The sequence below is a fragment of the Candoia aspera genome, chromosome 5 (genome assembly GCF_035149785.1).
Source record: "Candoia aspera isolate rCanAsp1 chromosome 5, rCanAsp1.hap2, whole genome shotgun sequence".
Lineage (NCBI taxonomy): Eukaryota > Metazoa > Chordata > Lepidosauria > Squamata > Boidae > Candoia > Candoia aspera.
The window spans coordinates 104,318,398-104,379,345 of record NC_086157.1 but is presented as its reverse complement, the minus strand read 5'-3'; the positions used below and the strand labels follow the sequence as shown (position 1 = coordinate 104,379,345).

General features: G+C 40.2%; 3 protein-coding genes across 4 annotated transcripts; 2 read left to right on the top strand and 1 right to left on the bottom strand.

Annotated features, from left to right (window-relative positions):
• Nucleotides 1-345: 345 nt before the first annotated feature.
• On the bottom strand, nt 346-33,070 carry MRE11 (MRE11 homolog, double strand break repair nuclease). Its single transcript, XM_063305876.1, has 20 exons — nt 32,052-33,070; nt 31,211-31,302; nt 30,589-30,727; nt 29,630-29,790; nt 28,640-28,727; nt 27,707-27,848; nt 26,909-27,023; nt 24,502-24,687; nt 23,081-23,252; nt 18,919-18,999; nt 18,338-18,464; nt 11,537-11,640; nt 10,902-11,075; nt 10,561-10,623; nt 9,978-10,191; nt 8,498-8,581; nt 7,046-7,104; nt 5,968-6,035; nt 4,592-4,670; nt 346-1,562 (listed from the first exon to the last, which is right to left on the bottom strand). The coding sequence occupies exons 2-20, from the start codon at nt 31,228-31,230 to the stop codon at nt 1,524-1,526; spliced, it is 2,115 nt and encodes a 704-aa protein (XP_063161946.1). The 5' UTR covers nt 31,231-31,302; nt 32,052-33,070; the 3' UTR covers nt 346-1,523.
• Nucleotides 33,071-35,250: 2,180 nt separating this feature from the next.
• ANKRD49 (ankyrin repeat domain 49) lies at nt 35,251-43,181 on the top strand. 2 transcript variants are annotated; one of them, XM_063305875.1, is made up of 3 exons: nt 35,251-35,818; nt 38,276-38,664; nt 41,155-43,181. In XM_063305875.1, the coding sequence occupies exons 2-3, from the start codon at nt 38,410-38,412 to the stop codon at nt 41,614-41,616; spliced, it is 717 nt and encodes a 238-aa protein (XP_063161945.1). In that variant the 5' UTR covers nt 35,251-35,818; nt 38,276-38,409; the 3' UTR covers nt 41,617-43,181. The 2 variants fall into 2 exon arrangements, with proteins under 2 accessions (XP_063161945.1, XP_063161944.1); XM_063305874.1 differs by lacking the exon at nt 35,251-35,818 and having other exon boundaries at nt 37,899-38,664.
• Nucleotides 43,182-48,870: 5,689 nt separating this feature from the next.
• On the top strand, nt 48,871-58,785 carry C5H11orf97 (chromosome 5 C11orf97 homolog). Its single transcript, XM_063304737.1, has 5 exons — nt 48,871-48,880; nt 50,068-50,499; nt 53,726-53,830; nt 57,008-57,130; nt 58,628-58,785. Exons 1-5 carry the CDS (start codon nt 48,871-48,873, stop codon nt 58,630-58,632), a joined length of 675 nt encoding a protein of 224 aa, XP_063160807.1. The 3' UTR covers nt 58,633-58,785.
• The last annotated feature ends 2,163 nt before the right edge of the window (nt 58,786-60,948 follow it).

Below are 60,948 nucleotides of genomic sequence, written 5' to 3'. Positions count from 1 at the left end.
ATCTAGACAAAAACCAAAGACAAATCAATTAAGTAAACTTATTTGGTCTTTTAAAATGCATTTATACAATGACTGTACAAAAGACTGATGCCCAATTACATTCTCAGGGGTAGGGGCATCAAACACTGAGAGAAAAAACAGATTGGGAAGCCCAGGAAAGCTTTAGAACATGAAGATTAACCTACAGTGAGGTGTGGGATGGGAAAACAGAGAAAAGGCGCTGCAAAGCAATCTATTTATGCCAGCATTGTCACTACCCTACCTTCTTTCTTAGTGTAACATAAATGACCTCTATTGGTATGTTCAGTAAATACAAATCAAAATTTCTAAATATTTAAAACAAAAAGGAACAAACATGTCAGAAACCTTTATTCCATATCAGATACCTTGCATCCCTTGTACAATTCTTCAGGGTTTGTAATTAAATTTAAAATATAGTGATCAGTCAGTATATGAACTTTCCATGTTAAAATATACTGCACTGCACAACATTTCCAAGGCCAACATGGTTTTAAAAACTCATCCTGTAACTTAATATTGAGCTTACTTAAAAGGGCATCTTTTCAAACTGATGTTTTTCTTTATACACCACTGAGATAAGCAGACGCAAGCTGGGCAAAGCTAAGCTAAAGAAAAAGCAAACTTATGTCCACTTGAAAGCCTCTCACAATCTATTACTTTCTGTGCATGTCAATGAAATTATTGCCAACTTTACTGTTATGGGCACTGAATCAGGAAATCCTTCTCAGTATAGCTTATTGTCAAAATGAGCCACATTTTATAGCCAAGCATCCAGCAGACATTTCTCTTTTTTCAAAACTGTCAGGCATACACTTCAGTCAGTCCAGCCACATTTAATTTCACTGAAGGCCGCCACCAGGTTGGACTCAGGGCACTGCCTCCCCCACGGAAGCTGGAGACTTGTTAAACGTGGAATGCAAGCGTGGCATGTGTTCTCTTACCCAGCCAGGTCTTAATTTATTCCTCTGTAATACGAAAGAGACACAGGAGGTAAAAGAGCCCTTTAAAGGAAATGCTGTGAAGTATTTCCTTTGTCGTTAAGTTTGGATGCCAGAAATTGCTATCTCCATTCAGGCATATTTGAAGCTGCTCTGATTAGGGATGTGACTGAACTTTGGTGACTCCTTGTTGGAGAAAAGAGGGCCCATTTTTTCCTGAATTCTCTTTTCTCCAGAATTTTCCCAACCTCGTATTCCTGAGCAGATTATAAGAATGTATCAGAAGGTAAAGAGCAAGAAGACCTCAGTGAAAGCCCCTAAGAGGGAGTATTCCTTTTTACAGATTTCCACTCAAGTGATCTCTGGATCCTACAATTTAGGAGTACATTTGTGCACACCTGATGACACCACACATAAGAAGCCATTCTTCTCCAGGGAAGCCATCCATCTCAAGGCAATACAGTAAAATTATGGAGAACGAACTGCAAACATCTTAGGCCTCCTTTGCAGAATTTGGGGAGGTTATTTTTGCACTTTCCTTCCATACATTGGACTCGGAAGTTATTATCTGTTTCTTCTCGAAGTGGAAACAAATAATTCATCCTGTAAATCAATGACAGGCATTAAGACATTAAGATGTTATATGGTTAAGGAGAATAATCCCCTTTGGACAGGTCAGCTGTATCAGTATATAACAATTCATGGTGGGGTCTGGACTTTTTAAAAAAGTTACCTTGAACTTGGATTCTTCACTGACTTTCAATAAGCACTGAACATTTTTGAGAAATTTGGATGTGTGAAAAATTGTGATAGAAAAACTTCCTACCAATCATCTTCATTTATATAATACCTTCCTGGAACAACACATGTCTGATTAATCCATAATTTATTCTGTGATCACCCTGCCAAAAGAACAAAAACCCTATCATTTGTATTTTTAGGGCAGCTGTGTGAATCTATGATTTGGAGATTCAATACCTCAAATTCAGTCAGGAGACTTCTGTATATATGCAGAAATGCCCCCATCCCTAAATCAAACTGAAAGTCTGAATCAATATTCAAACAGGACTTTGCCCAATTCATAAACCCTAATTCTTAGTCCCCAGAATGCTCACAAATGCTTTGAAACATTGCTTTGAAGGAATCACTGCATAAATTCCAGTAAGCAAGCTAGAATATGTTGCATCAAGCAGCCTCATCTTCTTCTCTTCCCAGTGTTTCTCAACCTTGGCAACTTTAAGACGTGTGGACTTCAACTTCCAGAATTCCCCAGCCAGCCATGCTAGCTGGGGAATTCTGGGAGTTGAAGTCCACACGTCTTAAAGTTGCCAAGGATGAGAAAGACTGTCCCTTCCTATGGATACTGTATGTCCAGAGCTACAAGAGAAAACTTCTGGCGACAACTGCTGACATTCGAGGTTTCCTCCAGCTTTTAGAGATTGCTAACTTTCTAATTTTCCAGCAAAATAAATCACCTATTATGGTTCTCCTTAACAAAGTTCCAAATAAAATCTGTAATCACTTCCTACATTTTGTACTAAAATATATTTACAATCAGATCTAATTATGCTAGAATATATTAAAATCAGATCTACATTTTAAATTTCATTAAAATTAATGAATAAATTAATGATAATTTTCATTATCTATATATCAGTGGCCTGCTTTTTTTGCCTTCAGATTTCAATTTTATTCTGCCCCTATTAAGCAAATCATAGTATTAGAAGCTGAGAGGACAGGCGGATATCTAACTGAACAATTTAATTATGGGATTTAGATTTTAAAGTGGGTAGACTATCCTTTATGGGTTGGGGGCTGTACTTTTGGGAGGCCAAAGAGTATGGAGTGGGATGTTGTTGTTTATTCGTTTAGTTGCTTCCGACTCTTCATGACTTCATGGACCAGCCCACGTCAGAGCTTCCTGTCGGTCGTCAACACCCCCAGCTCCCCCAGGGACGAGTCCGTCACCTCTAGAATATCATCCATCCATCTTGCCCTTGGTCGGCCCCTCTTCCTTTTGCCCTCCACTCTTCCTAGCATCAGCATCTTCTCCAGGGTGTCCTGTCTTCTCATTATGTGGCCAAAGTATTTCAGTTTGGCCTTTAATATCATTCCCTCAAGTGAGCAGTCTGGCTTGATTTCCTGGAGGATGGACTGGTTTGACCTTCTTGCAGTCCAAGGCACTCTCAGAATTTTCCTCCAACACCACAGTTCAAAAGCATCGATCTTCCTTCGCTCAGCCTTCCTTATGGTCCAGCTCTCGCAGCCATATGTTACTACAGGGAACACCATTGCTTTAACTATGCGGACCTTTGTTGTCAGTGTGATGTCTCTGCTCTTAACTATTTTATCGAGATCTCTGCTCTTCTCCCAAGGATTAAGCGTCTTCTGATTTCCTGACTGCAGTCAGCATCTGCAGTAATCTTCGCACCAAGGAATACAAAGTCTTTCACTGCTTCTGCCTTTTCTCCCTCTATTTGCCAGCTATCAATCAAGCTGGTTGCCATAATCTTGGTTTTTTTCAGGTTTAGCTGCAAGCCAGCTTTTGCACTTTCTTCTTTCACCTTCATCATAAGGCTGCTCAGTTCCTCTTCGCTTTCAGCCATCAAAGTGGTATCATCTGCATGGAGTGGGATAATTATGCAAACTAACTAGACTTACATGTATGAGAGGGGCCACCTGGAGGAGGTGTTTTGGGGATTTTTTTATTTAAAAAAACTGTCAAGCCTATTTTAAAACTCCCACTATACGTTTTGTATATAGTTCCCACTTCCAAATAGCAGAAACTATTTTTGGCAATTGTGGATGGAAGGGGCTCTGGGAGGTACAAATAAAAGAGGGACGGAGGGGTTTATGCAGCCTCCCCTGATTCTATGGGATGGCTTCAACTCTTTCTATACATTTTACATTTAATACCCTGTGCAAATATTACGGGTCTGGGGATTTCAGTTCCATTGGTGTGACTAGGGTTAGAGAAATGAGGGCAAACCAGAAAATTAGAAATGGAACTGTTCTACAAGGGGGCATTTTTAAATGGAGGTCATTTAAAGACTCTACCATGGATCCTGTCTTTTGCATTTGTAAGATGAATGCATGGCCACCTTCGATCAGATGGAACGGGGTACGTCATGACATCCAAAGTCTTCCGCAAAACAGTTTCCTAGTCTTTGAATTCACTGTAGGCGTGGCCTTTTACAGAACAGTGGACTTAAGAAAAGCTCATATATTGCTACCAATATATGAATCAGTCTCACGTGAAATATGTTGGCAAATGGGGGAAATGGCTTAAAATACGGGCAGAGATGTTCCTCAACAAAGTAACTGACTGCTTCTCTGAAGCTACTTCTATCCATAGCTGCTGTGGCTTAATGGACACAGGAAACGGCACAATAAAGTTGGAAACACCGAGAGACAAAAAAAAGTTTACATAACTATCAGACTTAATGAAGATGATGAGGTTAGCCACACCTTTTATTACAGAGCTTAGGGTCCTTTTCAGAGCATGAAGTTCTAATATGTCAGTTCTTAAGTCAGGGAAGAAGGAAGGTGAAGAAACATAAAAAGTACGAAATATCGCTCAGACATTTTGCATAAAGATTTAAAGGAAGTATGGTGGGAGAAAGATTTTATACCTCATCTGATTCAAAGGCAACACCTTTCGATGCTTGGCTCTGAGAGCTCCTTTGGCTGTATGTTAACGTGGTTGGTAATCTAAGTATTATAAAAAGGAATATCTCGTCAATCTTAATAAAAGCACAATGCTAGAAGTCATCAACTATAAACCGCATAGTCTTCCAAAATGTTTCCAGCCCAGTTATAGAATGACGGCTCTTATCTCTAAACTCAGTTCAGGGCCAAAGTATCAGAAATGCCAAAGAACTTGGAATTCCAATTTTTGATGTATTATGGCTTTGTTCTGCATTCTACTGTGAAAGAGAAGTTAGGCTGGTATTAAATGAAAAGCAGAGGCTTTTCAGCAATAGCTTCAAGAAGGCCTGAGAGCATAGCCTTACATAGATTGAGGTATGTTCCCATGACTTTCAATGCAATCTGAAACCAGATCAACTGGTTCTTCACTGTATTTTTAAAAATTACTTTGTTTTGCTCGAATTTAATTTGGGTATGAGAATGATTTTAAAGATAAATACTGCCTTGGAAGCAATTTTGGACATGAGATTGCTCAAGAAACATTTTAAGTGAACAGACAAGAGGCATAGAAAGCACAGCAGTGATCTCACACATTACTGCTGTAACAACAGTATCTTATGCGAAAAGGTATGAAAAACAAATTTGATTTTTTGAGATCTCCAATAATTATTGATAAGTGTAGTAGTTTTGAAGTATGTCAGGAAACTGCAGGAAAACTTCAATGTAACAGAACTTCTGGGAAAGAGGGTGTCCTTTATACCAAATAGCTGTTAAATTCAAGTTCACCTCACTTATGTCAGTTTATATCAATTACCTAATGACATAAATTGATACAAATGACATAAATTTGCATGAATTGTCCAGAATAGGTTGAATATAATAGGCTTTTAGTTTGAAGGGATGTTGAGATAGAAATTAAGTCTACTGCATTCAAAGTACACTAAACTGGGGTCTGTTAAATTGAAGTTTGTGTACATCCCAACATACATAAATTATGTTAAAACATAAAATGCAGAACAAAAATCAAACCGTAACAATATGAAATAGCTACAGTTTTTAACTAATTTATACTTAGTGAGTTTTAGACTGAGTTTCTGAATCAGAACTTCATTGAATAGGACAAATTATTTTTGAAACTGCAGAAGAGTTCCAAAAGCAGCTTGTGAGATGGTCACAATATGGTCTGTATGCACACACACAAATATTCATGGACGTAACACTCTTCTGTTCAAAGAAAAGTGTCCCACTGGCATGCCTAGCCTTGTGGGAAGGAGCCATTTCATCCCATGCTTCTCTACATGCCTAGGTAGGCCTCTTAAAGATAACAAATCACAGATCAAGGTGAAATGGTTCTACTAACCTTTGATTTGTAGTAGAGGAAAGGGTAAAAGACACCTCCTTCGTATCAGAATCATCATCTTCAATCACCTGGAGGAGAAAGAACAAAGGCCCGGAAAGCAGCATTTTTAATATATGCACAAGAAAACATCCCGTGTTCTTTTTATTGGTGGTTGATTCTGTCCCTGTTTTTAACTGCTTTTTGTTGAGTTTGTATTTTGAGTTGCCTTCTGTTGGGAAAGTGGCACCAGACTTTTGGAACAGGAACCCCTCTGCTGGGGCTTCTGGGCTCAGGGCTCTGACCATGTTGATTTTCTATAAGCCCTTGAAAACCAGTCTCCCTCCCCGCAAAAACTGACTCTCAGCATTGGGCCAGGATGTTGGATGAGCCTCTCCTGTAGTGGCTTGGGGATCTGAATATGTTTGTCTCAGCTTTACTGTGTTTTTCATTATTTTGTTGTACTTTTTTAATCCTATTGAGTTGGGCAGCCATAAGGTACGGTAAGGTACGGTACGGTACGGTACGGTACATACATAAATTGATACCATGTTTTAAACACATTGGCCCTCTATTGTATGCCAAGCCTGGTTACCGAATCCAAAAATCAACACTGTGAGCCTCACCCTTTTCTACAATGAAACACCTGCCCTCTTTGCAAAGGAAGGATGCTCCTTTCAGTAGAATTACTTGAAGACACTTTTGACAACTCAGTAGCCTCATCATTCCCAGGCCTTTCCAAGGAAAGAGGAAGCTAGCAGATGGACTAAACAGATGCCACACCTCTAGGCTTTGCAGAAGATTGTGCCTGCCTGCTATATAGCAAATCAACTTTCCCCAATGGATGTTCCTTCAGATGGACTGAGATGGCAATTTATAGCATTTCTTAACCTTTTAACACCTATGTCTTGGACTATACTTTTATTAAAGAATATTGTTTTATGGTGTTTTAACAATTTTTTTTTACTCGTTTAGTTGTAAACTGCCCAGAGTTGCTCTTTGAGTGAGACAGGCAGTGACTAAATTTGAAATATAAATAAATAAATTAGACCAAAAACAAAAAGGGAATTTGCTGGATTAATATCATGAAATAACTACCAACCTCTGAATAATTCTTGGCAGGCATTTTCTGGGAGGGCTGCTGCCTTGATGACTTCAAAGCTAGAAAACATCAGAGTAAGAATGTACCACAATATCATAAACTTATGATACTTTGAACTACTGTTAGCACAAAGCACAAAATTACAAACTTTCTCCAGGACCTGCTTTATGATGGGTATTTATATGCAAGTTAAAGAGGCACATAAATGACAATGGTTGGGCTTGCATACTATGCTTAATCACGTTTCATTTAACAACAGTTTATTGAATATATCAAAATCATTTGGGTTGACATACAAAACCAAACAAATTTAACATCCATCTACTGTGTTGTGTCAACTACTGTGTTGCATGAACTAGGGAGGTCACTGGCCAGATGAAATAGAAGCTCATAAAATTAACAGTTACCTTATAAAAAATAAAATCCATTTAGCACAGATGAGCTTTAAATTAGTGAGCTAAGTAAGATATGGGAAAATGTGAAATTTAAATGAAAAGTGAAAAGTATGATTATCCCATTATTTTTCTTTTAAATCTTTATAGATACTCAATGTGTTTATATGGGACTGTAAGTTGCAAATTTTTCTGGGTGATGGATAGGTTCTGAATATTTAAAGTTAATTAGTAAAATAAATGCAATTGCTTATCCATGGTTAAAATGTATGCTGATCCAAAGTATAAACACAGTTAAGGTTAACTGGAGTTTGCTGTTAACAAGGATATGTAAGCCTGATTTCTGAAATCTATTTGATATTGAATCCTAATTAGCTTTAAGGTTGGCAGTGGAGCTGCGCAGTAGTATTAGTCTTATCCAATATATTTCTACCCACACTATCATAGTTTTTAAATCTGTGGCTTGAAAAGTCTAAGCTATTCGTCCATGTGAAGTATCTTGAATTGGACAAACTTGTATATTTCAGCTATAATGGAAGAAGGATCTCTGAGATATTTCCACAACCTTCATTTAAATAAACCAATTTCTAAAAAATGAAGGTATTTTCAGCTACTTCTGCTTTTTGATAATTTGCCAGAGGGCAGCTAAATCTCTTTACAGGGTATGTAAAGCAAGATGCTGAAGGGCAAAGAGGCCTTAATTGGTGGCATCCAATATTTTGTAGACAGCAATACCAACATCTCTTGATGCAAGGGCCACGATTCAGAATTATTAGCTCTACAAAAGGAGCAGTGATTTGTTGTGAACAACGATTAGACCAAAGACACAATTTAATTCCCATTTCAAAATAAGGGGCTTATTTTCAAGTCAGTAATGATGTTCACCATATAAGTAAAAGTTGTTTGCTGCAGTGAAGGATCCCTATCATATCTCTCTGAAAATAGCAAGTCAAAGACATACTAAGTTGGCTGTTTCCTTTGGGTATTATAAAAATGTAAACATTATTTTAAAGAAGGGTATCCATGCAACGGAGGGAGTTCATCTCCATTTTGAACCTACCATCCCAAATCAACATATTTTTTGTAGGAGTCGTTACAGGCATATATGGTCTGCTGCTGCTTGTCTGATCACGGCCAGTATTTCCTGTGTAAATAATACAACAGAGTGTCAGGAGTTTACGCTTTCTGACTTCTTCACCAATTACTAAGCTTTTATGGCAGTGTTCCCAAACTGGTTTATGCAGACAGCAACATCTTTTAAGGACCAACACAGGATTGGCAACATGGTGCCTGCAGACACCTAGCAAGCATGTACCCACTTACATAGAATCACTGGCCTTCAAAATTATTTATTTCATTTTATGAAAATAATTTTGTTTTAATTTTAAAAATAAAGCAGCCTAAATTCAAAATCATCTAAGATTTGGTCATATCCTGAGATTTTGGCCATTAAAAGCCAACAACTGTTTTTTTACTGAGACCACATATAAGTACCCTCCTGGATAACAACTGTTCCCCAAGAGCCACTGGAGTGGACAGATTCTGGTAGATGACAAGGTCTAATCTCTCACTTTCAGGCTACTATAGATGAGTTTAAGTGTGGCACTATACCATAGTTTATTTTATAAAGGTAAAGGTAAGCTTTCTGGCAAGCTAGAAACTGAAAAATATAGTTCTAAAGGCTCTAATCCCAAAAGCTGTTTGAATCCATGGAATCCAAAAGGGTCGCTTGCTTCCTTCCTTTAAAAATCAGCTTGCCATAAAAAAGCAAATTGCCATTTGGCACAGAGTGGTGTTCTATGAGAAGCAAATGGTCACACAGGCCTCTTTAATTATACACTTCTCCAGACCTTGCCTTTCCTTCCTTTACTCAATAGGTATTCTTTCCTACATGTTTCTCTGGGTAACAGCTGGACTGGGTGGGTGGAATCATAAATTAGCTGAACAATTCCTGCTTTTCAGAACCCGAGAGAACACATTTGCAGGATGTGCGGCAGAGGAGAATAATCACTCCTCTGATTTCTCACGCTGCTTTCAAGACATTAAGTCAGCATATTGCAGTAGCAGACTGATTATAAAATAGGTAGAGAATACAGTACCTTCAGTTTAGTATGGAGGTAACTGTAATTGTCCCTTTGCTCTTTATGGTCACAAGGAAAGGATTTTTCCCAATTTTGTGGGCACAAATCGCTTGAAAGTAGCATCCTTTAACAGTCCTCACAGCCACATGTCTCTGGAAACCAGAGGCTGGAGAATACGAACGAGTTCTGCTGATGGATTTTGCAGAAGGATCTGGCCTGCTATTCTGGGGCAGGATTTCAATTTGCTCTGGCACAACTATTCTTAGGCCTCGGTTTTGACAGAAAAAAGCAGCAGCCACTGGGATGCAGCGATTAAGGTGCTGAACTGCAATGGACAGAGTAGCATATACATTGCCTTTAGCATCTGCATCTGCATGTAAATCTAATGAATGGATGAATAAGCCAACAATCAACCACAGCAGCTTTGTAGCGACTGCAACAAGATGGAAACAAACTAGCCTCCTCTTCCTCGGCGAGATGCCCCCCTGGCTGAGATGTTCTGTCCTCCTCTGCCCCTTGCCCGACCTCTCCTTCTACCCCGGCTGGGAGCTAAAGAGTCGTCCGATTCATCATTGGCCCTTTGGTCAGAGGTGGCCACGTCCATGAGGTCCTCATCACTCATGACGGAAGCACAATCAGTTTCCTGAGACCTGGCCTTGGCCCTGTTTATAGCCTGGGAGTAAGGAAAGCAAGCATGTTAAGAAACAAAGGAGAGTTTCACTCAGCTTTGAAAACATTTCTCCATGCATGGACTGGAAAATCAATCAATCATTCATTTATTCATTCTCTATTGCCACCTATCTCAAACAAGTGACTCTGGGTGGCAAATGATCATAATTTGGTGATCGAATTACCAAAGGGGTGGAAGAAAACTTTTACTGCTGAATAAATCAGTTGTCTTAAAGGGGGAAAATGTGAGAGCAAAACAGTGCGTAACGTTTGATTTGAAACAAAGGAAGCTACTTTGTCTACATTTCTTTAGAGAGAGAAATGAAGCACACTGTCAGGTAAACATCTGATTCCTTTTCAGTTTTCAGCCTACCTCGCAAACTTCCTCATCCTCTTCCACCATGTTCTTTTTTCTCGATTCTCTGAAGCGCTGCACCTGTATTGAAATGGAACAGTCACTGAATATATTCAGATGAAATAAGAAGTCATGCTTAATGCAGCTTGTTTCCTTGCTCACACAGAAGGGAGGAAAAAGAGTAGCTGAAATTCAGGTGTATTCTTTTATATTAAACAAGGATTTGACCACCTGAATGCAGCTGAAAGCAACCCAGATAAAAGTGGACGCAGCCGGTCCATTAATCTTTCTTGTTGTGATGTGACATTCGTAACATTCCATTCTTTATGTCCAGGAAGAATAAATCATTCCATACAAACCTCTTCATCAATTTTTGCTTCTTCTGCATCTATATGCCGCTCCTTCAGAAATCGTTGGGTCTTTTCTAACTGGATCTTCACCAATTCTTCAATAGCGTCTTTCTCCTCCTTGTCCACAAATTCTTGCACGGCTTTCCCCATACCCCGCTCGGTCAGAAGAGAAAGCTGCACTTTCTTGGACACATAAACAAACAGCCACTTTAAGTTAGTTTTATAGAATTTTATATACTAACCAGACAAAAGAAAATATGCTTGAAACAAGCACAGGCAAGATTAGTTTTACTGTGACTAAAGATTTAGTTACAACTTTTGTACAACAACTTTTGTTGCAACTTAACTACAAAAGAGCACATGCTATCAAAGTTAGTTTGCATTGGCCCAGATACAACATTAAGGTATGGTTTGCACTTTCTGTAGTATGGCTGCATTCTAGATGTACAACCAAACAAAAACCAAGAATCCCCAAATAATTTTTGAAAAGTTTCATATCCAGATTGTTTGAATGCAGTATCAAACCACAAACTGCCCACAATTTAAATGTAAAATTCCGATCACAGAATTCCAATCATGGAGTTGAAACCTAGTCTGATGACTGTTTTTAAACTTAGTCATAAATACTGGAAAAATATGTTTACCTTCTCTGCTGTTTGGAAATACTGCTTTACTAAGTCCTCCACTCCTAAAGTTGTTCCCTCAGCTGTAGGCTTGTGGACCAGTTTTCTAAAGTTAACTTCATCTTCTAAAAAAATCCAAACAAATACAAAATCCATTTTAAGAAAATGCTTACTATTCTAAATAATTACTATCAAAAGATAAAATGCATAGCTAAAGAGTTTAAAAAATCAGGTACTGTGTGTGTATCTATATATGTATGTTATCTGACAGTCACGCAGAAAATATATAATGTTTTATTTTAAAAGTTCAGTGAAATGTAAAAAGGGTATTGAACAAGTATAGATTTTTCATGGAAAACTGGAAGTCCTGCATTTTAGAAATACAGATGGAAAGATAAGTAATGGTTTTCAGCAGTAAAACAAAGCACCATTAAAAATAACACTGGTTCCTACTACAGATTTTCTACCTTTATATTCCCTTCAGTATTCAGTGTTATTGAGTACATGGGTCTTTACTTGATGGCTTTAATTGCATTATTAAGAAACTTCAGTCTCAGAACAGCATTAACTATTTCCTCAAAAATTATTCATTTGTTTTAACTTTTCATTTGCATTTCTTCAAAAAGCAAAGATAATTGTTCAAAGTAATAAGGACTGAATTTTAAAAGGGCTATTAAAAACACAAAAGTCTCTATAGCATCCTTTAATACAGATTCTGGTCATGTTTTTTCTTAAACACTTATCACTGTAATTATCATTCTTTGGATCAATTTCATTTCAAATTATCAGGAATGTTTTTGAGATCCATATACTGTTAAGCAAACCTCATAGGGGTTCATTAAACCTTTAATACAGAATGTTTGCCAGCTATTATTAATCTCCTTTTTAAAGGCCTTGGCATATTTCTCAATGTCATCTAAGTTACTTCAGAAGCAAAAGTGCTTTGAAAAAGGTGATGTAATAATGTTGAAACCATCAATGAAACAAGAACTAGCAAGCTGGTAGTGCTAAAGACACCCCACCATTTTGCATAAGTAGAAAAGAATGCCTTGCACATAATTATTCTTCCTATTTCTTTATCAAAAGGAATGCAATCCATGAGCTAGAATCAGTTGTAATGAAAATGTACAGTACCATAATTACATATATGAACACATCTTTCAAAGGAATGTTAAATACAGGACAATGAATTAAACATAAGGTGTAGTTAAAAGGATTCTGGGCCTTACCAGGTGATTTTAGGCAAGGATAAGAGTTTATCACAAAAGACTATTACAATCTACAGAAATCAAATAGGCTGGGGTACTGTGAAAAAGAACATCATCAGAACAAATCAGCTATTTTTATGGAAAAAGGTATTAATAGCAGCAACTCAGAACAGGGAAAAGGAGAATAAATGCACAGTCACAAATAGGTCACGGAAGTGGGAGATTTAAGAAGGACCAAAATCAGTGTAAAAAAATATCTGATAGCATGAAGATGACAGAAATAATGTAGTGGGGGAAGCAGGAGAGTAAGTCAAGGAATAAAACCATGGAGAGCAAGTGATATGCCTCAAACGAAGTTTTGAGAATATAAAAAAGATGAGAGGAACAAAACAGGACTGCTCCTTCACTTCTGAGATCAACAGGCAGACAAATCTATTGATCAAGAAGTGGAGAGCTACTGATCTTACAGACGAGTTTCTTATCTACATTCTGAGTGTCTTCAGCATGGTTAATAGGAATAATAAGCATTACAACTTTTTGCATGTTCAGTTATATGCAAGATGTTCTTTGTTAAATAAAATTAATTTGATTCTGCATTGTAGTGATATACCAAGTGAGACACTCTGAATTAATAAATGCTTGTTCTGAACAAGTACTTCAGCAAAGGATCGTTACCTTGTCGTGGTGCTGGGGCTTGAGCACCTCAATGATGCCATGAGCTAAACCGTGAAGGGCCACCCAAGACGGGAAGGTCATGACAGAGAGGTCAGACCAAATGCGATCCCTGGGGAAGGTAATGGCAACCCACCCCAGTATTCTTGCCGTGAAGACTAAATGGATCAGTACAACCAGAGATATGTCGGTATACCATCGGAAGATGAGACCCCCAGGTCGGAAGATGGTCAAAATGCTACTGGGGAGGAACAGAGGATGAGCTCAACTAGCCCCAGACGTGATGACGCAGCTAGCTCAAAGCCGAAAGGACGGCTAGCGGCCGACGGTGCTGGTGGTGAACGGCGAATCCGATGTTCTAAGGATCAACACACCATTGGAACCTGGAATGTAAGATCTATGAGCCAGGGCAAATTGGATGTGGTTATTGGTGAGATGTCAAGATTAAAGATAGACATCCTGGGCGTCAGTGAACTGAAATGGACTGGAATGGGCCACTTCACATCAAATGACCACCAGATCTACTACTGTGGACAAGAGGACAACAGAAGAAATGGAGTAGCCTTCATAATTAATAGTAAAGTGGCTAAAGCAGTGCTTGGATACAACCCAAAAAACGACAGAATGATCTCAATTCGAATTCAGGGCAAGCCATCTAACATCACAGTGATCCAAATATACGCCCCAACCACAAATGCTGAAGAAGCTGAAGTAGAGCAGTTCTATGAGGATCTGCAGCACCTACTGGACAACACGCCTAAAAGAGATGTTATTTTCATCACAGGAGACTGGAATGCTAAGGTGGGCAGTCAAATGACACCTCGAATTACAGGTAAGTATGGCCTGGGAGAACAAAATGAAGCAGGACATAGGCTGATAGAATTTTGCCAAGACAAGTCACTCTGCATAACAAACACTCTCTTCCAACAACCTAAGAGACAGCTTTATACATGGACTTCACCAGATGGACAACACCGAAATGAGATTGATTACATCCTTTGCAGCCAAAGGTGGCGGACATCTGTACAGTCGGTAAAAACAAGGCCTGGAGCTGACTGTAGTTCAGATCATGAACTTCTTCTTGCACACTTTAGGATCAGACTAAAGAGATTAGGGAAGACCCACAGATCAGCTAGATATGAGCTCACTAATATTCCTAAGGAATATGCAGTGGAGGTGAGGAATCGATTTAAGGGACTGGACTTAGGAGATAGGGTCCCAGAAGAATTATGGACAGAAGTTGGCAGCATTGTTCAGGAGGCGGCAACAAAATACATCCCAAAGAAAGAGAAAACCAAGAAGGCAAAATGGCTGTCTGCTGAGACACTAGAAGTAGCCCAAGAAAGAAGGAAAGCAAAAGGCAACAGTGATAGGGGGAGATATGCCCAATTAAATGCAAAATTCCAGAGGTTAGCCAGAAGAGATAAGGAATTATTTTTAAACAAGCAATGCGCGGAAGTGGAAGAAGACAATAGAATAGGAAGGACAAGAGACCTCTTCCAGAAAATTAGAAACATTGGAGGTAAATTCCAGGCAAAAATGGGTATGATCAAAAACAAAGATGGCAAGGACCTAACAGAAGAAGAAGAGATTCAACTTGTATGCAGAACACATCATGCGACAAGCTGGCCTTGAGGAATCCAAGGCTGGAGTTAAAATCGCTGGAAGAAACATTAACAATCTCAGATATGCAGATGATACCACTTTGATGGCTGAAAGTGAAGAGGAACTGAGGAGCCTTATGATGAAGGTGAAAGAAGAAAGTGCAAAAGCTGGCTTGCAGCTAAACCTCAAAAAAACCAAGATTATGGCAACCAGCTTGATTGATAACTGGCAAATAGAGGGAGAAAATGTAGAAGCAGTGAAAGACTTTGTATTCCTAGGTGCAAAGATTACTGCAGATGCTGACTGCAGTCAGGAAATCAGAAGACGCTTAATCCTTGGGAGAAGAGCAATGACCAATCTCGATAAAATAGTTAAGAGCAGAGACATCACACTGACAACAAAGGTCCGCATAGTTAAAGCAATGGTGTTCCCTGTAGTAACATATGGCTGCGAGAGCTGGACCATAAGGAAGGCTGAGCGAAGGAAGATCGATGCTTTTGAACTGTGGTGTTGGAGGAAAATTCTGAGAGTGCCTTGGACTGCAAGAAGATCAAACCAGTCCATCCTCCAGGAAATCAAGCCAGACTGCTCACTTGAGGGAATGATATTAAAGGCCAAACTGAAATACTTTGGCCACATAATGAGAAGACAGGACACCCTGGAGAAGATGCTGATGCTAGGGAGAGTGGAAGGCAAAAGGAAGAGGGGCCGACCAAGGGCAAGATGGATGGATGATATTCTAGAGGTGACGGACTCGTCCCTGGGGGAGCTGGGGGTGTTGACGACCGACAGGAAGCTCTGGCGTGGGCTGGTCCATGAAGTCACGAAGAGTCGGAAGCGACTAAATGAATAAACAACAACAACTGAACAAGTAAAACTGTATTCTTAGATTGTTAGGAATTAAGTCCCAGAGCAGCCTCTCCAAATTCTACAGAATTACAAAACCCTTTGACTATCATGGGATTCTTGTTTGAAACTTTTGCATAGAAGATGGAGAAGGATGAAAAGAAAGACATGTTTTCTGGGTCTCCCAGTGAGGAATGGACAGAGCAGCTGTGCCCGCGGGGTTAGTGGGCGGAGCTGACAACGCGGCAATTTTTTTCAGGCTCAGGCAGGTTTTCCTGAAGCCCAGAAATGTTCTCCAAGTAAAGGAGAACAGCTGGAATCATCCCATCTGTCCTCCGGATGGCTGCTCACAGCCAGAAGATTGCAAACAGCGTTTCGCGTTCGACTGGTAAGAGCTAGCTGTGAGGCAGGGACCTCGTCATTTTCCAAGCTGCGCTGTAGCCTTAAAGGGACACTAAGACTGGCCACCCCATTTCTAAATCACCCACTTTATGGTTTTTGTTTTTTGTTTTTTGTTTTTTAAGTATGCATAACCTAAAAGAGGCTTTCTACTGTGAGGAGAAGCTGGCTCTCTTGGTGTTTATCGTTATTTTTGGGATTACTTTTTAAAAAAATTCTTTTTTAAGTTTTGGACTTCATTTTCCTTCCAAATATAAAGGAGGATAGAGAGTAAACAATTGTCTTCCTGTTATTATTTTTGTATTAAATCTGAAGATATTAGCATTTTCCTACATGTTGAATCAGCTGATTTGAACCTTCAGCTTTCTGTTTCTACTTTCCCTTGGGCACTGTCTGCCTATCTCACTCTTGCTTGTGTAAATACATTCCAGAACTTTTCCATATCTTCGACTTTCACTGGTTAAGCTCTTAGGGGGCATTATAATCTACTGTGTGAGACATGGAAGATTTTAAACAGATTTCTTCTGACTTCTACCAAGCTTTTATGCAAGATATTCAGGACATCATGGAAAATATGTGCCATCAGGCTGGGGATGTGATGGATGAAATTGAGGAATTCAACAGTGACAGAAATGTTTCTTCTAAGAGTGAGATTGGGACTTCTATTGAGATGCTGAATGAAGATTGGATAGTGGACTTGGAGAAATTTAATGGAGAGAGAGATCTGCAAGCAATAAGTGAAACTGACTTCCTGGTGGAATGCCATGAAAACGAAGGGCTCATTATGTGTGGGAGGTTTTTTGAGGAGAAGTTGGAATTTTTGAGGGGGGCAGTTGGGCTGTTTGATTCTTTCAAGAGGAAAGCTCTGTGCACATTGTGGGGATATGTAAATGCTCTGGTTTATTTTGAAGTGGGATAAGGGTTGAAGAATGTTTACCTAGATTGCTTTAAGGATTCGAGTGATGTTATTTGCTTTTAAGGATTTGGATTAAGATAATTAGGGTATTAAAAAATGTTCATTTGGATGGCTTTAAGGATTTGATGTAAGGCTACTGTTTTGAATTGTTTTTGTTTTTTGGGTTTATTAGAATTAAGATTATTAAATTTGTTGTACTATTAACTATAATGGCAGACAATTTATGTGCTTTTTAGTTTGATTCTTATTATAGTAGACAGAAATGTATAGAATAGTAGTAGGAAGGGAATAATTAAATAAGTGTTATCTTTTGGGGGGAAGTTGTTTAGGAGGTCTATATGAAAGTTTTTTCTTTATTTTAATATAAGGGGGGGAGTAACTGTACTTAGTGATTTTTATAATGTGCTGAAGTGGAATGATTTATACAATAATGTGGTTTTGGTTTAATATTGAGAAAGAGATTATGGAAATTGTTGTATATCCTTGCTGTTAAAAGTCAGAAGTCACATCTTTCTGTAATTTTGAAAAAAAATTCTCTTGTGTTTTCACACCTTTTTAGTTCTTTTTTCCTTTTTTGTAGTTCGTTTTTTCATAGCTTTTATCCTTGTCTTGAAACTTAATAAAATTCTTTTTAAAAAAAGAAAGACATGTTTTCTGGTCCAAGTTATTCTGAAAGGAATCAATTTCCATTTGATTCAATATTTCTTTTAAATTGGAAGCACTATTTATACTAATGTTTCAAATAATTAAATAAAACCCATGCTAAACAGATGGTCCAGTTAGAAATAACGATTGGGAGCAAGATAGTATCTTGCTTTCAGTATCATGTTTATAAATTCACATCATTATGCACTTAGAGGACTACGCTACATGAAAAATAGATTCTCTTTTTAATGACTTTGGTCAGAAAGTTTTGAAGTTGCATTAAAACTATTTCATAGGTCATTATACTTATTCTCCACCCCCACCCCTGCATTTTTTTCCCCTCAGATTTACAAGGCCCTAATCCTTTTCTGAGGTGAGCACATTATATACCTTTTTTAAAATAACATCAATGTGAGAAGAAATAATTTTCCACAGAGCAAAGTCAATCTTTTATGGATATTATTTTTCCTAGTGACAATACTTACTACAAAAAAAATGGAAACCATAGACTTTTTTTTTTTTAACATTTACCATTTTTCTCTTTTTGCTCCCGACGCCTGAAAAAATGTATGATATCTTTCGGATTAGCCACCCTATCCATGTATTTCTGGCTGAAACGAACTATGCTGAAAGGTTCGAAGCCTCCACTGTAATCTACCTTCAAATCAAATAAGATAAAGTATGAGAGATGTGGGAATTTGCAATTAGACATCTGAAAATAATTAAAAATTCATCGGTTGAGTCTGATGTATTTATGAATATTTCACTAAGTTCATATGAATATTATAGCACATCCTATTTACTGTTAATAATGCACAGGAACACCGTGTACTACAGCTGGCACATCTGAAAATATATTCAACTTTAATGATTATGCATCTCCAAACAGCCAAGCAGCTTATAAAACTAGTACCTGTAAGGTCCTCAAGCCTCATCTCTAAGGCATATTTTACTGCTACTTAATTAAGCAAAATCTATCCCTTAAAAGATACATTAAACATGAAGAATTGTTTAAAAACCAACCAACCATTCTTGAAAAATTACTGCATTTGAAAGTGAGTTTAAACGAAACACTAGGTAGAAAGCTTCTGGTTTAAGGACCGCATTCTTACTCGTAATCTTATTAGAGGCTTCTCTGGTTGTTTCGGATTTCTAAGATGTTCTCTTTCTGAGTTTTCCAGCATCATTTCAACCTTGAAGAAAGAGACATAATTCGCTAAATGCAACATCTGTTCTTCTACCAGGTACCAATATATGCATAACATATATTAAAGCAAGCAACTTTTAAAGTTTTTTTAAAGCTTTTTTGCTTTTGGCACATATCTATTGGACTTAAGTCAAAACTACGTAACTGAGAAGCTACAAGATTGATTTCCAATTAAAATAGTACGAACAAACACAGAACAGTATTGGATGCATTATTCTTGTAATACTCTGAAAGCCACAGCAACATTAATATAGGCGACATAGCCTGCTTCTATTTACTGGACCCTCATCTTCTCATTTGGTAGGAACAGACAGCAAGTCTACCAACTATCTAGTCTACACCCAGAGAAATGCAAAGGAGAAGTGTTGCCAAAAGGTTTTAGAAGGCCTACAATAGAAAATCTTCAGCAAAGGATCGTTACCTTGTCGTGGTGCTGGAGCTTGAGCACCTCAATGATGCCATGAGCTAAACCGTGAAGAGCCACCCAAGACGGGAAGGTCATGACAGAGAGGTCAGACTAAATGCGATCCCTGGGGAAGGTAATGGCAACCCACCCCAGTATTCTTGCCGTGAAAACTAAATGGATCAGTACAACCAGAGATATGTCGGTATACCATCGGAAGATGAGACCCCCAGGTCGGAAGATGGTCAAAATGCTACTGGGGAGGAACAGAGGATGAGTTCAACTAGCCCCAGACGTGATGATGCAGCTAGCTCAAAGCCAAAAGGACGGCTAGCGGCTGACGGTGCTGGTGGTGAACGGCGAATCCGATGTTCTAAGGATCAACACACCAGTGGAACCTGGAATGTAAGATCTATGAGCCAGGGCAAATTGGATGTGGTTATTGGTGAGATGTCAAGATTAAAGATAGACATTTTGGGCGTCAGTGAACTGAAATGGACTGGAATGGGCCACTTCACATCAGATGACCACCAGATCTACTACTGTGGACAAGAGGACCACAGAAGAAATGGAGTAGCCTTCATAATTAATCGTAAAGTGGCTAAAGCAGTGCTTGGATACAATCCAAAAAACGACAGAATGATCACAATTCGAATTCAGGGCAAGCCATCTAGTGATCCAAATATACACCCCAATCACAGATGCTGAAGAAGCTGAAGTAGAGCAGTTCTATGAGGATCTGCAACACCTATTGGACAACACGCCTAAAAGAGATGTTATTTTCATCACGGGAGACTGGAATGCTAAGGTGGGCAGTCAAATGACACCTGGAATTACAGGTAAGCATGGCCTGGGAGAACAAAACGAAGCAAGACATAGGCTGATAGAATTTTGCCAAGACAATTCACTCTGCATAACAAACACTCTCTTCCAACAACCTAAGAGACGGCTTTATACGTGGACGTCACCAGATGGACAACACCGAAATCAGATTGACTACATCCGTTGCAGCCAAAGGTGGCGGACATCTACACAGTCGGTAAAAACAAGGCCTGGAGCTGACTGTAGTTCAGATCACGAACTTCTTCTTGCACAATTTAGGATCAGACTAAAGAGATTAGGGAAGACCCACAGATCAGCTAGATATGAGCTCACTAATATTCCTAAGGAATATGCAGTGGAGGTGAAGAATCGATTTAAGGGACTGGACTTAGTAGATAGGGTCCCGGAAGAACTATGGACAGAAGTTCGCAACATTGTTCAGGAGGCGGCAACAAAATACATCCCAAAGAAAGAGAAAACCAAGAAGGCAAAATGGCTGTCTGCTGAGACACTAGAAGTAGCCCAAGAAAGAAGGAAAGCAAAAGGCAACAGTGATAGGGGGAGATATGCCCAATTAAATGCAAAATTCCAGAGGTTAGCCAGAAGAGATAAGGAATTATTTTTAAACAAACAATGCGTGGACGTGGAAGAAGACAATAGAATAGGAAGGACAAGAGACCTCTTCTGGAAAATTAGAAACATCGGAGGTAAATTCCAGGCAAAAATGGGTATGATCAAAAACAAAGATGGCAAGGACCTAACAGAAGAAGAAGAGATCAAGAAAAGGTTGCAAGAATAAACAGAAGACCTGTATAGGAAGGATAACAGTATCAGGGATAGCTTTGACAGTGTGGTCAGTGAGCTAGAGCCAGACATCCTGAAGAGTGAGGTTGAATGGGCCTTAAGAAGCATTGCTAATGACAAGGCAGCAGGAGACGACGGCATCCCAGCTGAACTGTTCAAAATCTTGCAAGATGATGCTGTCAAGGTAATGCATGCTATATGCCAGCAAATTTGGAAAACACAAGAATGGCCATCGGATTGGAAAAAATCAACTTACATCCCCATACCAAAAAAGGGAAACACTAAAGAATGTTCAAACTATCGAACCGTGGCACTCACTTCACATGCCAATAAGGCAATGCTCAAGATCCTGCAAGGTAGACTTCAGCAATTCATGGAGCGAGAATTGCCAGATGTACAAGCTGGGTTTAGAAAAGGCAGAGGAACTAGGGACCAAATTGCCAATATCCGATGGATAATGGAAAAAGCCAGGGAGTTTCAGAAAAACATCTATTTCTGTTTTATTGACTATTCTAAAGCCTTTGACTGTGTGGACCATAACAAATTGTGGCAAGTTCTTAGCGGTATGGGGATACCAAGTCATCTTGTCTGCCTCCTGAAGAATCTGTATAACGACTAAGTAGCAACAGTAAGAACAGACCACGGAACAACAGACTGGTTTAAGATTGGGAAAGGAGTACGGCAGGGCCGTATACTCTCACCCTACCTATTCAACTTGTATGCAGAACACATCATGCGACATGCTGGGCTTGAGGAATCCAAGGCTGGAGTTAAAATCACTGGAAGAAACATTAACAATCTCAGATATGCAGATGATACCACTTTGATGGCTGAAAGCAAAGAGGAACTGAGGAGCCTTATGATGAAGGTGAAAGAAGAAAGTGCAAAAGCTGGCTTGCAGCTAAACCTCAAAAAAAACCAAGATTATGGCAACCAGCTTGATCGATAACTGGCAAATAGAGGGAGAAAATGTAGAAGCAGTGAAAGACTTTGTATTTCTAGGTGCGAAGATTACTGCAGATGCTGACTGCAGTCAGGAAATCAGAAGACGCTTAATCCTTGGGAGAAGAGCAATGACCAATCTCGATAAAATAGTTAAGAGCAGAGACATCACACTGACAACAAAGGTCCGCATAGTTAAAGCAATGGTGTTCCCCGTAGTAACATGTGGCTGCGAGAACTGGACCATAAGGAAGGCTGAGAGAAGGAAGATCGATGCTTTTGAACTGTGGTGTTGGAGGAAAATTCTGAGAGTGCCTTGGACTGCAAGAAGATCAAACCAGTCCATCCTCCAGGAAATAAAGCCAGACCGCTCACTTGAGGGAATGATATTAAAGGCCAAACTGAAATACTTTGGCCACATAATGAGAAGACAGGACACCCTGGAGAAGATGCTGATGCTAGGGAGAGTGGAGGGCAAAAGGAAGAGGGGCCGACCAAGGGCAAGATGGATGGATGATATTCTAGAGGTGACGGACTCGTCCCTGGGGGAGCTGGGGGTGTTGACGACCGACAGGAAACTCTGGCGTGGGCTGGTCCATGAAGTCACGAAGAGTCGGAAGCAACTGAACGAATAAACAACAACAGTAGAAACTATTAACAGCAGTATGCAATCTACAACCCCCAGGCTAAACACAGTCTCAAAAACTCTTTTTCGAGTCTCACAGAACCTTGACAGCAGCAACTGCCAAAAATTGGCAGCCGCATTTCTGCCATTTTGAAGTATAAAATACAAAAAATTGTAACATGACCCTTAAAATAAGCTTAACTCAGTTAAAAAAAAAGAAAAAGGTGATTGTCCTGCATCGCAAGCCCTCAGCTGAAAAAGTTGTCCCCCATTGGTATTTGTGATCATAACAATGTGTGTGTCCATGTGTGTGCAAGTGCAGAACAATGAAACGTGGAAGCCAATGAAGAAAAATCCTTTTGTTTAAGAAGAACTCCACTTACCTGACACTGACTTCTACCTAGCGCAACATCCAATCCTATACTGAGCGCAATACCGAGACCTGTATACAATTTATTTTTTTTAAGTTACCTTCTCCATGCAGAAATCTTGTATTACTTGTGCAACGTTTGGGTTGTCTGGGTGAAAGATGTCCAGGTGGTCAGCCAAAACAATGTCTTCAATGTAGAAAGGCCGTACGGTCTGGAGAGGAATCTTCTGCATCTTCATTTTTTTGTCTTTGATGCACAGCAAGCCAACATGTCTGGGAGGCATTGAACAAAGCTGTTTAAATCTTGACAGTGTAGCAGAACTTCAGAATATTCACAGAACTTGGCAGAAAGCCATTACAGTAATAATGGAACCCTGTCCATGGCTAAGAACTCCCACCTATAGACATCAAAAAGCCAGCCCTAAGCTTTACATAAATGTATATGGAAGTAACCCTCTTACATCTTATAACTGCATTATATCAGTGCAACTGATGTGGCTTTTTGTGTTCAATACTGTAACTAGAAGTAAATTAGCTTGTTGCTTACATTTATATTCTGCCCATCCTCTAAGCAGATAAAGACTACTTCCATATTGTTATCCCCCTTTTGACTATCTTAACGATCTTGGGACAGACACTGAACTGAGAAAAAGGCCTTCTCCAAAGCCACCCAGTGAGCTGCTGCATCAATTATAAAGAGCGTATAAGGATATAACTTTCCCGGGTAAAAACAGAACTAGATATGAGAGAGATTTCTGCAATTCATCTTCTCTTCCACAGTTTCTTGAGGAGAGAAAAACTGTGGTTAAGTCTGCTTCCCAAATTTAGAAGACAGAGGCATCTGCTGAACATCCCCAAATCCCTGAGTGGCCTGTTGCGAAGCCAGATGTACAATTAGTTTCTTTGCCTACCAGGTTTCACTCTGAAAACTCAGATTCCATGCAATTCATGGCACAGGGATTATTTTTAGCAGATGGGTTTCTATTTTTTAGAATTTACTAGTGGCATCAGTGAGGAAGGTTCTTGGGAAGCATTGCTTTTTAGGCAAGTCTTTCTGGCTATACTGCTTTTTATCAGTCTAAATCTATTCTTGAATGGTCAGTCAACTAGGAGACACTCGGTAGATAAAGCTTTCTCCTTTCCAATGAATCTGTCAGTTAGCATGCAACATTTTAAGACCAAGAACTATACTACATTTGGGGAATCAGTGTAGTAAGTAAGTTACTAGCCCTTAGGTAAGTTACTAATTAGTCAGGGTGGCTTCAATATTGTGACAATGGAGAATGCCATCTGTCCCAGAGACACTGCTTTCAGATTTGCTTTGAATTATCCTTCTGGTAAGGACAATAGAACCAAGATGTTCAGAAGGAAGCAAAACTCATCATTCTGAGATTCGTCAAGAATGAAAGGGACACGGTGTTTCATCTTAAGGACATGCTCATAGGGTATAGACAAGCAAAAAGGCTCCCATACATTTTTACTGAATATACAATGCAAATTACTGAAAAACATAAGAACATACTTTCTGGCAGCTTCCCCTGGTGACAAAGAAGTAACCACCGAACTTCCTGGCTGAGAAACATAGAAAAGTTGTTGCTCATTTCTGGTTGGAGATATTTTACATTCATGCTCATGACCCCAAATCACAAGATCAATGAAATCATCTAGAAACTGTTCTGGAATATAGTTTGTGGCGCCGTGTTTACTCCTGTGCCAAAGAAAACAAACACAACAGCAAAAAATGAAAACAGTATTTTGCAAACAATAAAACTGAAGTACCCAATTTTAAATATGGCATCTGTTATCACATTCTCACTGTTCCAGACATGACTATTAGCTATCAAAATGCAAGAGAAGGCAAAAGAAAATGTTGCTGCAGAAACAAATCTTCCTCCTTTTGAGTAAAAATATTGAAGTAAGGCCATCATGGTAGATTTTGCTTTCAGAAGTACTGCCTTGCAATGATGTTCCCAGGTTAGAGCATGGTTAAATAAAATGCCCAGATAACTAAAATTCTCTACATGTGTTATTATATGATCTTGAATTTTCCAGATGTACTTTTTAACTTTTTTTCCAAAAACCAGAATTTTAGTTTTATCATAGTCACTTTGTAATTGATTTTCTTGGCAATACCTAACTAGTGCCTCACGTAGGTGTTTTAAGTGTATTATATAATATTTATTAAATATCTTATTTGTTAAACTGTTTTATCTAATGCCAAGTTCAGATTATATTTGTAACTTGCTTTTGGGATTTTGGCCATAAATAAAATTGATTTAAAATAAAATGTTAGATTCCCGTATCTATAGCTACAATCCCACCTAAGCCTCAAAACATGTAAAATTAGTTTGCTGTTCTCATTCTAAAATTGGTTTGCCACACTGAAAATTATGACACCTATCAGACTCAATGGCCTTGTTCAACCCCAGAGACAGATCATCCCTGGGGTACAAGTAAGCAAAGATGAGAACAAACAAAGGTGGATGACATAACTAAGGACAGGCTATGGGTTCAGGATCCAGATGTCTCTGTAAATAAGGAGTCTCATGGATTCTTCCTGCCAGCAGTGCTAAAGGAAGGGCATTAAAGCGGGCTCTGGAAAATGCCCATCTATATTTGTTTAGGGTTAGACTGTATAGGTACCCCACGTAGAGGGCTTGCAGCTATCTAACATTTGGTGATAGAATTCAGGAGCACTGGTGATATCATTTTGGCGACCAAGGTTCCTAATTCTTTTACTATTGATTTAGCCTTCTCCAGGGTTAATTGGCCTAAATACTCAGGAGAGAGGCCAAGACTGCAAAGTTCTTCTATACTGGTATGGTGCCAATGAGATTGGTAGCTGTCTGACAACAGCAGAGGCAACAGACCTGTAGGGTCAAACATGATTCTGAGCCCTGAGATTAGAATCCTGGTCCAGGCCTAGGCCTTAATCCTTGGCATGTTAGCTTTAAGCCTCAAGACTGCATTAGGGGTACATTTTGGGTTACTGAACAAAGTCCTAAGGAAATCTGAATGGTTTCATAAGCCCTTAAGTTTGTGTGTGGGCCAAGCTGTATCCCAGTTGGGCAACTGTTTTAGCCATAATCAATTTGATTGTTACTGGAATGTAATTTGCTTCCTGTTCCTATAAAATTTAGTTACAGGTAGTCCTCATTTAGCAACTGCCCCATTTAGCAACCATTTACAGTTACAACAGTGATGAAAAAGTAACTTTGCGACCAAACCTTGCATTTACAACCTTCACAGGTCTGTAAAGCAAAGGAAAGCTGAAGTAACTTGCTCTAATTCTGAAATTGCTGGAAATATTTGTTTGTTTATTTATTTATCCAATTTGTCCCCGCCCATCTCCTCCCATCGGGGGACTCTGGGCGGTTTACAACAATTGATTAAAACAACAATAATAAAATATACAGTATAGAATTACAATAATAAATAATATAAATAAGAGTAAAGATAAAAAGTCCAAGTGGTGAAAGAATCTAAAAACAGTCCAAGTGTGGGAGGAGTGGTCTATAGCAGCCATCCCCATGTAGCTCTGTTCCCCTCCCCGCCCCAAGCGAGGCGGCAGAGCCAGGTCTTCAGACTCCGCCGAAAGGCCAGGAGCGATGGGGCCCATCTCACCTCTGGGGGCAGCATGTTCCACAGGGCAGGAGCTACTGCAGAGAAGGCATGCTTCCTGGACCCCGCCAGATGAAATTCTCCTACAGACAGGGTCCGGAGCATGGCCTCTCTGCATGATCGGGTGGGACGGGCTGATGTAATGTCTGTCTTCCCTTTCCCTCATTTGGCTTTTCTCAAGTTAATTAATGCAGTTCATATTTGTTTGGCCATCCAAGAACAATAAGATTTCAGTGATTTAATTTTAAATTGGAATGAAACAAGTGGAAAGAGTTCGGATTTCTTGCCGTACTAAACAGCAGCTGTACCTGTTCTGATGAATCACAAACAGATTAAACCACCTGTCTTCATCTTCTTTTGGTCTCAACATGGTTACTTGTTTATTCACAAACATTCGATATAGCCTTTCATCGGGGACAGATCCTAGAAGAGAAAAATGCAATGGGCTTTTAGTGGTCAACCATGCAGAAAATTACACAATTGAGTAGTGAGGGTTAGTATTTAGATAACATATGAAATCATTATGCAATTTGCTACTTGCAGATATACATCCTGAAGCAAGTTCAATCTTTTGCCGGCCGAACAGTCAGCTTGCAAAATGAAGAAAGCCTTTTCTGTTGGAAAATCATTCCCCCAGAGATTAGACTGACCCTGTCAGCCTTCTGCAAGGCCTTAAAGATAAACTGGGCTTGGGGATCCAGCTGTGTGGCAAAGCCTGTGCAATGGTTGTGTTGATTTGCTGTTGATGGTTTAGTTTTTATCTTGGCTGTTAATTGTGTGTGTGTTGTTGTCTTTACTGATCTAGTTTCTTTTTATGGTGTTTTTAACTGTTATTAGCCACCCGGAATCATGATTTTTTCTGAGGCTTTGCACTCAGAAAGGGTTATCTCACAAAATTTTGCACTTGAAATAGTTTGAAATAAAATATTTTCACGCACCTAATCAATCTTACATGGATCAAATCCTGCTGCTCCTCTTCCTAATTCTAACCCTCAAATTACAAAATAAAAATTCAATTCAACGTCTTTATTCTTTTTTCCATTTTTGGAGATCTAGTTGTATATCCAAAATACCATGCCCAGATTAAAGATGTGCAAAAATCTTACCTAGTCCATAAAGAGCAATCTTTGAATTTCCTTTCTGAAGCAAAACAGGGCTAATTTGTATTTTCTCCATAGATGGTGAACGTCCAAAATGATTAACAAGCCCTGCACAACTTAAAATATCCAAGGCACAAAGAGCATCTGCCTGTAGATATTGAGTATAAGAATATCAAAGATGGAATTTGTGACACATCAATTTTGTTCAATCCACAACACATAAAGCATTAAAACCAGAATGTGTGCATATACATAAATTAAAAAGTATACTTTGCATATTATTATTGCAGTTTCTCAGACAAATGATAGATGACAAATAAATGTGTTTTTTTTCCTGTATTAAATAGCCTCTAAAAGTCTTTGATGTCTCAAAAGTAGGGAAAACATAAAAGTGATGGCAGGCTATGCAAAGTGGCATTGCAAATACCTTCTAATCTGCTTTTCCTTCACCAGATTAAAATGACCTCTGAACAAAAAACAGAAATGGAACTAATTACTGTATTTTCCCCCAAACTAACAACACCTCACAAGTAAAATATGCAAAGACAGTATGGTAAAAGAAGTTTAATTTTAAAAACCTGGTGGATTTATTAAAGAGACTAAGTCAATTATACAAAAATATTTATATGCTTTTACTATCAGGAAGTTATATTTTATCCTGTGCTAGAACATAAACCATGTACTACATCAAATACTATGTTTATCTTCTATGCTTTCTTAATCATAATCCACATAAACTTGACAACATGTTTAAGAAATCTATCTGTAGCCTACCAAACACTTGATATAGAATACAAGATAATTCATGCTTAATTTCACTAACAGATTTTAATACAGTTTTGATGGATTGTAATTTTTATACTCTTGGCTATCTTCCTAAAAAATTACCAGCATAATTAATAAAGCTATTGGTCTTCTTTCACCCTTTAGCATTCTTACCCCTGTGGGATCATCATGGTTGCCATGAATACTAAAAACTGGAATAGAAATGTTGAGATTTTCATCTTGGTAGTTCACCCATGGAAACCTAGACAGGTCAACAAGTTTAAAGCAAGCAAAAATATTACTGCATCATCATTTCCAACATGCAGCTAAACTGTAGAGGAATGTATTTTCTTTACGTATAAACCTTATAGGCTGAATTCAGAATCATGAAGCTCTTGATGCTCCCTGAGCTTGGTTGTTTGGTTACACACCTTTTATTACCAAACTAGGTAACATAATCAGTGACAGAGAGTTTGGGGTTTGCTACCTGTATATATATAGTGGTTTGCTCTGCCACTAAATTAGGCAGCAAACCCCACTCTCATTCATACTGGTTATGTTACCTAGTTGGGTAATGAAATGTCTGCAAGCAAACAACCAAACTGAGATCCCCAAGAATTCCACAGTTCAACCCTGTGCTACATATACTCTCTTCTACTGAATTTACAAATTTCAGGAATGGAATAGAATTCATTTCATAAATTCTCTGCTTGAAAAACAGGGATGAGATATATTTTACGGATTGCTCCTTGAACTTAAAAGCTGCTCAGGAACTTTGAGATATCGTTTAGTACATATAGGAAGAGAAGTGCAAAGCTACAGGGGGCAGAGAAGTAGAAAAAAAGGCACTTCTCCCATTTTGGCTCCTTTCATGAATGGAAGGGGTTTTTGTTTGCAGGCTACAAAGCCAGTGCAGCAGAACTTCAGGGCAAAAATCAAGAGCTCCATTAAGCAGACTAAACAAGAGAACTCCAAGTGCAATAATAATGCAACCCACAATTAAAGTGTACAGTACAGCATTGTCCAGAGTAAGCACCACTAAATCAGTACAAAGGACAAACTGGATCTAACTTTCTTAAGAAAGTTATTCACAGTTCAGTTACAGCTGCAATTCAGTTACAATCAGTTATTTACAAAAAGCTGAATTTAGTATAGTTTACTTACTTGCTAAAGCCAAAATTAACTGACTGGTCACTCAGAATTTCAAACTGTACAGGACGGTCACCCATGCAATATTTTCTTAGTAATTCAAAACATGTATATAGTGTTTTCCTGGAAGGCTTGTTTTCATGAAAGAGATCTCCACCTAATAAAATGAAGTCCACCTATAGAGAGATTTTTTTTGGTATGTTACTATTAGGTATTCATTTTTTCTCAAAAAGATAGTAGATTTCTAAAACTGGTTCAACTAACCAAATGTGCCTTTTCCTGGGAATAGACATGGCTACTTTAAGGAGCTGCAGGCAAGCACTAGGTTTGCAGCCACTCCAAAATGCCTTTTGGCCTATGAATCCTAAATGCTGCATCTTCCATGCCTCTAAATCCTAACTGCATCTGAGGTCCTTCTATGGCTCAAAAATATGAAGAAAATAAAACAGATAGTAGTCCTTTCTAGAATTTGGCAGGTTTTATTTTCAGTCCTCACTGAAGTGCCCAACATTATAAAATAAGTTACTAAGTTAATTAAAGAAGTAAGATTAAGTACATCTTATACTGAAAATAGAAAAGAACTGAAGACGAAAAAGTGGACTCAGACATGGTTATGTTGTAAAACTTCACTTAACAGTGAATTTAATTGTTCCACTATCTGCAATTAATGACTTATGAACAGTCAACATTCCTGCATATCTTAAAACTAATTTTATTTATCTGTTTATAAGATTATTAACTGATCTCAAGAGATTCTAGGTGGTATACAAATATAAATTACAACCTGCCATGGTTAATTTTTCATTACTGCCCCAGTCCTCACTGACTGTATAATTGGCTCAAGTTGGTTCTCCTTTCACAATGCCATGGATGCCAATATTTGTCTAATATGCAATTAATGTCCTAACAATAATTTCTAGGAAATATGTGACCTTTCAGTGGTAGTTTTGTTAAGTGATTTCAAAGTGGCTTGCCTCATTATCTTGAGCAAGGTTCAATATTTCATCAAAAGTTACAAAAGTATCATTTCCACGGGAAGCATCCTTCTCCAAATACCCAAGGTGAATGTCTGTAGCAACTAAAATTTTAAATGTGTCTTTTTCTTCTTCATCTCTAAAGTGAAGAGAGAGACAGAAAAAATGCAAAATGGTTATCATTTACTGTTTCAGCAGTAAATGCATTATTTACTGTTTCAGCTCTATAACACAATGAGGTATTTTGTAAAGTTATAGATTACATTCCTCAAATGCTACATTGTTCATTTTATGGGATTTATAGACTTATAGGGAACAACTGGGCCTTTAAAAGCTTTACCTGCTATGTTTCTATAATTAATTCCATCTCTGTGTGACTTAGAAGAACCTTTAATTATCTGAATTATTTCTTACAGCACATCTGCAGTTCTAAGACAGCACAGGGTTTTGTTTTGCATTATTGGTTTAAATTACAGAAAAAATATTCTTTGTATCCCTTATATTCAGCTAGTTTTCATTCTTAGCACTGGTGAGGTGACAGTAAATCATAGGAAAACCACAGTTAGCAAAACAGATGACCAAATCTCTTCCCCAAATGATATGAACATCATGGAAAATTTACCTGGAAGTGATAGAACTCATCTCCACAATCTCCTAAATATTCAGAATGTCTCAAAAATCCAAATGACTAAAAAACAGATTCTCAGTCAAGACCTATGAACAGCCATATAGAGAAAAACATTAGGGTGATAAACATTTTGTCAAATGATTGTAATTTATTGCTTAAAAGCTAATTTTCCATTCAACAAAAAACTCAGTCTGGTGCATAGAAAAATAAAAAGCCAAGAGTCTACATACCCAAGAAAACTCCAAGGCAGCTGTGATTTTAGCTTTTATCACTATCACATTTTTGGTTTTTTGCAAAAAGCACTAAAACCACATGGTTGCTGCCTTTGATTTTTTCAAAAGGAAAATCCCAAAGGATTTGGGGATTTTGTAGGAGGAGAGTTCAAAAAACTGTCTGTGGGAACAACAGTTCGGTGCTGCAAAACCTTTCTGCAGAAATTGAGCAGGGAAAGGACAAACCAATCTTTCTTTTCTTCCCCTTCTCTTATTTTACTATGAAGGAAAGGGTCATTCTCTTTTACATACAATGGGACTTTGTAGGAGGAGGCAAGAGGAAGGGGTTGCTTTCATTTTTTCCAAAAGAGCAACCTGACACACTCCATTCCATTTGCAGGGCTTGGGGAGGACAGAAGGGAGACCTGTCAATAAAGGGATTAGGTATTAAGCCTAGCCAAAATCTGAGAGCCAATTTGGTGTAGTGGTCAAGGTACCAGGCTAGAAGCTGGGAGACCATGAGTCTTGCCTTAGGCACAAAGCCAGCTGGGTGACCTTGGGCCAGTCACTCTCTCTCTCAGCCCTAGGAAGCAGGCAATGGCAAGCCACTTCCAAAACCTTACCAAGAAAACTGCAGGGACTAGCCCAGGCAGTCACCAGGAGTCAATGCTAACTCAAAGGCACCTATATGCACACACACACACCTCTTTGGAAAGAGGCAACACAGAAACAGCAAATCATATGGAGGTCCACCTCTTCTGAAGCAGAGACATTGTGTTGAGTTCTTGGCATGATAAGCAATTGGTCCAATTAATGAATGATCTCAGTGGACTGACACGCATACATCCGGTAGATGGGATGACTGGTCTCTACATAATCGCTGAGAAGGATTTGTACTATTTCAGTAAAACTGGAAATTATCATACACTTTCCACAGAGTTAAATCATGCACACAATTAAAATGCAACGGGAACCAAAACCTGAGAGAATAAACAACTTCCCAAACAGGCAATCCAACAAGTAAACCTTGCTTCCTATAATTCCTATAACACAATTTTTAATTCATATAGCATAATTCCAATATAACATAATGTATGAATTTATAATTTATATATAATTCCTATAACAGGAATAAGACTAGCCAAAATCTTTGTTCTGTACTGAAAAGGAGACAATGCTGGGCCACGATTTAATCTGCTCTGCAGAAAACATATCCCATGCAGTGTCCGGCCAGCAAACTCTTCCATGACTAGCCCATTTTTTGGAAAGAAGAACAGAGAGGCTGGCTTCAAACCAAATGCTTCACCATGTCGGTGGAAGACGCAGCATTCCCACAACATGCTAAACTTGGGCTGAGTTAACCTTGGTTGGCTTTCTCATGCTGGGCAGCCCTACCCAAGAACTGTGTCAAACCCAAACAACCCAGCAGAGACATGACGAGCCATCTCCTCTGGGGGTGAGCCATCTTCTGGCACCCTGGGCTGGAATAACCCCTCTATCGCACCCAAGGGCGGGCGAGCAACTCCTTCAGACGACAAGAAAGGCAGAACCGCGACTCCTGCAGAGACACTGCAGGCAGCCTCCTCGCTCTGGCTCGGGGCTCCGGCGGTTCTTCGTCACCAGGCCCATTTCGTCCCGCCTAGCAGCAGGACAGAGAGAGGAGGCCACCCCCGCGCCTCACCCCGCCGCCCCGCAAACTCCCCACCGACCCACACAGCTCACCCGACTTTCACTTTCCATTCTTCCCCGCCCTCTCCCGCGAGCGCCAGCAACCACTTCTCGCGAGAACTGTCCAACTCCCGCCCTTCCCCACGAGGTCCCTGTGGCCCAACACCCGCAATCAATTCTCACTGCGCAGCCGCAGCCGCTTCCGGAGATAGGTAGCCCCGAAGAAGGCCGGAAGTGTCCTAGACGGGAGGGGAGCGAGGCCTGCCGGGGCGGTGGAGGAGCAGATGCTGCAGCCGCCTGCTCTCCGTGCAACTCTGGGTTTCCTTCAGATGCAGCTTGCCCTGGAGCCAAGGAGGTTTTGAAGCGTATATGCCGAGAATTATATTTATCCCACCGCTGCGTGCATGCATTTATTTATCTGTGCGTGTCTAAGTCTCTGTCTCCTGGATGCCCGTGAGGCTAATTTGAGTCACCTTAAAGGTAGGGCTGGCTCCTTGGGTTAGCAGGTCGTTTGAATCCTGCCCGTGGGGTGGCGTGGCTGGGCTGCAGACCGTTATGTCTGAAGGGAACCAGTGGTGATTCCTTCAGCAAAGCCTGGCTTGGCGTCCTTGGTGGACACCCCTCGATGTAAAACACCCCGATGTGTCTGTTGCCTTCATCTGGGCGTGTTCAGTGCTGCTTAGCTGTGTAGGACTGCCAGCCCTACGAGGGAGTCCAGACAGGAAACCAAAATCATGAGTACCAACACTACCGTTATTGTAAGGTTACAGTAACAGGATCTTGCAAGTCTGAAAACGCTTCTCCCCTCCCTCGTTTTACTTTCCTGAGAACTAGGGAGGGACCCTTCTGAGACGGTTCCTCCACCTCCCCCCTCATTTGGGCTCAGATGCCTCTTATCAGACTCGGCTTAATACCTAATCCCCTTATTTGACAGGTCTGTCCTCCCCAAGCCCTGCAAATGGAATGGACTATGTCAGGTTGCTCTTTCATAAAAAATGAAAGCAGCCCCTTCCTCTTGCCTCCTCCTACAGAGTCCCATTGAATGTAAAAGAGAATGACCCCTTCTCTTTTCCTTCATAGTAAAATAAGAGAAGGGGGAGAAAAAAAAGATTGGTTTGTCCTTTCCCTGCTCTATTTCTGCAGAAAGGTTTTGCAGTACCTGTGGCTCTTCCTCCTGTCTCCCAAGGTTATTCTCCCATCCCATTACATTGATTTACTGCCATGGTAGGTTGCGAATATGATGTTTTATTTAGGGATCCATAGCTTTTGGTGGTATAATTTAGAGAGTCGGCCACCATCTCTCTAAATTATACCCTCAGCTTGGCTCAAGCTTTGCACAGTGTAAGAATATGGAGAGATTTGCTGAAAAATGTCTTGAACACCAAGAAAAACAAATCATTCAGTACCCTGAGGTAAACGCCCTTGAGGCCCTAATAATGATGCTAAAGTTTAAATTCTCTTTTTTTTTCCTCCTCCTTCCAGGTGGGACTAGTAGTACTTTTGTCCTAGGGAAGAAATCTTGCTCTGTAAAAGGCAGTGAGGAAAAAGACAACCTTACAATAGTTGAACTTACGGGAATTCTAGAGAGGGGCAGGCAGCCTTTTGTTTATTATTATTATTATTATTATTATTATTATTTCAATTTTTGCCACCGCCCATCTCCCCCCACAAGAGGGACTCTGGGCGGTTTATCCCAAAGATATATTTAAGCCATCTGAGACCACACATCCCTCATGAAATGGACTTGAGCCCAACCTGTGTGCCCCTTTTCCCCAAGTTGGCAGAGGCCTGACAAGTTCCTCACGAATCGTAGTGGTAGTACAACCCCTAGGAGATTGCTGGACCTTAGAGAAGCAAACCTTAATCCCTCCAGCACATTGATGCTTTAGACTTTGAAAGCACAGGCTTCCTGGATCCTTGAAACAACCCTGCTGAGTTGGCTTTCACAGCCCGGAAGAGGCAGCCAGTTTCACCTAAACAGCTGATCCAGACTCACACAGAGGAGCAGTATCTATCCTTTGGACCAGTGTTTCTCAACCTTGGCAACTTTAAGACGTGTGGACTTCAACTCCCAGAATTCCTCAGCCGGCAAGGTTGGCTGGGGAATTCTGGGAGTTGAAGTCCACATGTCTTGCCAAGGTTGAGAAACACTGCTTTGGACTGATCTGAGTCCCCAACTCCAGGAGAGCCATGGTTTCAGGAAGACCAGGCCAAAAAGAACTGGCACACAGCTTTGGATAGAGAGCCCCTATCTTATTTCTAGGGATCCATCTAAGACCAACCATTGAAGACATGACCTGAGCTGAGTGCTAATGTAGTTCAGTACTGCAAAAAAAAACCCCAAAAACTTTTTTTTCTCTTTTTGCCCTGCCCCTCTTCAATCCAGAAATTCTTGTTCATAACCTATTTCTTTCCCATTCCCAACCAAAGTGTTGCCTGTGTGTAAGTGTGTTCTCTGTGTGCAAATGAAACATCTTGTCCATTTGTCTCCCTTTTTATTATGGCAAGAAGCCCCTAGTATTCTTGCTTTCTTTTTAGTGGCAAGAATCTGCTTTTCTCTTTCAGCCTTCTCCTGTAACTGAATGCAGTGCAAAGTGAATTGCTTCTTGAAATCCTTCCCCACTCTCTGAACTTGGCTTCATCTTTAATTAAATTGAATGTGCTACTTCCTGAATTTCTGCATCTCTCAGTGAATTCATTGGTCTAAATTCCTCATCATTAAGTGAGTATTACATAATTGCATTGTATGCTATTGGCCTCAAGTATTACCATATTGATTGGTTACAGGTAGTCCTTGCTTAATGACTACAATAGGGACCAGAATTTCAGTTGCTGAGCAGTGTGGTTGTTAAGTGAGGCACTATATGACCAGACCTCATTTTACAACCATTTTTGTGACAGTTGTGAAGCTAGGCACCGTGATCGTAAAGCAAATCACGGTGGTCGTAAAGCGAATCATTTGTTTCCAATTGATTTTTGGGGTTGGAAGCCAGCTGGGAAGGTTGCAAATTGTGATCATGTGACCTCAGGACACTCCAAACAGTCATAAATGTGAGCTGGTTGCCAAGTTCCCAAATCGCGATCACATGACCACAGGGGAGGTGCGATGGTCGTAACTTCAAGGACAGTTCATAAGTAACTTTTTTTTTAGCCCTGTCATATCTCCGAACAGTTGTTAAACAATAAGTCGTTAAGTGAGGACTACATGTGTTAAGTATAGACTTGTGTTTGCACTTCAAGAATGCACAAACCTGTTTAGTACATTGTAATGTTATGATTCTGACAACTTGAGAGAATTGCCACTGTGGAAGGGCCCAGTTGTAACAAGTCAGTGGGACTCTACTGAGTTTGACTGGGGACAATTAGTTCTAAGTAGGGAGCTCCATGGATTGTTGCCTTCCAAAATTTCAAGGAGGAATCTTCCTTTCCAAAACACTGAATATGCTGGAAATTGAAACCGGGATTTGCCACGGCACTGCAGCTCTTCGTTATGAAATGTGGTGTAGGTAGAGAGCTGTTACCTGCAACACAGGAGTGTACCTTTTCCAGGATCACCTTATTTAACGTTATTTAGGGCTCTCTTCAAGGATTTCAGACAGGGTTTTTTTTTCTAGCTCTAGATGTTTGGAATTGAACCCAAGGTAAACTTAAGTTTGTACACAGTGGTTTGATTATTTATTTGCTAGACTTTTAGACCACTACTATCTTAGGACTTTGGATGGTTTACAAAATAAAACATCTATGGTATAATAATATGGTAAAGGTTTTATGGTTTCAGTCTAAGGCGAGGTCATCCATCGGCATAGGGTGTGGGGTCATCAGTATGCTGATGATACACAGTTGTACGTCCCTTTCCTGGGCCAATCAAGTGATGCTGTCGAGGTCCGTTCCCGGTGTCTGAAAGCTCTGAGGGTCTGGATGGAGGAGAACAGGCTTCAGCTCAACCCTGGCAAGATGGAGTCACTGTGGGTTTTAAGGCCCCCTGGTTCCAGGGATTTTCCATCTTTAGCACTGCATGGGGTGCACTTCCCCAGTCAGAGTTGCTGCGCAATTTGGGGGTCCTCCTGGACTCTTGGCTACTGCTATGGCCATGGGGCCGTTTGCACAGGTTCGTGTTGTGCACCAATTGTGCCCATTCCTGGACAGGGAGCCCTGCTCATGGTAACTCATGCCTTAGTCACCTCCCGCTTGGATTAGTGTAACATGCTTTACATGGGGCTACTCTTGAAGAGCATTTGGAAACTGCAGCTGTCCAGAATGCAGTGGCGCAGGCAGTTTTCTGTGTTTCCCATTATGCCTATGTAATACTACTGCTCTGTGAGCTGCACTGGCTCCCAGTAGGCTTCAGAGTGCAATTCAAGGTGCTGGTCATCACCTATGAAGCCCTTCATGGCATGGGGCCAGGCTACTTGCAGGACAGCCTTTCTCCCATTGTTCCTGCCCACCCCACCAGATCTAGTGGAGAGGGCACGCTCTGGGTCCCTTCTATTAAACAATGTCATCTCGTTGGAGCCCAGAATTGTGCCTTCTCGGTGGCAGCACCTGTCCTATGGAATAGCATCCCCCAGGAGATTCAGATGGCCCCAACCCTGTTAGCCTTTCACAAGGCATTGAAAACCTGGCTGTTCCCCCAGGCATTTGGGTCAGGGGGTGGACGAGATGTGCTGCTGTTGGTGGTGAGCACATCAGTGGTTTCTTGGGGACTGGGGGTTGTTTGTTTTAATGTTGTAAGCTGCCCAGAGTTACTTGTATAAAATGGGTGATTGCGTAGATTATATAAATAAATGAACAATTACACCAAGGAAGGTTGTTTGATCATATTTTTGGATACAAATCCCTATGCTAAGATCTAGTGCATTGTGAACAACTTCACTTTTGGATGTGGGAATTGAGAGCATTGATGTAGTACAATCTTTTGAATTCTGACTCTGCTCATTCTTTCTAGAAATAGAAAGAAACAGGACTTTTGGGTTTTTAATTCTGAAGTGATTTTGGAAAGTTACAAAAGAGATGGTAAGAAGAACTCCTTCATGTTCCTTGTCTGATAATGCCAAAGAAGCAGTAAGATAGCTTTTTTATTGACACTTCTGAGACCCTATTCAAGGTGCCGCAAATGCCTTGTCCTCTTTTTCCCAATCATAATATCAATCCATTCCTATTTTTTCTTCTCTTTTTAAAGATGGTGGTGATGTTGCTTCCACTAGCTTTTGTTACCAATTGTTAGCAAACTCTTTTGGCAAGCCACTGGAAAATGAGTTAGGACGAAAGTAGAACTCTTGCTGGTTTAAGGACAGGCAAATCAAAGCCTGCAAAATGAATGAAAGCAGAACGTTGGCTGAGAACAACAACACTGACGAGGAGGCAAAAGATTTTGCTGACAGCTTTAACCAACTTGAACTACTGGAAACCCACCGGCATCTAATCCCCAGAGGAACACACAGTCTTTGGTCTGGAGACTCTGATGAGGAAGACCAGGAAGAAAAAACAGAGGAATGGTACCAGGCTCAAGAGAAAAAGTTGGCAAATAGCCCAGACAAGCTTCTGCTTTGGGCAGCTGAAAAAAATAGGGTAAGCCAAATGTACTATGTTATACAATAGTATACACAATAAATTTCTCTTGCCTACTGTTATTTCCTAGAGAGACTCTAGTCTGACATAATGGGACTTTCAGATGATATTATTTCCTAGAGAGACTCTAGGCTGGCTTATGGTATAGCCACAGAGCTGCTAAAGTCTCCTTCATTTGAGAGGGTGAGTGCAAACCATCCACCAGTGGTTTATTCTGACATTGCTGAATTGTTCAGCCATGATGCAGAGGTTTGTTTGATTAGCCTGAACTAGCACAGGTGGAAGTCATGACTTGCTTTACAGAATTCCAGAGAGGGAAATCTATGAACCCAATAGAAGAGAATCTGTGTAGCTCAGGGTTGAACTATGGAGTTTTTGATGCTCTCTGAGTTTGGTTGTTTGCTTGCAGACGTTTCATTACCCAACTAGATAACATAATCAGTGCTAGTGAGTGTGGGGTTTGCTCCTTGTTTATATACAGTAGCTTGCTCTGCAGTGTTGGTTGGGTTGTGGTTTTCTCCTTGGTAGTTCCTTGATGAGGGTATTGTTTTCTGCTTGATTGTTCGGTGTTAATTCCTGCTCATCTGGGTGTTGGCTGCTGGAGAAGATGCGTTCTGGTCTTTTTGTTTCCTTCTTAGCTTTTTTATTGTCTGTTTTGAATGGTGTATAAATATGGTTTATCTCTGTATCTATTGATAGCTGATTTGTCTGAGTGCCAAGCTTCCAGGAATTCCCTAGTGTTTTTGGATTTAGCTTGGTCTAGGATGCTCACAGTTTCCCAGCTGAAACTATGGTTGAGTCTGTCCATGTGTTGTGAGCTTAAGGAGTTTTCATCATGTCTTCTGACTGCTGGTTGGTGTTCATGGATGCGCTCTGCTAGTCTTCTGCCTGTCTGTCCTACATAGTGGCTGCTACAGTCCTTACGCTGTATGTTGTAGATGACTCCTATTTTTTCTTCTTGGGCTACTGGGTCGTTTGGTTCACTTAAGATGTTTTGGAGGACTTTCGTTGGTGTGTGTGCTACGGTGATGCCGTGTGGTTGTAATAGTCTGTTGGTTGTTTCTGAGATGTTTCTGATGTATGGCAGTGTTACCCTTCTCATAGCTTGTGTTGGTTGTGCTGTAATGGGTTGAGTGGTTGGGCACTTTTTGATAAAGTTGTGTGGGTATCCATTTTGCTGGAAGATGTTATATAGGCAGGCTGTTTCCTTTTTCTGATGTTCTGGGTTGCTGCAGTGTATTTTTGCTCATTTGAATAATGTTCTTATACAGCTCCTCTTGTTAGAGGTTGGGTTGTTGCTTTGGTAGTGGGGCACTTGGTTAGTGTGGGTTGTTTTTCAATAGACTTGTATTTCTAATTTGCCATCATTTCCTCTGCAGATGAGGATATCCAGGAAGGGTAGTGTGTTGTTCTGAATTTTATTCCTTTGAAAATGTTGTTGTTTCATGTGTCTTCTCTAGTTGATCCTTTTTTATTATGATGAAGGTGTCATCTGCATACCGGATCCATTCTTTTGGTTATATATGTGGGAGTGCTATGGTTTCTAGATGCTGCATTATGGTCTCTGCTTGAATCCTGAGAGTGGTGATCCCATGGGTATTCCTCTGATTTGCTGGTATATCTGTCCATCAAACTGAAAGTAGGTAATGAGGCAGAGGTGATGAGGCCCATGATTCTGGGTATTTTGATCTTAGTGTATTGGGCTAGGTCAGGTGTGTTATGTAGTACTGTGCCACGGATTCTTTTACTAGTTCTGGATTTATGGACGTAAAGAGTGCTGTGACATTGAATGAAACCATAATTTCATGTTCTTCTATTTTTAGGTCTTTGATTTTCTGGAGGCATTGAAGTGGGGAGTTGATAGACTATTCGCTCCCCTCTGTGAGATGTTCAAGCTCCACATAGCCAAAGAACTTACAAAAAGCTTGGAAACCTCACAGAGAGGAGCAAATAGTCTATCAACTCCCCAGTAGAGTGCCTCCAGAAAATCAAAGACCTAAAAATAGAAGAACATGAAATTATGGTTTCATTCGATGTCACAGCACTCTTTACATCCATAGACCCAAAACTAGTGAAAGAATCCGTGGCACAGTACTACATAACACACCCGACCTAGCCCAATACACTAAGATCAAAATACCCAGAATCATGGACCTCACCTAGTTGATCAAGTGAAATGCAGTTTTTTCAGCACTAAACTCAATAGTCTATTAAATACTCTAGGTTCTGGGTTCCCAGATCATCCTTGCAAAAATTATGGGTTTGAATGGCATGAGTTTTTCTAAATAAGGGGCAAAATAGCTAGAAATATTGGCCTCTTCCCTCTGGAGATATTACTGCATGGCTAGTCATTGCCTTGGTCCTTGGAGTCAATGCATTTTAATGAAAGTGTGGCCTTTATTCAGAGCATGGAAGCTGCCTACTCTTAATCTTATAGAAACTTGTCTAGCTAATGGACTAATACTAACCTCTCTGTCTCCACCCCCACAGCTTGACACAGTGCAAAGGCTCTTGTCTCAAAACCTTGCGCTGATAAATGTCCAGGATGAAGATCAGTATACCCCTCTTCATCGCGCTGCCTATAATGGACACTTGGAAGTGGTGCGTGAGCTGATTGCTCATGGTGCAGATGTCAATGCGTTGACCGTGGATAGTTGGACCCCTCTGCACAGTGCTTGCAAATGGAATAACACAAAAATTGCCTCATTCTTGCTCCAGCATGGGGCAAATGTCAATGCTCAGACCAACGGGTTGCTTACACCCTTGCACTTGGCAGCCGGAAACAGAGAGAGCAAAGAGACCCTTGAACTTTTACTCATGAATCGGTATTTGAAGCCAAATCTCAAAAACAACTTGGAAGAGACAGCTTACAATATTGCTCGGAGGACTGATAAATACCATTACTTGTTTGAAATTGTTGAACACTGCACAAACTCTGTCACAGATTCTTAGGAATTGTCGACAGAGCGCACACTGCGAGAGCATTCATAAGAAAACTATTTTGTTGTTGTATCTCAACTCTTTATGTCATAATTTTATTCCTGCAGGTGCTGAAAGAAGGCCCTGTTGGGTAACACTGGCATTATTTTAATAAGATAAGCTATGCTACCCGTGTGAAACATTTTCAGTTTAACTTGAAAAACATGGTTATTTTGCTGCTTTCCCCATTCATTGTAGGAGAAATGGAAATAATTCACAGGGCCCCAAAATAACATGTAAATATTCAGTGGGGGAAGCAACGCTGTTCAAAACATTAGCTTCTCCTTTTAAAGGCATGCAGAGTTTTAACACAACTTATGGGGTGACTGATAATTTTCAACAGAGAAGAGCGCTGAATTTGAACTACTGCCAAAACTTGCAGCATTCACACAGATGTTAAAGTTAGTGGCTGCCAGAAATCGAGCTACCTGGTTAATAATGCAATGTGATTCAGATTTCCAAAATCTACTTCAGTGTGCTGGTGCAATATAATATGCCTGTGTCTAATTCCATAGTTGCAGAATGTTACATTTTATGTTCTCAGGTTTTGCTTTTTAAAGTGACAATATGGATGCCTATGTGTGGAAGTGTTTTGTTTGTACTACGTGATTTACTGATCTAATTTCTGGGTCCCATTCCCCGATCTAGTGCTTTTTAGTTATTTTAGAACTTCATTATCAGAATTTCTAGCTAATATGTCCAGTGGTCATGTTGTCTGGCAGTTCGGGGAATTGTAATTGCAGCACATTCAGAAGTTAACAGAAGGGGGGAAACTGTTGTAGGTCTTTGATAAACCACATTTAGTTGTTCCGTTTTTAAAAATGGTTTGTGTTCCTTCAGTATCACTGCAATTCACAAACACTTATTAGTGATATTTCAAAGTTATTTTCAGCAGCAAAAAGCGCTACAGCTGACTGGTCCAAAGATTGCTTGGAAAGACTTTATTGCACATCTGCTTGCCTTCTTAAGTTATGTTTTGATTTTTGGAAGACTTTGGGTTGTCATTCAGAAATAATCTGTGAAGTAATCTATAATATGTATTTGAGGATACTTAGGGCTGGTTCACATGATTCTTTGATACACCTGAGATTGATTGATTGATTGATTGATTAATTGATATATCAAAATCTATTTAGATTATTTTTTTTTTGCAATTTATTTGGAGTTTTTTACCAGGTAAAAATTGCACAACTCTTTCATGAGATTTTATTTGCATGTCCATAGTTATGTATAGTATGTGAAGTGGCATTTGTATGTGTTTCTGTGCAATGAAGAGTGGAAAGTGTGCTGAATGTGAAAGTTACAACTGAAGTGAGTTTTTGCAAAAATGATGAGTTTGTGAGAATACAAGTATCTTTTGCTGCAGCTCAAATTTCTCACGTGTACTCTGTCTGCTATTCTGAATGCCTTGTGTGAACCAACCCTGACTAAAACAAAATCCCTGTAAAATGGGGTTTATGTGGCTTGCTGTGGCATGATGTTGTTTCACTGTAAAATTAGTTGTCTTGGTTCATTAAAGTTATTTCTGAATAAGTGATTTGATGAATGTAACAAACCCAAACTGTTAAGGCCTACTGATACTGTGCTACGAAGTCCCGGTTTTATGTTACAAGCACGAAAGCCCTATTGATATTGGTGGAATTCTCTGACTGTAATTGTGATCAGTTATGAGATATTACAATATAATCCATAACTTAGTAGAGCTGAATGCCAGTTTGTCACCCTGATCCTTATCACAGATTTCCAAGTATGCTAGAATTGGTAAAATACCTTTTTTTTTAAAATTTGGAGAATAATGCTAATAATTGAGGCTTATATTATGAAGTAATTGCTTACCTCAAGGCAGTGCAACCTAATGTTCTATGAACCCTTCTAAATATATCTTTCCAACTTGGACATCTAAGCCACATTTTATATCCTGTATCAAATCAAGAGGGTCATCAGATCACTAGTCAAGATTACACTACAAATTTAAACCACTATGAAACCCATGTAATTGCCCCAGCTTCTCCAAAAGAATATCGTTAATTGTTCTGTCAGAATTTTATTTTTTACATAAAAAAAAAAAGACTGCTAGTTATATCATAAAATTACTCCCAGGATTCTGTGATTGCAAGTCATGAATATATGAAGGAGGCTTAAAATAATTTTAAGTCTAGTGTAAATACAAAAAGCTGTGTAATATAGCCAGATAAACTAGCAGAGATTTGCTGTAACTGAAAGCACTTGTGTGTTGTAATTGAGGAGAGAACTGGAACATTTATTACTGTATGGAAGGACAAATACAGATGGTGTTGAAATTCATGTTACCTTTTAAAATCTTTTGTAGATACTTGCTAATTTTGAAATCTGCATGGAATATGAATGTAAGAATTTATTCAGGAAATACTTGAAGTTATATGTACCCTAGCTCTGCTCCAAGGTGTTTTGTTTTTTAATGTCTTGGTTGCAATGATCTGTCTGCAGGGTAAGAGCAGTATTCTGAATACTAATGGAATTCTCAGCAAAATTTGAAGAGAAGTACTTTTAGAAAGATTGTTTATTTTTCTCAAATCCGGTACAGATAGTCCATGGTTAATGACAGTAAAGAGCCAGTTTGGTCTAGTGGTTAAGGCAACAGGCTAGAAACCAGGAGACTGTGAGTTCTAGTCCCGCCTCAGGCATGAAAGCCGGCTGGGTGACTTTGGGCCAGTCACTCTCTCTTGGCCCAACTCACCTCACAGGGTTGTTGTGGTGGGGAAAATAGGAGGTGGAAGGAGTATGAGCTATGTTCACCGCCTTGATTATTTATAAAAATAATAAAGGCGGGATAGAAAATAAATAAATAAATAGGGACCAGAAATTCCTTTGCTAAGTTGTAAAGTGCAACATCATGTGACTGTGCCACTTAGCAACAGCAGTTCCAGTACTCCCAGTTGCCATTGTTAAGCATGACTTCACATGGTCTCCATTTGCAACCTCCTGCTGTCTCCCCTGTTGACTTTTCTTATGGGAAGCCATCAGGGAAAGTTGCAAATGGCGATTACATGACCATAGGATGCTATGATGTGATTGCAAGCTGGTCACCAAGTGCCCAAATTGTGATCACATGACTGCAAGGATGCTGTGACAGCTGCAACTACGAGGACTGGTCATAAATACCACTTGGTTCAGCACTGTCGTAACTTTGGTCACTGAATGAGTGGTTGTAAAATGAGGACTACCTGTATGTGCTAGCTTTTGTTTGAGGGCGGGGAAGAAATTCATGAGTATCTGTAGAAGGTACCTGTGAGAGAGAAAATTACAGAACCACTACCTACAGCGCAGTATGACTATGAGTACAAGAATGTCTGTCTATCTGGTACAGAACTGAACCTTTGTCTGCTTATCCCAGCATTGGCACTTAACAGTGATATGCTTTTAACTGGTTCACTGCAAAGATGGACCTTGGGGCCTTCTGTAAAACATGAGATTGGCTATCTAGTTGTAGTTCTTCAATAGGTTCAACGGACCGTACATTAGAACTCTTAATAAGTGACAGATTTATTAGCGGTAGCCAACCTTGGCAGATTTCAGGAAAGCTAAGCTGGTTTGGACCTGCTTAATACTTGGATGTGAGACCAGCAGGCCTATAGGCTAGACTGGAAGTAGTCTAAATGTTTCCATGGGGCCCGGAACCAAGTATGACGTTTATGAGATTTTTCTTTGTTTAAGGATGCATTGAAGTGCCTAGTTCACTTCAATGGCTTAAAAGCTAAACAGACTCAGGCCAGGGTGGTATCTGAATTTTTAGTTTTAGTTTTTACTGCTGTAGTAGACAGAACAAAAGAGAGGGGGAGGGAAGATACAAAAACAGAAAACGTAAGGGTGAAATCTCTATCTCTAGTGTTTAAAACAAGCACTAATTGTCAACCACATAAATAATATTGATCAGTTTTTCCTTTACATCAATAAAGAGCCAATTCATAAGGCAGGAACATATCATTGACCCAAGATTGTAAATCTAGGGTAGTGTTTCTCAAACTTAGCAACTCTAAATTGTGTAGACTTCAACTCCCAGAATACTGTAGATTTATGACTGAAAGAGTAAGCAGTTCCCAAACATGATAGCAAAGGGGTCACATATTTACTTTCCAATTGTGCCAGACCTGGTTAGCCCTTGGCTAGGTACCATTAAGGATATACCGGAGCTGCAGGTTAGACTGGAAAGTCTTAAAAACCTCCCAGAATAAGACAATGGCACACCACTTCTATGTTGTCTGCAAGAAAACTACACATAAACCGCCCAGAGTCCCCTTTTCAGGGGAGATGGGCTGTGATAGAAATTTGAAATATAAATAAATAAAATAAAAATAAAGTCTCCAGGAGTTGAGCTGGACCTGAAGGAGATTTTACCTGCTACACATTTTATGCTGGGTGTTAGGGTTTGTGTGCCATCTCTTCAAGAACAATGGATAAGAACAACACTTTTAAGAGTCAGTCTTTTCAAAGGATTAACCTCAACATATAGAGATCTAGCAAGCCACAAGTGAAATGTGTTTTAAGTAGTCCCATTTGAAAAACTGACATCCATATTCACTGCTTATTATAACTTTCCAAGTTCATGTGAAAATAAGCATTCAGAAGTATGCATATTACTTAAGGAAAGTGCCCTCTTTCTTCTCAGCAGTGATTTGATGCAAAGCTGAGCAACCTAAACTTTAATAGCTTCACTCAGTGCAACACTGCACTCAGGTTGAGCCCTCCTCCATTTCCTTCTATCAAGGGGTCTATTTGTTTCTCTAAGCATGGAAACAGGTTTGGCAGATATTATGCCAAGGAACAATTATTTGTGTGTATGTTTTTCCCAGCATGATTAAGGAGTATCCTCCTTTAAGTCTGAAGATGTAGACAACATTTGTTCCCGCCTATACAATGAGAGAGGGACACGGCGCTGCGGGTTAAACTGCTGAGCTGCTGAGCTTGCCGATCGGAAGGTCGGTGGTTCGAATCCGCGTGACGGGGTGAGCTCCCGTTGCTAGTCCCAGCTCCTGCCAACCTAGCAGTTTGAAAACATGCAAACGTGAGTAGATTAATAGGTACCGCTTCGGCGGGCAGGTAACAGCGTTCCGTGTAGTCATGCCGGCCACATGACCATGGAGGAAGTGTCTATGGACAAACGCCGGCTCTTCGGCTTTGAGACGGAGATGAGCACCGCCCCCTAGAGTCGGACACGACTGGACTTCATGTCAAGGGAAGCCATTGCCTTTACCTATACAATGAAAACTGCCTCAGAGGCCCTAATCCAAAGGCTCCTCCATGCTGAAGTACAAGGAAGTGGGTCTTTTTCATGGTGGTCTTCCCATAAGTAGAATGTCCTCCTCAGTAAGGGATGCCTGGCACCATTGCTGCCTCTTACTTCGGTGCCTTATGAGCAGCTGCTGTAGCCTCAAAGAATCCCCTTGTATATCTTTAGTCAAATCATTGGCTTAATGGTTTATAGACATACAGTATTTGGAATTTTTTAAAGTATGCTGTCAATCTTCTTTGACGTTATATGAGGAGAACTGTGTTAGTCTACGGTAGATGAAAACCAACAGTCTGGCAGGCCTTTTCGAACTTTTATTAAAAGGCATAAGTGTTTCTGAGTTACAGCTCACTTCCAAAGATGATGCAGGATTTAAATTGGGATGAGGCAGGGTGGAAATGGGGGGAAGGAGTGAAAGACAGAATGGTTACCCAGATGCATGTTACTTGTGAGACAGATTACAAATACTGTACCTTATCAATTAACAACAAACAATGGATTTTTAACACATTACAATTGTTAATTGATAAAGTGCTAGCAATCTGTTTCACACACAACCTGCGTCTGCATAACTACTTGGTCTTCTGTTTTCCCAATCCCAGTTTAAATCCTACATTGATCTAGCCACTGCATAAGTGAGCTGTAACTCAGCAAAGCTTATCCTTTTAATAAAACGTGTCAGATAGAAAAGGTCCTACCAGACCCCCTGTGATCTGAGAAAGCAGATCATAAAATGAGGAGTCTTTATCTTTAAATAATTCTCTAAGGCAAAAATTGTCTTTCTTGCCCTTTATTGAAACACAGTTCTATCATAGCCTAAAGCTAGCTAAGCGTATCAAAATATTACAAAGTTAGTTCAGCATGATACAACATTCATAGAAATAATTTGCATTGCTACATCTGACCTTGTAAAATAAAGTATATAATTGATCTGTTTAAACCTCACATGTGAGAAATAATTGAGCTGTTGATTTTGGATAGCTAAAGTGGAGTATGAGTTCCCCTTTCATTTGCAAAAGCTCTTTCTTCCTTATCTAGTATTTACTGACTTGGTCATTTCTCAAAATGGACATATACAGTGAAATCTTGATTTACTGAACAAGTGGTGTGTCCCTAATAGTCCATTAAATTGGAGAATATATTGTATCAATCTGTCATTTGCATAATGATGTCATTATGTAAATTGACATGAATTACATCATTCAACATTTATGTAACTGCTTTATTTTCTTTACTGATTTATTTCTCCTATTAATATGTATGCCCAATTCAAAATGTCTCTGGGCACCTACAACAAGTTTAAAATCAGATCAGTTCCTCAGATCTCAGAAACAAAACTACTAGCAGCTGTGGACAATCACTCAGCTCCATAAAAAAACACTTAAAAACATCTCTCTGACTCAGACTCACTCAACGCTCTGGCTGAACCCTGTGGGAACAGCCATGTCTTCTGTGTCTTCAGGGCTTAATACAGATTTAAACAGGAGCAGTGAGAGGGTGGAGCTGTGAGGAACTCAGAAAAGCAGGGCTCTAGGTCTTGACCTCTCCCCCCCCCCCACAAACACTGACCGGAACCAGCTTTGGAGGAAGGAGAACTCCTATCCCCTTAACTTGGTCCAGAAGGGTACCACGATTGATGGTATAAAAAGGTAAAGGTTTCCCTTGACGTAAAGTCCAGTCGAATCCGACTCTAGGGGGCGGTGCTCATCTCCGTTTCTAAGCCTTGGAGCCGGCGTTGTCATAGACACTTCCGGGTCATGTGGCCAGCATGACGACTCGGAACGCCGTTACCTTCCCGCCGAAGCGGTACCTATTGATCTACTCACATTGGCATGTTTTCGAACTGCTAGGTGTGCAGGAGCTGGGATTAACAACGGGAGCTCACCCCGCTGCGCGGTTTCGAACCGCCGACCTTCCGATCAACAGCTCAGCGGTTTAACCCGCAGCGCCACCGCGTCCCTATGATTGATGGTATAGAAACCTACTAAAAGATCAAGAAGGCTCAGGATGCATTTACTGGTGCCATCCTGAGGCCTCCAGAGGCCATCTGCAAGCTTGATCAATGGTGTCACTTTACCCAACTTATCAGATAATCAATTCCTTTCAGAACCTTCTGAAGATGCCACCCAGCTACCTTCTCCACAGCCTTCTCTCAAAAGGGGAGGTTGGAAACTGGACAAAAATTATCCAGTAAGTTCAGGTCCAGTGACCGTTTCTTGAGTGGGAGTGGATCACACCTCATTAAGTGTGGACGGGATCACCTCTTCACTAAAGGATGAATTAACCATTGCCTGGACCCAACCACATGTCACCTTACACAAGTGATGTAAACTTCCATGGAAATCTGATCTATTGCATGCAAAATCCATTGTAATGAGCTCCAATAAACCCACATTTCACTGTAGATAATCTGATAATACCATCTCCTCTCCCCAATAGTAAAATATTATTGCATCAAGCATCTTTATCAATAAATATTTTCCTGAGATTGATTTACGTAGGTGCAATCATGCTCCCAGTATCTGGAATGTCTGTATAGTGTCTTCTTCAAATAACTTTTTGATTATTTTGTAGAGGTCTTCCTATCTAAGAATCAAGCAAAAATGTATGATGCTGACACCCCTTCTTTTTATGGTTCTTCCTGGCTGACTTCCACCGCACATTGTCCCTAATATTAGTCAGGGCCAGAAATATAGTTTGCATCCTATCTCATTGGCTCATTCTTCCTTCTCACTTCATTGGCCTGTGACCAAATGTTTTTCCTTCAAGCACAGTTAGACTCACTAATATTCTCATCCAAATTCTGCAGGTGATACTTCCTTTGTCACAGCCTGGCAGGACAAAATGTTTATGTCTGCACATTATTCTAATATCACCTAAAATAAGCCACATGCAGATAGGGCTTCAACACACACAAGCATACGTTCTGGATTTTCAACCAGCTTGCTTGGTGAAGAGATCTTGGCGATTATCTGGCAACCCTGCAGTTGGCCCCCCAAACTTGCTACTTCACATCCACCTGCAGGACCCAAAGGTGACCCTGTTCCAAAGGCGGCCAACCTTCTGGAGACTAGTGGACTTCATAATCTCTCAGCCAGCACGGTTTTTGGCCACCCCCGCCTGGCTGGGAGCTGCTAGGGGGTGCTCCCGCTAATTAGAGGGCGCCAGCTTGGGGAAGACCTTGGGGTCAGCCAGCGACCCAGGTGGGCTCCGGACAACCTGTAATCGCCCTCGCCTGAGGCCCCGGGCTGCCGCCGAGCTCAGCCCTCTTTTAACCCGGGGCAAGGGCGCTTTCCTCTCAGCTCCGCCCAGCCTGTGCCACCGCTCCGCCGGGCGCGCAGGCAAATCGCCAGCTTCGTCTTCCTCCGCCACCCCTCCTTCAACAACAGCGGCGGCGGCGGCGGCAGCACCCTTGGGCTCCTATGGCAACCCGCCTGCGCGTGCCGCTCGCCTGGGCGCGGCCGGCAGAAGCAGCGGGAGCAGCCGCCGCGGGCGAGGCATGAGAGCGTCGAAGGGGGAGCCGCTGGAGCCCACGGCCGGGGATTCGGGGAGCCGGATCTACGGCGAGAGCAATGAAGGGGGGCAACCCTGTGAGTGGGGGCACGCGCGCGCCGAGGGTGGACGGTCCCCTGCCCGGCTGCGAAGGGTCGGGGTGCAGCCCGGGAGCCGCGCCGCGCCTCGCCTCGCCCGGTGGAGCGAGGCTTTCTCTTCCACGCTGCTTTTATCCACGGAGTGGAGAAGACCTGCAGGTTTTCTGGGGGGTGGGCTGGGGGGCTTCAGCTCCAGCACCTGGAAGTTGAAGGGCGACACAGGCTGGGTGGATACCAGATGGGGGAAGGCTTCCCTCTGTGGGCTGAGGAGGCTGGGCTTTGTCCAACGCCTCTAGAAGGCACCCGCTGGGGAGAGCTGGGGGGTGGGGTGGGGGGAGAAAACTCCCAGACCCGTTTGCAGAATGAAGGAATTGAGGCACTCTGTAGTGGGGGACCTCCTTTCCATCCCACTTTTGATAGGTTGCCCCCTTGCACCCAGCATGGCTTTGCCATTGATTGGAGGATACTTTCCTGCTTCTTTAAAAGAGGACTGCTGGTGACTGCATGGGCATGTCCACTTAGTTGTCTTGGCAACGGTGCAGAAGTGGTTTGCCCATTGCCTTCTGCCTGTATGTTTTTTTTCCCCAACTTCCCCACAAATCCACAGCCCTCAGGTTCCCAAGTATTAAGTAGATCTGTTGCTTAGTCTTTTGAGATCAGCCAAGGTTACCAGGAATTACTAACTATATGTTTATGAGGACCTCACTACCATTGAAGTGAACAGGGCTGCTTTGTTCTTCTTGTACAAGGAGATAAATATCATCCCACACCTGGCTATGAGAGCTGAAGCTCCAGCTATGAGAGCTGAAGCCCAGGACCTCTGGACAGCACCAGGTTTGAGAAGGTTGTCCAATCCAATACGCAATCCCATTCTGGTCTGCACTGGCCAGACCTGACCTCCCCATTGTTGTGTGGTTTTCTGGGTACCACATTCAGAGTACCACATTCAGAGAAACTAAAACAGATGCAGAGACTGACAGTAAGAGTGATCTGGGGACTGGAAGATAAATCCAGTCAAGGTACTGGGAAATAAGACCTGTGAGGAAAATTGAAGGAAGTGGTTATGTTTAGCCTTGAGAAAAGGCAACTGAGAGCAGATCTGTGATCCCTTTTCAAGTACCTAAAGGATACAAAAGAAAGCCAAGATTTGTTTATTTTCTTCTCAGAGTACAGGACACAAAAGCATCTGCAGCAAGCAAAGATTTCCTGCAAACGCTAAAATATCCATTATTACATGATGATGCAAGCCCCACTCCATATGTACAGTTGTTTGACATAAGTACAAAAGGGGCACTGTTTGCATCACAACATCATGGTGCACACTGCATCATTCTCCCCTCCTCCCATGGCAGGACACAAAATAAAAATCTTAAATTTCAGAGAAGAAGCTTCCAGCTGGATATTTGGAAATTCTCCTTGGCAGGAAGAGCATTTGACAGTAGAACCAGTGACTCAGAGGGCCCCTTTTCACTGGCTGTGCTTGAGCAGGGCCAGAGAAACATCTGTCCAAGATGCTTTAATTTGGATTCCTGCATGGAACAGAAGTTGGCTTCAGTGATTTAAATGTCCTGTTCCAACTTGGTTGCCTTGCACAAATATTAGCTTCCCTCCTACAACGACGTGCTCATCCCATGAAAATTTCTTCTGCTTAGTTAAGATGTCCTCCAACTTGGAGGACTTGTTTCATTTCCTTGTGGAGAAGTGCTTCCCTAGGATTGTGCCTCAATCCATAATACAGTCTGCTATCAGTCTCTGACGGCATAGAAATTACTGCCTATGTGGATCTTTTGTCTCTTGTTGAACAGTTATCCCTCAAGATACCCAGATTTGGCCCGAGTTGCTGATCCCTAATTCAGATGAAGGTGCCAGTTCAGCACCAGCCTTGGCTGATGATGAGAAAGTTAATAGTAAATGGGAAAAAAAGAAGGGCTGAAAATATCACCAAACCACTACTGCATCACTTTCATGTCTCCTGAGGCTGTTGGTGTTAGGAAAAAATAAGATAAAAAAATGTGTAGCCACTAGCTGCAAAAATGTTGTCCATCTACAACCCCAGAAATGGGTAGACAGCAACAGAGAGCTAAAGGAAGAGGAGATTTTCCAAGTGCTATGATGACAGTTACTCCTACTTTTGTGTGTGTGCATGTGTGTGTGGAAAAGAACCTTTTTCAGGATGTTTTGCCTTTCAAAATACATCTCAAAATAGCATATACAAAAAGGAAACTAGTATAAAAACTTCATTCCTCCCAACGTCTGATCATTCAAACTCCTGAGTTATACTGGTTGCCTTTTGTATAGAAAGTTATTGAGGTTTTAATGTTTATTTGGAAGGAGAATAAACCATGACGTAGAACTTTTCTCAACCTCTCATAGCAGAATCAGAGCCAGTTTGGTGTGGTGGTTAAGGCACCAGGCTAGAAACTGGGAGACTCTGAGTTCTAGTCCTGCTTTAGACACAAACCCAGCCAGGGGACCTTGGGCCAGTCACTCTCTCCTAGCCCTACAAAAAAGGCAAGGGCAAACCGCTTCAAAAAATCTTGCTGAGAAATCTGCAGGGACATATCCAGACAGTTGCCAGGAGTCAACAGTGACTCAAAGGTGCACACACACACACACACAGTAGCAGAGAGAACTTTGAAAGATTCATGAGTCTCACTAGCTAGGATCATTGTTAAGGGGTTAATACACAGAATTTTAGAAACTGAATAAGCCCAAACTGTAGCATTTATTTATTAGTGAATTCATTAAAGGTCTCTGAGAGCCATTTGAACCTCTTTTTCCCAGAATGCAAAACTGAAGGGCTAACCATTCTTTTTCCAGATAAGACTGACCTAAAATACCCATCTGTTTGTTATTAATGTGTCGAGATATTCTTGCTTATTTCCCAGCCCCAAAGTCATTCTCAGAGACCTCTCTTCCACAGATTAGGTCTGATAATAATTGCTCTGCCATAGCGATAGAAACTTCTGCTTTATCTTTTTTCCATTTCCTGTTCTAGATGCACAAACTCAGCTTTTATAAATTCCTCAAAGAAGAAATAAAGCATGATTATTATTCATGTCACTCTTCTTAAATATTATATCTTATCAACATACAATTGTTAAAATGTTTATAAAATATTGGAGTAGTTTCATTTAATATTTAATTTTGATATAACTAGATGAAGGAAGGTATACCATTTGAGAATTCCTCAGTACATCCATTTAAATGGTCTTTTCTAAAACAGGGAAAAAGTTTGTGTATGTTGAGCCACCGAGGAGAGTTAAGGAAGTACTTGAGGAAGAGCTGTATTTCCAGAGGGATGAGTGCAGAATCAGACACCCTTCAGAAGGTAAGCTTTGCAAAACAAGATAAATGGGGGAAATTCAAACTCTGAAGTGCTTAGGATGGGAAGATTCCATTTGCATACTGACCTGCCTTAATGATTTTCAGCAGTCTGCAAAAATACAACATTGAGTAAAATACCTACTGAAAACACTGGTACAAAAAATTTTGAATACTGTAGCAACAGCAAAAACAATCACAGGTGGCTGAGTATTCAGTCATTTTGAGAAGGGCAGTATAAAAATACAGTAAACAAACAAACAAACTCCTCAAAATTCTCTGGAACAATTCCATTTTAACTCATTTCTGAAAACACAGTACAGATTGGGCAAGTCTCACTTCTAAGGAGAGGTACTAGAACAGAAGGTGTTGTGAATATCAAGGAAGTTCAATTTTAAATGCAGTTCTGCTTCGGGGAATATATAACATCACACAGAAAGTGGATTTGTTATTGCATTTGTATAAACTCTTCTCTTGGGGTTGAAGCTGGTATATGTGGTGTTAATTAATCCAAAGCAAGACATGGTGAATTAATTTTGACTTGATCCCTGTGAGAATTTTATACACAATGTGTATACACATTTTATATACCATGCTTTACCCACAGTCCAGCTGTTGCCTTCTGTTGGTACCCCCCCCATATTCTCCCACTGCTTCTTCCAAACTCTTTTTTCATCTGTTAAGGAGAAGAGACAGAAAAGCAACACAAAGTCTTGGTTGACCAACGGATGTGCAACAGGCAGCCCTTCAGATCCCCCTACCCACAATTCCCAAAGGTCCCCACAAACATGACTGATAGTGAGAGATGCATGGAGTTGTAATTTGGCTTAATCTGGAAGGTCATATTGTTCAGTTCAGTTAGCTTGTCACACTACCATCCATTCCAATTGCCAGTAATTCCTATCACACCTTAAATCCAACAGGCTATCCTCCCGCTCATGGGTCCCAAATGCCTTTAGCGTGAATCTGAAGCTCACAGCCAACGCCTTCCCCTCATAATAGCTCAGCCTGAGCTCAGAATCCAGCCAAACAGCACTCTGTTTCAAACGTGACAATCTGTCCATTGAGAAAGCCCACAAACATGATGATCTCCCAAATTTCATCCATAACTAAAGCAGAGAAGAGAAGAAAACTAGTTTTGACAGAGTAGTAAAAAAGTAGAGTTTTTAGGACTTCATAGTCCTTTGCAGAATGTTACTACTCTTGGCTGTTGACAGTGTGTTATTGATGGAATTAAGTCCAGCAGCAGAGGGAAAAATCATTGGCTGGTATGACTCTGCTTGGAAATATGGTGAGCTAAGGAACCCTGGATTACACTTCCACGGATCACTTCCTACCCCAGAGCAGATGAAACGTTACAGATCCTGAATGGGGCATTTCAGCTTTTCCTTTTTGCCCACAGTGATCCAATGTAATGATTGCCTGAACCCAAATAAAACGCTCAGACTCAAAATCAAAGTTTAAGTTCTGATTTTATTTAGAATAGAGTGCAAACAGAAAGAAAGCTGAGAATGAGAAAAGCACACCTAAAGTCAAACTAAATAGCCCCGTTACGAACAGCGTCCCCCCCCCTCAATCATCTCAACCCCACATTCCCAGGTGCTCCTAACGAGCTCTGCTGATCAACAGGCAAAAAGACCTTGACATTAAAAAGATAACCCAAACACATTCCTGCCTGGCACAGAGAGATTCAGCTTTCAGTACAAGGTTTATCAGCAGCACCCTCCCAGCCAGGAACTCGCGTCAACACTCTGGCATGTGAACCGTTACGATGTACAAACACATTGAAACGATGAACATTACATCCAATAAGCTTCACAGCAATCCATTTGTTGGCGGGGGTGGGGGGGCATGTGTAGTTAGTACTCCAACCATTCCAATTAGGATTGTGCAGCACTAAGGATTCAAAAAAGAAAAGGTGCTTTGGAACACAAGCAGGCATGAATAAAACAGTTCTTGGCTGCTCTTTAAAATAAATGCATCGATTCTCATGGACAAAATAGGAAGGGAGGTTAACATCAATATCCCAAACTTTAATAGATCTTAGATTACATCTTATTATTTTTTAAAATAATAGTTTTGACGTATTCCATTTCATCTTTGTTGAAAAGGCTCAAGTAAATCATCATGCTGGAGATGCAGTGAGGTTAATGCTTCATTTAAACATGTTTGTACAGTATCCTATAATTGTTCCTTTGGGGGAAGAAATTATTATATGTATTACATGTATTATTTCAACTGTGACACAAGGTTGAATATTGTCAAATGTTCATATTTTTTTCAATGATATCCTTGTTGCATTAAAATTGACACCTGGGCAAAGCATGCAGATTCTCCATTCTCTACTTTGAGCTAAAAGACTTACTCTTCAGCTGTTCTATTGGTTTCACAATAGAATATGGACACCCATAGAAAACACATAGCCAATCATTTATAATACTGTTTTTTGTTGATGGTTGTTAGCCATCCAGAGTTCATAGGTAAGATGGGCAGCCATTTGGATTTTCTTAAATAAATAAAATCTCTTGCACATCCTGAAGAAATCCTCTAAAACCTACCAGTCAGGCTTATCATAATATTGATCCAGCTATGTGAGTCCACAGTTTTTAAGGAAAGGTTGTCAATCATTATTCATCTCCCAAAGGAACCCTTCAGAAACTTCTAAGAAATGCAGGAGTTTCCCACATTTAAGCTGTACAGATCTTCCTTTATACATACTATTTTATCTTTGCATAATACTATTAGAGCAAAACAGGAGAATAAATGTCTATATTTTTGTTGATCATGAGTCTTAAAATGGGAAGAATTTCTTGCATATAAGGTTATGTATGTCAACAAGAGGATGACACTTCTGTTTTGTTATCACTTCTGATAAAACTGCTACAGTTCTGTTAAAACTGTTGAGATTGTTACAGGTAGTCCTCGTTTAGTGACTGCCTCATTTAGCTACCGTTCACAGTTACGACCATGATGAAAAAGTAACCTTACATCCAATCCTCGCATTTACAACCTTTGCAGGACTATAAAGCAAAGGAAAGCTGAAATAAGATCATAAAATCATGATGTTTCACTTAGCAACTGCTTCACTTAAAGACTGGATCTCAATGGTGGGTGCTAAATGAGGACTATCTGTAATTGCAATACAATATAATTACAAAAATGCTCTTCTGTATATTATGAACAGTGGCTCTGGAAAGAATTTGGAGCTTGAAAAGAAATTTCCCCGTGGGAGGCTTCAACCCAGCATCACAGAATCAAAGCTGCTTCCTTTCCCAACCTTATTACTCAAGGCATGCAATCATAAGAAGTAAGAATGTAGTACTTCCTTTCTTTTTCCCACCCCACCACCAAAAGCGTGCATTTAAAACAGCAAAATGACGTAGTGATCGCTAACATTCACTAAATTCATTGCCAGCATTCATTTATTGTACATAGAAGAGAGCTACCCTCTCCGAACTGCAAAAATTGAAATAGCTACCAGATGGCAGCCAAGAGATAGGGGGGGAAAAAAACCTTCTCTATAGCTCATGAAAGTTTATGTACTTTTTAAAAAAAAGTCTAAAAAGGTGCTATAAGATTGCTTCTGATTTTTGGCTACCATAGACTAACACACGTTTCCCTCTGCAATGTTCATCCCTAATAGTTATCTGCAATTTTGAAATACAAATGCAGCATTCAGAAGTTCAAGGTGCCATAGATGTTTTTGCAACTTACAATATATTCACAATTTTTTTTAAGTTAGATATCCAACCTATATTCACAACAGGGTTTTACCTTGTATTCACCAGCTCAGTGGGCTACAGCTGTTTTACTAATTTGAATAATTCTGAATAATTTTTCAAGGTAGATTAGGCTGGACGCGTAAAATTGGGTCTGGTCATGTGGTGACTTGACTTATGACTGCAATAACTTATGATGGAAATTCCGGTCCCAATTGTGGTCATAAGTCAAGAACTGCCTGTATTAAGCCACAGAATTTCATCCCAGAAACTTTAGCCTCTGAAGAGGGTGATCAAAATCATCTTGGAGATCTAGTACAGACCAGGCAGATGGATATCAATTCCGTTGTTTCAGAGTAAAGTCAACACATTTGTTTGGCATAAATGCTTTGTAATGCCTGTCTTGCAATTCTTTAAACTGTTGTGTTTATTACTTTCATATCCAGGTGTTCCTTCAACAAAATCAGGGCAGCTTTCATGGCTATCCTTTCCTTCTTGTTTAATACTTACAATAATTCTGCAAGGTAGATTACACTGAGAGGAACTGATCCATTCAGTGACCTTCATGGTTGAGCTGGGCTATGAACTCTGCTCTTCCCACTTTTAATTGGTGAATTTAACCCACATACCTGGGTATAAAACTCACTGCAACTTACTCAGAAGTATTTATGTTTAGGGTTGCTTAGTTCTTCACTGTATCATGTTTTAAAATGAGTTTTCAGTTTGAAGAATTCCACATTGCACAATCGTGTTCAGATTTCTCAGATTTGTGAAGGCAACAATTTCATTTTTTGTTTACCAAAACTTTTATGTACCTATAAAAATTCAAGTTGTTTGGGCCCTAATTACTTATACTCCAAAGAGATTCTGTCCTTGATGGAAAAGATTCTGGTTGAGAAGGAGTATCCATGACAACTTAAGTAGATTTCCACTTTCCGTTTAGGAATAATGACTTGATTCATTCCACTCATTGATGAAGTCATATATTTATTTGTTTAAAACAAGGCACAGGGACAGTTTTGTGGCTGCAACTGCTCCACAACTATAATACTTATGACTCTCTATTTATACTTTCTCCTTTCTAGGATAGCCATTCTGAAAAATTCAGTCTCCCTTGATGGAAGTCACAGAACAAAAGCAAATCTATGGCTGTCACATTTATCTGAACATAGACAACTATATTTTAGAACGTATAAAGTAGCTTATAAAATAAACTTGGAAGCTATGCACCTGCCAGTCAGTGTATCTAAGTTGATCATCTATGACTTAGCTCACCACTAAGTCATTCACTACTTCTAAACAAAAGGGTCCAATCTCTCCAAATGTGTAAGCTTTGTATAGGATCCTTTTTAGTCATTTTTGAAGATTGTAACCTATTTGTAAGGTCCTCAAAATTGTTATAGCACAGTGGCAGCTTGAGCAAATGGAAAACAGGCAAGTATTTTCTTACTTTTAAGCTTGATTACTCATCCTATTTCTTTTGTATGATTTTATCTTGCCTCACTCAAAGCCAGTTGAGATGTGATAACAACTGAGCTGCTTTTTCAAACACTATTGATTGATTAATTTATAGTTGGTACACGGGAGATAGGAGAAGGAATTGCTCAGGGCTATGGAGATGGGAGGGAGCGAGGTTAAATTTTTCTCCATCCTTTTTCCAACCCAGTCCTCAAAGCTATTTGAGGTACAGTAAAAGGTTTTTGAGATACCAGTAATCAGTAGTAAGTAACTGGAAGTCTATTCCCCTAACACCTTTGTCTCCATTGGATTTGCACACACATATCCAAGACTGTCTCCCTGCAATTCAAGAATTGATTTACTTCTGCCTTATCCACCATTACAGCAAAATGACAATTACCTCTTTTTCTATATGTGGGGTTTTGGGTCCATGTTAGAGGAATATTTAATTCCATGTCAGTCTGAGAATGGACAGTGGACTTTTCCATTCACAAGTTTCCTCTTGCTGGTGAGAAACTTCAGTAATGTTCCAAAAATGCTTAAGGCGTAATTTTAAAGGAGTGTTTTATTGCACCATCACCTTTTCTTAGAAATGAAACTTCCTCCAGTCCTCTTTTTCCACCATTTCTTCCATCTTTTCTGTTTGTAGAGAAAATCTACTAAGGAAGAAAAGATGTCACTGCTTGTGTGATGCCATTTCATTGCTAGGAACTTGGAAGTTCTTGTCCTGTTATGCTGGCAAAGGGAAATGGTGAACATGTAGACACCATTAAGGATCAAGATGAGTAGAGCTCCCAATTGACAAGCTACAGAAGATTTCAGTTCTAATTGCCATTTTATTGTTTTATTGAGATACATTGTTTTGGACTAGTTGATTAGGGTTTTTCTCTGTTTTCCTTTTGTATGATGCCCAAGATGCATTTCTTTTCTGCATGGTGTTCTTTCTTATATGAGCATATTCCATTTGGAGTATTTTTAACTTCTTTTAATATATATATTATTTTTTTAAAAACAAGTTTTTAAATTATTCATTTTTATTTTGTGTTCCATGCAGAATTATTCAGTGGGGCCCACTGCTTCAAAAGATTGCTCACCCCTGGAAGAGGGTTAATATTTTGGTACGCTCCTCTAGAAAGTATTTCTGCATTTCCAATGTAAGTTCAGAATGACAAAACCTTCACAGTTCTTGCTTCCTTCCTCCATTGGGGAGACAGCAGTCCCAAGAGTCTATCAGTAAAAAAAGACTACTTCCATTTGATGTTTTGAAGTAAAATTAATGACATTGGGAGACCCAGTCTCCCCACTGGGAGATCACTCAAGTTTGGCCCTGAATTGGTCATTGCTAGAGCTCCATAGTCTCATAGTAACCTTATCTTCTCTCTTAAATCCCAATGATAAAAGGAGGAGAAGAAAACAGACCTTCTAGAATCTTGTACATGACAATCCCCCCTTCAGAAAGCAATCCAGTTTTGTAAGATAATCTAGTACCGGAGGAACCAGATAAGCATTTCAAACCAGTTCTCTCAAGTTTTCCCTTGCTTCAGTCCCTCCCAGGGATTAAATATGAGATGGTGTGTCCCAGGTGACAGATCTGGCACTAACGTTAAGGTGGGGAAAGATCAAAAGCTCAGTGGTAGAACAACTGCCTTCCAGGAGAGGACAAGTTCAATCTCTGCCATATCTAGAAAAAGAACATGAGTGAATAACAATCTAGAGATACATGTAACCATTTTTACCCAAAGGGCAGTACCCTTCAATTTAAAACAAGCCCCTGCCAACAAAAGACAGATGGGGAAAAAACATCTACTTTTATTATTATATTTACAAATTTGTGATGGCTGTCCCATTTTAAAGTAAATTCAGTTGTGGGAATGCAACTAGTCTTCCTTTTGGGTAAACAGAGCAGCAAAATCAACTGTGGTTTTTAAAAATATATTTCATATTTCTG

Bases quoted from the DNA above. Each gene is read 5' to 3' on its own strand.
- C5H11orf97 (XM_063304737.1), top strand. The intron at 50,500-53,725 runs GTGAGTGGGGGC...TTTCTAAAACAG, and splicing joins CAATGAAGGGGGGCAACCCT to GGAAAAAGTTTGTGTATGTT. The intron at 53,831-57,007 runs GTAAGCTTTGCA...TATTATGAACAG, and splicing joins AATCAGACACCCTTCAGAAG to TGGCTCTGGAAAGAATTTGG.
- MRE11 (XM_063305876.1), bottom strand. From the start codon at position 31,230: ATGAGTTCTATCACTTCCAG. The intron at 27,849-28,639 runs GTAAGAATGCTA...CAATATCTACAG, and splicing joins ACCATGATGATCCCACAGGG to GCAGATGCTCTTTGTGCCTT. The intron at 18,465-18,918 runs GTAAGAATGCGG...TTTGATTTGAAG, and splicing joins AGCCTCTAATAAGATTACGA to GTAGATTACAGTGGAGGCTT.
- ANKRD49 (XM_063305875.1), top strand. From the start codon at position 38,410: ATGAATGAAAGCAGAACGTTGGCTGAGAACAACAACACTGACGAGGAG. The intron at 38,665-41,154 runs GTAAGCCAAATG...CCACCCCCACAG, and splicing joins GGGCAGCTGAAAAAAATAGG to CTTGACACAGTGCAAAGGCT.